Raw genomic sequence first — 69168 nt, 5'->3', positions numbered from 1 at the left:
ATTGGATTGGTATTTATAAGGTTCTCCTGAGCTTGAATTAGCTAGTCGTTATTTAAAGCTGTTAGAGACATTTAGAGCATGCAAAAACTAGCCATTAGAAGTTGTTAGTAAAGAAATAATCGATAGTTTACCAACCCGGTCAATAGTTTTTTTCAAGAAAATTGAAGCACATTATGACATTGGGCAAATGGTTGACTTTTTATAAAAAAGGTAAACTTCTTTGACAAATGATTGACAGTTTTAAACAAGTCAATAATTTTTTATAAATGTCGACTTTATATAGTCACTTTTTGACATTTTTTAAACTTACGTGAAAAGTATAGAGAGTGAAAAATTACCCGTTCGATAGTTCATAAAAACTATCGACAATTTATGCATAACCCATTTATCACAGGCATAAAACAATCGACTCTTTTTTAAAATGGTAGAATTTTTTTCATCCGATTCTCACCAAATGCTTAAAATGATTGACTCTTTTTCAACTGTTTTTCTAAAATATTTTTTCTTGGTGTTAAAAGAGTGTTTATGCTTTGAAAATATTTTGGCACTCTAAATCATTTAACTTCAAAATAAATTTTATTGAAAAGCATAATATTATCTTCCAATTTAAACTTCATGCCAAAAAATATTTTATTTTCATTTTAAAAACATTTTATCCTTTGCCATGATTTTGGAATTTACATTTTTTATTTTTAAAGATAAAAAATATTTCATTTTCAAATGCCAAATATACATAAAGTTTTTTTTTTTTCTTTAAAACATTATCAAAAGTAAAAGAACAAATAGGTACCTAGTTTGATAAGAAGTTTATACAAAAGGTCTTGAACATCACGTAAAGAAGTCGATGGAGCAAAAGGATGATTGAAGGCACCAATAACAACGCCAATGTTTAAAAATGTGTGCTTTAAGTTCAAATTGCAACATGCTTAGGGATTTTTATGTATAGAGCTCAATGACTTTAGTTGAGCGTGATGGAAGTGCGCTTAGATTGTGCTTTTACTTGAGTTTTGAAGTGTTATAAAGCGTGCTTCATAAATATTTTTGTCATTAAATAATATGGATTTTTTGGTTTGTTTAAATTTTTGCAATGGTGTGGGTACATCTTTACCCAAAAAATACTTTTATCAAATCTTTAAAAAATTGAATAAAATCAAATATACATTACAAAAAAGAAACCAATTGTATTTATTCAACAAAAATTATTTAAAGAAACATGTAGTTATAGTTAGGTGTAAATTAAGAATTGCTAATTTCTTCTTGAATGCTATAAACTAGGGATTGATGATTTATTGTTGTAAATTATGGATTCATAATTTATTTTTGATTATTATAAATTAGGGATTGATTAACTAGAAATTGTTATAAACTAGAGGTTAAAGGATGCGTTTTCTTTGCTTTTCAGTTTTCAATTTTAAGTTTTGAATTTATTTTCAATTTTCTGTTTTGTAATCTATTTTTAGAAAATTGAAAACGCGTTCTCTTTATCATTTTAAAAAATTATTTTTCAAAATAAAAAATTAGAAAACACGTTCTCTTTGAAGTTTTGAAAATAATTTTTTAATATTATTTTATCCAATAAATTTGATTATTCAGTAAATTATAAATATTTAATGTTAATATATTATTACAAAAATATATACATTTTAAAGTTAATGAATTTTGTAATATTTTTTTTTCAATTACAATAATAAAATATGAATAAATAAATGTGTTTTGAGTTTAGAGTTTATTTTGTATGAAAACACTCAAAATAACTTTTTGTTGTTTTGAGTTTTCTTTATAATTTTTTTTTCAAAAATGCATTTTTAAAAATAATAATGAGAATGCGTTTTCATTATTTTAGAAAATTGAAAACTAAAAGTGACTTGAAAACAGTAAAAATAACGCAACCTAATTGATTGGAGATTATTGTAAATTTGGGATCATCTTTTCTCCTTATTCTTCTATGTGATCCTTTGTATGTATAGTTGTTGATTGGGTCGAGTTGTTTAGGGTGCCCATGTATCAACCCGTAATCTTATCTCTTATTTTTTTAAATAATTTAATAAATTAAAAAATATTTATTTTGGAGAAGAAATAGAGAAAATAGCTTCAAGTTAGTAAATTCTTGAAATTGAGCTTATAAAGAGTAAAAGTGACCCGAGATGACATATGGATTGAGTGGTGATTTTTTTTGTTTTATTTAGCTCGCAAGGATTTAATTTAATTTGAGTTAATTAAAAGTGAGGTTAAATTAGGATTAAAAAATAGTGAAATTTTTTGTTAATGTAGAAATGAAAAAATATATACAAATATTGGTATGTGAAAAGGGACAAGGATTAAGGTGTATATATATATATATATGTATGTATGTATTAAAAAAAGTTGAAAGAGCCCATGGCCAAGCCTTGCCCGGCGCAAGGGCTAGGCATGCGCATGGCCATAACCATCATGCCTGGCAAGACTAGCCGCTGCTGGCCTTTGACTAACAAGTAGTTGGCGAGGCCAGCTCTTACTGGCCAAATGGTCAAGGGATCACTTGGGTCCCCTCCCTCCCAAGTGCACCTTTTTTTTTTGTGAATTTTTAAGGGGAAAAATACCAAAATAAAAGGTGCAATGTATGTAAATAAGAGATGATCCTTCTTTCATCCTCTCATTTTTTGTAAGTACAAGTGAAAGTGTAAGTGCAAGTGCAAGCTAAGGGAGAGTGAGTTTGGAGAGAATAAGCTTTAAGGGTGTATTCATGAGAGTTCTTTGGAATTGGATCATCCCTCACCAAGGTAATGAAACTAATTAACTCCATTATGATTTATTTGCTATCATGATTAGCTAAGAGACTAGTCTAAGTCTATTTTGGGCTCCTAATGTTATCTTAAGGGTGGGAAAGTCACTGATTTAAGGATTAATAAACTGCTAAGCTCACCTTCGAAAGTCCTCTACCACCGTTTCATAATACATGGAGCATTCATTGGCATGACAAATTATTGGTTTATTTGTTGGGTGCATTAGTGTCTCTTTATTTTGTATGAGTGTCATGGAAACATGTTGGACCTATGTGTGTGAGATCTTGAGACAAGAATGTTTGAGATTAGGGGCCACCATAGGATCTTAAGACAAGAATGCTGAAGATTAGGTGTCATTATCAATAAGAGATCGATGCATAAGATTTCAAGATGAGAATGCTCAAGGTTAGGGAAATCTTTGTGTTATATTATGAAACATAAAATGAGGCCCATGGCTTGGGGGTTTCTTGTGGCAACCTGGGCTGTCCCTTTGGGCGCCCACTGGAGGGCCACAAGAAGCAGCCACCTTGGGCCAGCCCAATGCTCATAACTTGTGGTCTTTTGTCGTTTTGTCTGCTGCTGTCTCTTTTGCACGACTTGATCCAGACCTTTGGCGCTGCTTTTCCTGAGGCAATCCGAGCCATTCATTTCATTTATATCACGCCTCGAGATTGCCGTTTTCTGAGAGCATGGAAGACGAAATTGATTGAAGGGGTTTGCAGGGAGTCGGTCACTTTTCTAGGGTTTTTCTTCTGGCTCTCTCTCTCGTTCTCTCTCTGTAAATGCTGTATAGATCGTCTTCTTTAAGCGTTCCTGATTTTGTTTTTGTTTAAGGTAAGCTCCTAATCTGTAAGTGATTTCGTGGCTTATAGTGTAGAAAATCAGGGTTGTTTGTTATCGTTTTTACGCTGTAATCAGATTGAATCTATTTAGTGGAGTGAGCTCTTCTCACCGGAGCTCAAGTGGACGTAGCCCTATTTTGGGATGAACTACTATAAAATCTCGTGTCTCCTGTTTCTTATTTATGTTTTAAATACTGTCAATATTGCTTTGTGTTTATCTTTCAGTTCGTGTGAGTTCATCTGTGGGATTTTGACGGTGTGTGTGTGTTTGGAGATTTTGCTATCTCTGTTTGTGTGTAACACTTTGGAAGTCTAGACATCCTTGATCATTGAGACCTTGGAAATTTGGTTAGGGGTTGCATTTCATGGTGTGTGTGCGCTTGGACTTATTGAGCTTGTGAAGCTCATAGTTGCTTCTCCATTATTTTTAGATGCTTGGAAGGGTAATTGGAGTATTAGAGCTCACTCGAAGACTATCATTTATAATTTAAGATATTTAGTATTGAATTGTGATGTGATTCTACTATTTGGGTCTTAATGGGGTAATAAAAAGTGAATTGTGTGCTGTATTATATTTTTATTAGAAAATATAATGTCTCATGGAACTTTTGGCCAAGAATCAAGGGAAAATGATTTTTTTATAATTAGTTATGAATTTTCTCATTAAACCTTGTCTAAATAATTTGAGATGAAACGTTACGGTATATCAATGTGTTTTAATGAGTTGCTGAAAACTGTAGATGGCAAGAAATTTCTAAAAAAATTTCACATGATGAAAAATGAAGTCTAAATTCTAGCAAATCTAGCCCCACTATTGTTTGAATTTTGTAGGAAAATATATGCCCATTTAATTTATGTAATGACTGTATGGTGCAGTTGCTCAATCAAAATTAGCTGATTTTGAATCCAACTCAGAAGGGTTAAATCCTATTGGGAAAAAAAATGAAATTTGGTTATGTCGTAGCCCATTTTCCAATGGGGTATGAATCATCCAAAGACACAAAGGTTTGGTCATTGAAATATTGAAAATATTGAAATATGTCACACTAGCAACGTAGTTGTGAATAGTTAACTTCACAAAGTTTTCCAATGGGTCAAATGATGCCCCTTGGAATTTGTACCTAAAAAATGTTAATTTATGAATCTTCTCGTCTTAGTGAAATTTTTAAGATTTTACATAAATGCTTGAATAATATAATAATTAAAACCTAAAAGGGTGTAAGTAGTACTTATCTCTCATGAGCCGCGCATCCATGCGACCAAATAGGGGAAACTATGAGATTTTCCATTAATGGCTTTGTTGTAACCTAGTCTCACATTTGAATATGGAAATAGGTATTAATTTGAAATAATTTTTTTTTATATTATCTTTAAATTGAAGATAAAATGGATGGGTATTACAACCCATGCAAGGTGATCCGACTCGAACTCATGGACCTAACTTGATATTTCAAGCACAAACCCATTCTGGATAATTAGAATATCTTAATTGGAACAAGTCAAATTAATTTGATTTTAGCTTGAGTTTGAATTAATATGGGTAGAGATCGAATTTGTTTTTGATAACAAATTTGAGATTACTAATTTCACAGGGGAGTTGGTTTTCTCCCCCAATAAAAGGGTAGACTAGAGTGATTCATATTCAATGAGGTGGTTTCCATAGAGATGGTTTTTTTCTTCTCAACAATGCTTAGGCAGTGGTGAGTGGTAGTAATAGTGTTCATTGATGGTGACTACACTTCAAATCAGTGAAATGGGAATTAGTTTTCAAATTCGGGTCATTTAGGTATTGTGCATATGGATTCGAGGTTCTTGATTTTATGTTTATGTTCCACAACAATAGTCTTAATGAAATAGAAATGGATTTTCTTTGCCAAATTTTTACAAAAATGAAGGAAAACTCAATGATATACAAGAATTAAAAAGAAACCTTAGCATATCCAAATCCTTTCAATTAAGAGTTTAGAGCAGTTTGGTTTTTAAGTTTCATCATGATTAGTAGTCGACCAAATTTTCTAGTTCAAGTGGTGAATCTCTTATCTCCCTATCTCTTCCTTCCATCTTTTCTCTATTTACTTGTTTTTTCTATATCTCTTCACCTTTTCTCTATTTAGCTCTCTTGTCCTTCTTTGTTTCTCTCAACACATTCAGATAATTTTGGCTAAGATTTCTGACCAGTTCCTTTTAAGACCAACATCTAACCATTCTGACAAGACTTTCTAGTTCAATAGGTAAGCATTTCTTTCTCTATCTCCTTACCTTTTTTTTTATATCTCTTTTCATTTTTCTTTTATTCTTTCTCTATCTCTAAATATATATATAACTATTTCCCCTAAATAGGGCTTTGCTTTGCCTTCAATAAATAGGACTTTGCCCAAGTAGTTTGATTTTTTAATGTGATTGGAATCTAATTCACAAGACACAAGGAAAGACCTTAGTTGGAAGTATCGATATTTAGCAAATCCAAATAATAATGACCAACTCACTTTGCAATTTTTGTAATAAAGTAACAATAGGGGGGATATATAGAAAAAAAAAGAAGAGAAAGATAGAAAAGGAGAAAATAGTGGTCTTCCATTCTTAGGCACTCAAGTAATAGTGTGAAAAGAATAAAGAAAAGAGAAAAGAATAAAGAAGAGAAGAGAGAAAGCTAGAGAATAAGAAGAAGAAAAAGGAAAGAGTTTAGGAGCAAGAAAATCTTTCATTTTCATTTTTTATTTCTCCCAAATTCACTAGATATTATTTTCTTAAGCAATGCTTAGGGAGGTTTACCTCTAACAATCTCATCTTGCCATCAAAATTCTTGTATTCAATTTAATTAATCAAGACAAGGTCTTTGTGAGATGTGAAGCACGAAAACAACATGGAGACTCCATTTTGGCTTTTCCAAACCATTTCTCATTTCAGAAATGAGAAAAATATCCTAAAATATTTTTTGGGCCACTTCTGTAATTTATGAAAAGTTTTGGGACGTTTTAGAATTTATATAACTTTGCTGGAAATGTGTTTTCCTCGATTGCCCCCAACTCAACCACGAATCTTGAAATGAAGCCCATTTTTCCCTCTTTGGTCTTTTCGGTCGTCATCATCATTTTCTTCTTTTAGCGAGCAACGATTACTTTTCGAATCGGGGAATCCCACGTCCTTTTTTACTGCTTTGGTGCTCTCTTGCTATCGTTCGCCGAAGATCAGGCTCCTAGTTTCAATTTCCACTTTTCTCGCCACCGGTCGCGGTTGTTTCTTCTCGCCCTTTTCATTTTCAATACTAGTTTGTTCTCATTCTCGCCCATCTTACTTTCGATTCTAGTTTTCTTGTCGCCGGTCACTCTAAGTAAACCCTTATTTCTAGCTCTCTCTCTCACTACCTTACATACAGTGTATCTCTGGAACTAGAAAAAGATATGCAAAAGAAAAAAATTATTTTATGTTGTATTTTGAGTAGATGAAGTCTGGAAAAGAATAAATTTAGCTGTCATTTAAAACTCTTTGTTAATCAAGATGCTAAATTTTTTGAATACACTGCATTATTGGAATGTGATTGTTCTCGTATAAAATCAATTTAGTTATGGGTGTATGGCTATCATTTGGATTTAGTTATTGGATTTAGTTATTGTTAATGGTTGTTTGAATACATTGTGGACTTCGTGTTTATATTTGTTTGAATGCATTATGGAATTTATGTTTATTGTTTATATTTGTTTGTATTATGTTTGAGCTATTTTTTATAATTTTCTATATATAAAATTATATTTGTAAAAAAGTCCTCATATTTTTAAATTTACAGTTTACCCTGTATTTTCATTTTTTATTTTTTTAGAAAAAAATTGTTTTTCGTTTCCCTTTCTGTACAACCTAGTTTGTGAGTGTAGTTATTTTAATGGATTGAATCTAGTTTAAATCACAATTCGTACTAAGAAGTTTAAGTTTCGAATCATTTCAAAATACTAAGTTTAAAGGAAAAAGAAAAACTTTTTAGATGTTTCGACAAAAATTTTTAAAAGTCCTCATAATAAATTTCTAAGCCATTACAACCAAGATATGAAAGTAAAAGTCATCTATTTTTGTCAAAATATAATAACTAACTTTAATTGAAAATAGAGTTCATGTAACAAGTTTAGTATGTTTAATACACTTGATATCACCAAAAAGTAAAATCTATACATGCTTCTAGTGGATCACATAAAAACACATACAACATCTATAAACATTGCATGCCACAAAAATAATGAAAATTTTCAAATCCTATGCTTCAAGAACTTAATTCCCCTTAGAATTGCTTATCTCATCTAGAACGTTTGAATATTCTAGGAAATGAATCCAAGTTAGAGTTTAAACCTTCTAAGTTAGGGAATCCCCCACCCCTTCCCCTCCCAAAAAAAAAAAAAAAAATATTTATATAAAATGTGTGTATAAAATAAAATATAAGTTTCTAGTGCCACTTGTGACTATGTCAGCCTCATTTTAAGAGGTTTTTCAACCGGTGCTAGAAGTGTTTCTTGGAAGGTTTCTAACCATGTCATACAGGCTGAAACGACAAGAATAATGCAAGTTACTATCTTGCAGTGTCACTTGTGAATGTGTCGACCTCCTTTCAATAACTTTTTTAGCTGGTGCCAAAAACGTATATTGGAAGATCCCCAATCAAGTCACTTTAGGCCTAAGTGACGTAGAGCAAAATCCTTTTAGTTTGTTTTGATCTAAGAGTTGTTAGTGTGTTTGTATCTTAACTCACATGTGAGATGGTTTTTATAACACCTCATAATATTTTTAGGACATTTGGAGACTTGAGGAAATAAAATTGAATTTAATTTAGAAAAAAAATTATTTGGCCAAATGAGTGGGTTAAATGGTTTAAATATATGTATTTATATACATGTAAAGTATAATATATATTTTTTAAAAAATATGTTCTATTATATAAGCAACACCAAATTTGGTGCTCTAAATTCTCAAACCCTAAACTACAACAATCAAGAAATTGTTTTGAGTTGAATTTATGGATTTTAAATTATAATAGAATAAAACTAACCTTATTATTGCATCAAAGCTCATGCCTATTAAAAATTTATCTAAAAATGAGAAAATGAGAAAATAAAAGAAGTGGGAATAGAGAAAGGCTCATTCCGTGAAACTGTGCAATTATCCTTATCTTCTGCAACTAGTGAGTAGAGGCAGGTGCAGGCCAATCCAACGACGATGCTGAGCCTCTCCGTTGCTTCGCCATCCACGGCCACTTTCTATCCCAAGCCGGCGCTCTCCAAAACGAGCTTCCATGGCGTTCGAATAGCGCAGTTATGCCCGGCGCGAATCACTCCGTGCGCCCTGCGGAAGCCCAGTTCCGCTTCTTCGGTGGTGATGATGGCTAAGAGAGAAGAGGAAATGAAGGAAATTCGGGCCAAAACTACCGAAGAAATCAACGACGAGATTGTGGAGCTGAAAGGAGAGCTCCTCATGCTCCGCCTCCAGAAAGCGACTCGCAACGAGTTCAAGTCCAGCGAGTTTCGGCGTATGCACAAAAGGGTACCCTAACTGCCATAAATTAGTCTCTCTTCTTTGTTGTTATTCCGCACATGTAATATGATAAATGTATATGTACAAATATAATAGTTCCTCTCGAAATTGAGTTGGTAATTGGAGCATAAACGCCAAAAAAATGGAAGAAGAACAAACTCCTTACTTACCTCTGGATAATTTTCTTGTACCCGGACTTTCTTTACTGTATAACTCTGATAATTTACTTCCAGCGGCAGAAATTTTTCATTCCGAATAATCTGAACTCTAATGGATTGAGCTTAAAGTGCTACATTGTTAGATGGGTGGTGACAAATAGTGAACCAGAAGATGGTATAAAGGTTCATGAGTGTAGAGGCATCCTTGCAGTTGTGGAGAATGACATTTTATCCAATGAAGTTTTGACCCCCTTTTGGAAATGTTGGTTTAATTGTCCATTTTAAAGCGCTCTGTTCCAGAAACATTATTTCACATGCAATTTCCTAATTGCTTAAGATTGTAAGGTTCAGTTTTGTTTCATGTTTCAAGGAAAAGGGTCCTCAACGAACTATTTGTATTGTCCTATCAATGTTAATAAAGTAGAGATATTTGTCCTTTCCCCATAAAAATGGGGAGAGATGGGTAATGGGTTCCAAAATTTTCTGCTTTGGATAGAGATGGATATCTGAGAGTGCTGGGATATGCATTTACTGTACTGGAAGAAATTGAAGTGAGCAATACTTGGTTAGAATGAGAAGAATATAAGCGTTGCTGCATGTGTAAGCACGTGATGAAATAGGATACAACAAGAGTGTAACTAACAAAGAGTGAAAATATATAATTACGAGAATACTAGTTGATGAATAAGTTGGCTTTCTTCTAGGTTTAACAGCTAAGGTGAGTTGAGGTGATGTGCATGCATCTGGCTTGGGTACAATGCAAGCTACTGTAAGCTATAGAAGTTCACATTTTTTTTTTCCAGGCATCTGAAAAGTATGCAATGAAGAAAGTTAGAAACAGCTTTGTTGGATCTCCTCTTCTAAGGGTGAGACATTGTAGCCTGTGGATAATTTATAACCTTCATTTGCAATAGACATTTTAAGGAACTCTATTTCCAACTGTGAAGTAGGATTCATGAACTATGCATCTCTCCTGAAAATGCAGTTCCAATGAGGGGGCCTTATATTTATTTTAATTCTATGATGGCCCCTATTTAGCTTGGCATGATCTGTTTCCTTGTCTAATTACTGCTATTTCTTTTAGATTTTGAGGTTGCAAGCATGGGATCGTTTGTGTGTGTGTGTGTGTGTTGAGAGGGAGGGAGGGAGAGTCTTTGCTTGGTTGAAAAGAAACTGATTTGGCAGGATAAAGGATCTTGCTCTTAGCAACTTTTATATTATGAAACTTGGCAACCTATTTGCTTCTAAAACATTCATAGTCTCTTTTAGAAGTATGGCATCTATTTGAGAGTTATCTTAGGCTTCTGCAGGCTGTAGTAAGTGTTCCAGGTTGATTGTGCTTGTAGACGCTATACCTGTAACTATTGTACAGACTGTAGTCACTGACCTTTGAAGCTTAGAACTGATGAAAAGGGAAGGCTAGTGAGGCAGAGGGCTTGAATTTGTTGTTGGTGACGTTGAACTAATGCTAGAGTTGTGCTTTGGCCTTTTGATATACTGACAGAGAGTTTGCATTTGGTACTTTTACTTTTTAGATTTCCGTTCTTGAATCAAATATCTAGACCTGTGAAAAAGGTTCCTACAGATTGTATGAGAATGCCTCGCTGCTTCTAAAGAAAGATGGTGCAAGGAAACAGAAAGGGAACAAAAACTGCTGCATGCATCTGGTGTTTTATGTTCCAAGAATTTTCCATGTGAAATTTAATCAGGAAGCACAATTTCCCCCCCTTTTTTTGATTAGTAAAATATAGCCTGGACTCAGGAAAGACACTTCTAACAAAACGGGAAGGTGGCAATTCCAAACTGTCAAGCCCTTAGGTTAAGGATTGACAATGGGACGGAATTCTGATAGGAATTCTGGTAGAACGGAAATGAGTGAGAGAATGAGATAGGCAAAGAGAGAGAACGAGAGAGAATGAGAGAAGAATCTGTTATTCAATCAAGACGTGTCTTTCTCCTTCTACAACAGCCTACTTATTAGGCATCTACTACCGCCTAACTGTTCTTCCCACCTGATACAACCCCCTGCCCATTTAGTCTATAGTTACAACAATCAATCCCCTATTACATTTATACCCACGGGTCTTTACAAATTACCCCCCCATGAAAGAATTCTTGTCCTCAAGAATTTAGAGGAGATTGATAGCCCGAGGAAACTGCTTCAGCACATCTGACAAATATTCCCAAGTAGGCTGAATCTGGAGGTAGATGGGACCATCTGATCAGAACTTGGGTAATAGGGCTGTACCCTGATATATAACCCGCCTATCCCCAATGGCCTAGGGTTCCATCACCACTTCCGCTTCCTCCTCCATAGGCACCAACACAGGGCCAGTAGCAGTATGAGGACCAACTGCTTTCTTCAATAACGAAACATGAAATACAGGATGTACCTTCACTCCTGTTGGTAACTGCAACCGATAGGCTACTTCTCCAACTCTAGCAAGTATAGTGTAAGGCTCGAAATACTTTGGGCTGAACTTAGACATTGGAGTGTTTGAGAAAGTAGGATGAAGAAAGCGCTTCACTTTCAAGAACACCCTCTCCCCCACAACAAAGGTTCTGTCACTCCTCTTCTTATTGGCAGCCTGCACCATCCCATTGCGGGCTGTAACTAACTCCTTTTTCAAATCTGCTAGAACCTCCTGCCTTTGCTGGAAATAATGCTCCACATCAGCCAGGGTAGCTGAGGAGCTCGCAATAGCGGTAACAAGGGTGGACGGTATCCAAATAAGGCCTCAAAAGGGGATCGCTTGATAGCCGTGTCGTAGCTTGAATTGTATCACCATTGGGCCAAGGACAACCACTTATGCTAACTCCTGGGCCTAGCAAAACACATGCACCGTAGTTACGCCTCCAAGCATTGATTTACCCTTTCGGTTTGGCCGTCGGTTTTCGGGTGATAAGCAGTTGACAAGTGCAGCCCCACCCCCAAGCTCCGAAACAATTCTTGCCAAAAGACACTCGTAAAAATCTTATCCCTATCTGACACAATAGTCCGAGGGATTCCATGAATCTTCCCAATTGCATCCATAAACACTCGGGCCACCTCTGAAGCTGAAAAAGGATGGGTGAGGCTGAGGAAGTGGATAAATTTAGTTAACCTGTCCACTACCACCAAGATTGCATCTTTGCCCTCTGACTTAGGGAATCTCTCTATGAAATCCATAGAGATGTCCTCCCATGCTTGCTTCGGTATGGGCAATGGTTGTAGCAACCCTAGAGAAGCAACTGGTTCATGCTTACAGTGTTGACATGTCTCACATTCCAGCACATACCTCACCACCTCTTTCTTCAACCCAGGCCAATAACCTCCCACCCCCCCCCTCGGGCACTTTGTGGTAGGTTGCCCTCACACCTGAATGCCCACCTACGGGTGACCCATGCGGTGCTTGCATGATCTGAGACTTCAATTGCTCATCCTTTCCCACCACAATGCTTCCTTTAAACTAGATCACTCAATTAGAGAGTGTATAACCCTACTGATCATTTGGGTGGACAACCAACTGAGCCAACAACCTTTGCAGCCACTCTGTATTAGCATAACTCCCTACAATATCCTTGACCCAATCAGGTGTTACTGCTGTAATAGCTTGACAAGCCCCCTTTTCTACCCTTCTAGATAGGGCATCCACCACCACATTGTCCTTTCCCTTCCTATATTGGATTGTGTAATCCAACTCCAAGAGCTTAGAAATTCCTTTTTGCTGTAAATGAGTATGCAGTCTCTGCTGAAGCAAGAATTGCAAACTTTCATGGTCAGTCCTAATTACAAAAGGATTGCTCTCCAAATAATGTCGCCACTTATCCATGACCACTAACACCGCAATGAGCTCCTTATCATATATACTCAACCCTAAATGCTTAGGAGCCAAACCTTGGCTGATGCAAGCCAACGGTCATCCCTCTAGGCTCTTGCAAAAGCACAACCCCCACTCCATTGTCACAAGCATTAGTCTCCACAACAAAGGGTTTAGAAAAATTGGGTAGCGCTAAAACTGGAGATTGGGTCATGGCCTTCTTAAGGGCTCCAAGAGCTTCCTCTGCTTTGGAGTTCCAATGGAAGTTATCCTTCCTAAGAAGCTCAGTCAAGGGCCTACAAATCACTCCATAGTGCCTAATAAATTTTCTGTAATACCTCGTCAATCCCAAAAATCCCCTTAACTCCTTAACTGTAGTAGGTCTAGGCTAACTCACCATCATAGTTCTGAAAGGCGATAGGCACATTGAGGCGCAAAGGGTCTTGGAGCTTGAGGCGCGCCTCGCTCATTTGAGAAGCGAGGCACACCTTTTAGAAAAAAAAACTCAAAATCTTGTAAAATCATAAACAACTGTCAAATTATCAATAATTGTAACATCCCGCTCGAGCGATAGGAAGAACCGGAACAACTTACCCTGATGGGCCTACGCGAACTTCCCAGGGGGGTCACCCATCCCTGGATTACCCCAGGTCAAGCACGCTTAACTTGGGAGTTCTTTACCAACATTCAGCCCAAAAGGTATCCAGCTGGTGTTGTTTCATTTCTTACACTATCCTCGATATATACTAACTTCTCTGGGCTCTCGGGGTATTACATTCTCCCCCCCTTGAGCACATGACGTCCCCGTCATGCGACCTTACAACCGGTCCCAGACCTTCTCCCCTTGGGGGCTGCCATCCTAGAAGCCTGCCAGAAGCCGCTCCTTGTACAGGCCCTCAAGCCCCGGCGCCACTCCCCGCCCTCATTGGACCGCCTTCACCAAGGGTCGGCTCTGATACCACCTGTAACATCCCGCTCGAGCGATAGGAAGAACCGGAACAACTTACCCTGATGGGCCTACGCGAACTTCCCAGGGGGGGTCACCCATCCCTGGATTACCCCAGGTCAAGCACGCTTAACTTGGGAGTTCTTTGCCAACATTCAGCCCAAAAGGTATCCAGCTGGTGTTGTTTCATTTCTTACACTATCCTCGATATATACTAACTTCTCTGGGCTCTCGGGGTATTACAATAATAACATATGCATATCATTCACGATTCATCATCTTCAAATTCTAAACTAACAACATCAAAGTTGATTCATTCATCATGCAAATTCTAAACTAGAAATATCATCAAAGTTCAAACTCAAAGTCTCAAATTCAAACAAGTACCAATCATCATGCAAAGTTCTAAACAAAAGCATAAACACTACAAGTCCACAATCAATAAACACTACAGGTCCACAATCAATAAAGAAGTTTTAATCAATCATCATCAAGAAGATCATCAACATCAAGGTTAATATCTTCATCATCCCCTTCAATCACCCCTTCATCTTCTTCTTCCTCTCCCAATTCTTCTCCCTCTTCCAAGTCTTCATCATCTTCGGTCTCTGTCTCAGATTCCTCCTTCTCTTCAATCTCCTGAGTTACTGGCTGCTTCGAAGTCGAAGCCAAAATTGAACCCGATTGTGATCGAGTTTGTTTAATTCTGAATTGATAACTAGGCTCTCCAACTCCTGCAGCCGCAGCGACACTACTCCATGTCAACCCATCCCCAACGTCATCTAGAAAAACACTTTCATCATCTTTATTATTCTCCCCATCAAGCTTTCCAGTTAACCATTCATTGCTTTCATCAATGTGGGTCAATATGATAGGGTCAATGGTATCACGCCTTTGATACTGATGCCTTAATGCTCTATTGTATTTCACAAACACCAAGTCGTTTAAATGAAGTTGATCAAGCCTGTTTTTCCGTTGGGAAATTCTATTCACAGCCCACATTATTACTCTTCACAGCCACTCCTACCAAAATTCACCAACATCTTTTAAAAGTCCTATTTTACCCTTCATAGCCCACACCCACAGCCATATTCCTTCCCTTTTACTCCCCACAGCCACAACCACCCCATCTACTTCATCTCTCACTCTCTCACACCCATCTCTCTCTCTGTGTGTCCCCCCGAATACACACACACACACACACACACACACAGAGATGAAGAGATGGGTGTGAGAGAGTGAGAATAGATGGGGTGGTTGTGGCTGTGGGGAGTAAAAGGGAAGGTAGATGGCTGTGTGTGTGGGTTGTGAAGGGTAAAATAAGACTTTTAAAAGAAGTTGGTGAATTTTAGCGGGAGTGGCTGTGAAGAGTAATAATGTGGGCTGTGAATAGAATTTCCCTTTTCCGTTTAGTATGAAGCTGCAACAATTTATGCAAAAACATACTAAGAATAAGTTACATGAAACAAACTAACTACTAATAAAAATTGTAAGTGTTATATGTACAATGCACTTACATTTTCAAACACACTCCAATTACGTTCACACCAAGATGAACTACAAGTCAAGCTAAGAATTTTAATTGCAAAATTTGAATAGCTTCATCATCTTTTCCCTAGTCTTTGAATAGCATGAACCATCAACAGACTCCAAAAACATACTTCCTTTACGAGAATTGACTAAAAAGTTAATCAATGTCCTTTCCCTCTTGTCCTTCCATCCATCTGACAAAATGGAACATCCATATTTGGCCCACACCTCTTCATGATCTTTCATCATTGTACGAGTGGCTTCCACCACTTGTTCGAGAAGGGGAACCCTAACTTCATGGTAACTAGGTGGCTTCACACCTGAACCATACTGACCAACTGTTTCTATAAAGACTTTAAAATTGTCATATGTCACTGCATTGAATGGAATGCTTGCATTATACATCAATCCTGCAAAACTTCTACAAACTCGAGCTCTTAACTCTTTTTTTGCAAAATCATTCTCACCCAACCTTGTTTGCATTCCTTTGCTCTTGCTTTTCAACACAATAACTTCTGGTTCTTTAAGAAAAACATCAAGTAGACCCTTTTGTGTTGGCCCTTTAACACTACCAACACTACCAGTACCGCTTCCACTTCCGGTAGATACATTGGGTCTTTCTTTACTTTGTGGCGACTCCCCATCATCATCATACCCTTCACCAAATTGAAAATCATCATCTAACGGTGCCATATTTCGCTCATCCCTGTCATTCTTCTTCTTTTGCATGTACTCTCCAATCTCTTGTTTTATTAATGGAGGACATTTTGGACAACCTTTAGTATTCCTAAAACCACCCACAAGATGTTGTTTCGCTTGAAATATGCCACCTTTCGTTACTTTACGACAAAATTTACATGTGGTGGTATTTCTGTCATTAGGATTAGCTTCAAAGTAATTCCATGCCGGGTCAGTTTTGGAAGTTGTCGACGACATTGACTGGGCTGCTACAACACAGTTCTAACTTCCACAAAATTCTCCAATCAACAAGAAAACAACAACCGTATAAAGAGAGGTGGGTGTGGCTTGACAACAACGAGGAGAGGAAGATCGGGCCGATCGGCGATTGGCGTTAGAGAAGATGGGAGTTTCTGGCGACTGGCTTGAAGGTCGGCAGGAGAGGGAAAAGATGGGAGTGACGTCGAGAGGAAGATGGGAGTGACGAGCCGACCTGCTGACTTGGGCTGCCCAGGTTTTAAATAAAACCTAGGTTTCATGAGAAGCGCCTCAAGCCCCGACGCCTCGCCGTGCAAGGTGCGGGCCTCTCGAAAAACACGTCGCCTCGACCCAATCAAGGCGCTAAACTAACACCTTGCGCCTAGGCGCGCCTTTAACATCTATGCTCAGAGCCTAAATCGTTACCACCTCAAAGACCTTTTGACCATTCGATACATCTTAAACCTAACATCGAACCTGTAAACATTTGGTCCTACAAATATGCACCTATACATAAAACTGAAATTGAAAAGCAAGTCAAGGAAATGTTAGCCAATTCCATGAACCAAATTTTCAGTTTCTATTTTGCGGAAATTCATACTCGTTTTCTTTGACGATATCCTTGTGTACAGCCTTAACCTTGAGCAACATTTATACCATGTTAGAACAACCTTTGAAGTCCTTAGATTTAATCAATTGTATGTCAAGTTGTCTAAGTGTACTTTTGCCGGGGGGAAGTTGAATACTTGGGTCACATTATCTCGGGGAAGGGAGCGAGTACAGATTCGAAAAAAATTGAAGCTATGGTGAGCATAGATGTTAAAGGCGTGCCTAGGTGTAAGGCACCAGTTTGGCGCCTTGACTGGGCCGAGGCGACGGGTTTTCCAAGAGGCCCTTGCCTTGCACGGCGAGGCGCCGGGCGCGTGAGGCGCGCCTCATGAAACCTAGGTTTTATTTAAAACCTGGGCAGCCCAAGTCGGCAGGTCGGCTCGTCACTCCCATCTTCCTCCTGATGTCACTCCCATCTTCTCCCTCTCCTTCTGACCTTCAAGCCGGCCGCCAGAAACACCTTTCTCAAGCTGTCCAACCGTCGGAAACTCCCATCTTCTCCAGCGCCAGTCACCGATTGGCCCGATCTTCCTCTCCTCGTTGTTGTCAAGCCGTGCCCGCCTTTCTTTATACGATTGTTGTTTTCTTGTTTATTGGAGAATTTTGTGGAAGTTGGAACTGTGTTGCAACAACCCAGTCAATGTCGTCGTTCCAAAACTGACCCGGCACGAAATTACTTTGAAGCTAATCCTAATGATAGAAATACCACCACATGTAAATTTTGTCGTAAAGTAATGATAGGTGGCATATTTCAGACGAAACAATATCTTGTGGGTGGTTTTAGGAATACTAAAAGTTGTCCAAAATGTCCTCCATTAGTAAAACAAGAGATTGAAGAGTATATGCAAAAGAAGAAGAATGACAGGGATGAGCGAAATATGGCACCGTTAGATGATGATTTTCAATTTGGTGAAGGGTATGATAATGATGATAAGGAGCCGCCACAAAGTAGAAAAAGACCTACTGTATCTACCGGAAGTGGAAGCGGTACTGGTAGTGTTGGTAGTGTTAAAGGGCCAACACAAAAGAGTTTACTTGATGTTTTTCTTAAAGACCTAGAAGTTACTGTGTTGAAAAGGAAAAGCAAAGGAAGACAAACAAGGTTGGGTGACAATGATTTTGCAAAAAAAGAGTTAAGAGCTCGAGTTTGTAGAAGTTTTGCACGATGGATGTATGATGCAGACATTCCATTCAATGCAGTGACATATGACAATTTTAAAGTCTTTATAGAAGAAGTTGGTCAGTATGGTTCAGGTGTGAAGCTACCTAGTTACCATGAAGTCAGGGTTCCCCTTCTCAAACAAGAGGTGGAAGCTACTCGTACAATGATGAAAGATCATGAAGAGGCATGGGCCAAATATGGATGTTCCATTTTGTCAGATGGCTAGAAAGATAAGGGGGAAATGACATTGATTAACTTTTTAGTCAATTCTCCTAAAGGAAGTATGTTTTTGGAGTCTGTTGATGGTTCCAACTATTCAAAGACTGGGAAAAGATGATGAAGCTATTCAAATTTTGCAATTAAAATTCTTAGGTTGACTTGTAGTTCATCTGGGTGTGAACGTAATTGGAGTGTGTTTGAAAATATTAGTGCATTGTACATATAACACTTACAATTTTTATTAGTAGTTAGTTTGTTTCATGTAGCTTATTCTTAGTATGTTTTTGCATAAATTGCTGCATCTTCATACTAAACGGAGAAACAGGCTTGATCAACTTCGTTTAAACAACTTGGTGTTTGTGAAATATAATAGAGCATTGAGGCGTCGGTATCAAATGCGTGATACCATTGACCCTATCATATTAACCCACATTGATGAAAACAATGAATGGTTGACTGGAAAGCTTGATGAGGAGAATGATAAAGATGATGAAACTATTTTTCTAGATGATGTTGGGGATGGGTTGGCATGGAGTAATGTCGCTGCGGCTGCAGGAGTTGGAGAGCCTAGTTATTGATTCAGAATTGAACAAACTCAATCACAATCGGGTTCAACTTCGGCTTCGACTTTGAAGCGGCGTGTAACTCAGGAGATTGAAGAGGAGGAGGAAAGTGAGACAGGGACCGAAGATGATGAAGACTTGGAAGAGGGAGAAGAATTGGGAGAGGAAGAAGAAGATGAAGGGGTGATTGAAGGGGATGATGAAGATATTGACCTTGATATTATGTTGATGATCTTCTTGATGATGATTGATTAAAACTTCTTTATTGATTGTGGACTTATAGTGTTTATTGATTGTGGACTTGTAGTGTTTATGTGTTTGTTTAGAACTTTGCATGATGATTGGTACTTGTTTGAGTTTGAGACTTTGAGTTTGAACTTTGATGATGTTTCTAATTTAGAATTTGCATGATGAATGAATCAACTTTGATGTTGTTAGTTTAGAATTTGAAGATGATGAATCGTGAATGATATGCATGTATTATTATTGATAATTTGATAGTTGTTTATGATTTTACAAGATTTTGAGTTTTTTTTTTTCTAAAAGGCTCGCTTCGCTTTGCAAAGGCGCTCCTTACCTTGTGCATTGTGCATTTCGCGCCTTAGGCTCCAGGACCCTTTGCGTTTTAATGCGCCTAGCGCCTTTCAAAACTATGGCTCTGAGAATAAGTCCTTAAATTCATTCAACAGTAAGGGCAAGTTATCGTAAATGCTTACCTCAATCGGGAGTTGGATGATGGCTGGTCCAACTTCTGCTTTTGGGTCCTTCTCCTCCATTCCTCCTTCCTCCCATTCCACTGCTTGTATGGAATATAACTGTGTGATATGCTCTCATTTCTTTTGCATTTGCTTCTGTAATTGTCTTCCTGAAATGAACTTGCACTCGCCCTGCTCCAAGCTTCCCACCAAGGTCTGTTTCCTCCCTTCAATCTCCACCATCACTTCTAACTTGTTGAAATCAAAGGTTAAGGGACTGACAATTTTCATCCAATCGACCCCCAAAATAATATCACACCTCCTAAGCTCCAACACTCTTAGGTCAGCCATGAATTTAACCCCTTGCATCACCCACTTGAAATTGAAGCACTTGTGATAGCTATACATTCTGTTCCCATTTGCCATTGTCACCGATAGGGGGTTTGTCTCCATTAATTCACACTTGAGGCTAACGGCAGTAGCTTTATTCAAAAAGCTATGGGTGCTGCCGTTATCAGTCAGTACTGCCAATCTTCTCTTTCCCACTTGACCTTTAACTTGTATGATTTTTGCAGTGGAGCCCCCTTTCAATGCGTGAAAAGACATCTCACCTCCTTCATCCCCTTGTGCCTCCTCTGTATTTTCTTCCTCACCCACTTCTTCTTCCAGCCTTTCCTCTTCTTCCTCACCTTCTTCATCAGACCCCTCCATTTTCAGCATCAACCGATGACATTGATGCCCTGACCCATATTTCTCTCCACACTTGAAACATAGGCCCAATTGTTTCCTCTGCTCCATGATTTGGTTTTTGTTTTCCCCTGAGCTCATAGCATTCTTGGCCCCTCCTTGACTTGCCACCCATGTTCCAGGCTTGAAACTACCCCCAGGAGATGCGTTTGTACCCCTACTATGCTGCGACTAGGGCTAGGTCCATGCCCTGTTCTTCTTGAATACAACCTCCCATGTCAATTCTTGCAAGTAGGCCTTCTCCGCCGTTTGTTTAACCAACAACGGCCCCAGCATCTTGACCACCAATCTCAGATCATCTCTGAACCCGCTAATAAAACTTGACGCGTAGTAAGGCGTAGGCAAACTCGGATGGGCCATTCCTATCACCGCCCTTAATTCTTCGAACTTCCTCAAGTATTCCTCCACTGACCCATCTTGCCGCAGTTTGTTGAATTCCTCCATTGTGTTGGCCATGCTCCTTTTGCCGAATCGGCCACACAACTCCTCTGCGAATGACCCCCATGACACTATTTCCCCCTCCAATTGCTTCTAGCCTTGGTACCAGGCGTCAATGGTATCATTGAGATATGCTGCTGCCATTGTCACATTCTGATCCTCTTCGATACGGTACAATTCAAAGAACCGCTCATAGCGGCAGACACACCATCTTGGCTTGACGCCTTCAAAGATTGGAATTTCCAATCGTGGTGTGGGGGTATGGAGACCGCTTGAATAAGTCGGTCCTTTGCTATGGGTTTCTTGTTCCCATGCAACTTGATCCTTCGCCCTCCTCAGCCCCTCCGGCTTGGGCAAGAGTCCATCCTTATTGAAAATCGCTTCCGGCCCCGATCTTGGAGGAAATTCTTCCGACAATCGAAATTGTGGCAAGGCGGACAACATGTTAAACATGCTATCGACCTTCTGACCGTAAAAGTCTGCCTGTTCTTGGCTCCAGCTCCCTTATGCTATCTCTTAGGGCTGCCATGTCCTCTCGATGGGCTGCCATGTCTTCTTGGCTTTGGTTTTTTATGGCCGTGATGTCCTCCTGCATGTGCACCACACCCGACTCCAAAGCCTCCTTCTGCGCCTCAAGATGCTTTAAACGCGTACCTTCCGCTATGACTCAAATTGTTCGTCACAACTACCGTTCGAGACGTCGCTTGTCCATTGATATTCATCCCTAGGAGCCGCTGAAGATCAGTGGCTCTGATACCAAATTGCCAAGCCCTTAGGTTAAGGGTTGACAATGGGACGGAATTCCGTGGTAAGAACAGAAATGAGGGAGAGAATGAGATAGGCAAAGAGAGAGAATGAGAAGAATCTGTTATTCAATCAAGACGTGTCTTCCTCCTTCTACAACAGCCTACTTATTAGGCGTCTACAACTGCCCAACTGTCCTTCCTGCCTGATACAACCCCCTGCCCATTTAGTCTACAGTTACAACAATCAATCCCCTATTACATTTATACCCCTGGGTCTTAACACAAACTAGATGCCTTAAGAGTTCACTTTCTAGGGAACTATTATGGGCCAGTAAGTAGGAGTATGGTTGGCTACATGCTCAAGGGGATGGACTAAAAGGATGTTAGTTAAGGTGGTGATAAGAAAGTTGTAGATCATATCTAAACAGGTGTGGGATTAGGAGAAGATGATGCTGGTAGGTTTCCCCTGAGACTAATTATTTATGGTTCATTGAATTCAGTTGATCTTTCTTTGGCTGATCACCATGTAATTTTAGTTTTTGAGCTCTCTCTCTCTCTCTCTCCCTCTGGGGTTGGGTTGGGAGTGTGTTGGGGCCCAAAGGCAAAAGTGTTGGGTGGGAGGATCATTGCATTCATTTAGAAATGGCTGTTCAATCAGGATGTAATATATTGCATACTTATGCTACTCTGTAATGGGACAGAGTTGTGCATGCTAAGCCCATAAGCTTAAGAGCTAAGGACACAAGATGCATTCATAGATAGAATACTGACTCATAATCCTGTACCTGAAATAGGCTTTTTGCTATTTAAGTAACCATGTTTGTGTGCATTGTATTTGCTTATTTTTCACTTAGGTTTTTGTTCTCTCATTTTTGTGTGCGCTAGGATGCTCACAGATGACATGGTGTGTGGTTGTGCATTTAAGCCGTATAGCCATGACCCCCCCCCCCAAAAAAAAAAGAAAAAAAAAAGGGTAAAGCATTGAACAAAGAGAGGCCAGCAGTAGCAGAATCTATTCTCTCTTGGCTCTTTGAAATGGTTTCATTTATTTTGTCTATTGTTCTGCAAATTGTGATCCCTCTGTCCTAAGAATAGATGATTTATTTGCCAACTGTTAATATAAGCTGTTTAAACTGTTGTCAAAGTATCAGTTACATTGTAGAATGGAAGGTTCATTGTTTTATGTCTTAGTACAATAAATTTCTGTAGAATATGACATTGTAACTTTCATCCAAAGCAGGTTGCCCGTATGTTTACTGTTAGGAGGGAAAGAGAACTCGAGGAGGGCATCAACAAGAGGTTATCAAGAAAGCTTGATCGGCAATGGAAGAAAAGCATTGTGTACAGACCACCTCCATCATTAAAGAAGCTGCGAGAGGAGGAGGCAGCTGCAGAAGCCAAGGAATCGGCATGAACTAAGTCAATCCTTTCCTGAATGAAAATGTGCCCACTTTTGTTCTTCCATTTTCCCCCTGGTAGTGAGGATTGAGTTTAAATCTGTGGTTTGATTTCTGTATGTGGCCCATTATTGTATTTGTCAATGTTAATCTGTTGTTTACTCTGCATTTTTTGCCCTCCCGCTAGGAAGGTTGATGGTATGTTGGCTGTATATGTGAAGTGACCAGTTCACAGTGATTCTAAACAGAAGATTCTGTTCAATCATATGAAGTTATGACTGTTTTAATATCTTGGATTGGGTTACTTTGGGGAATTTAATCGCGAGCGGATCAATTAATCCAGAAATCTATTACTATATATTTATGTACAAGATTAGGTTACTGTTTCGTGATAGGTTTTGTTATGTTATCTTTCAAGTGCATAACTATTCTGCTATTGCCAGTGAAGCGTTGGTTCAGTGCAAAGCAGAGACGATCCTGGGACCTTTTAGGTCCCTGTTTCAATTGCTTCTTTGTGCAAGGAATTTTCTCCAACTTATTGGGTGTATTTGCTTTGTATTGCTGTGCAAATTGACAACCCTGCAACGTATGGTTGTTTAGAGAGAGTTAATGTCTTCATCTTTTCCTGTTTAATATCATCAGTTTTGTTTTTGATTTAGGCAGATACATCACTTGACTTCTATTCCTTAGTTTCTTGCTGCAATAACTCCTGCTTCTTTTCTTTTTCACTTTCTCCTAAAAACCCAAAAAATTAAAGTAATTGTAGATTCAATATAATTCATACCTTCTAGGATTCCTCAGTTTCTATAATAAATTTTGGGCCAGTGCTTAAGTTTTTGCTTTCTAAGTTGACAACAGAGTAGCCTTCCAGAATTAAAATAAGTAGTTTTCACACCCATAAGCGAGTTGCATCTTGTAATTTAGTTGGATAATATGATTATGGTTGTGGTCCATCATAACTATAGTCATTTTGTAGGTTGTCATCCATTTATTTATTGCATTGCTTGAATAAACAGTTTTGAGCGAAAATAATGTAAGAAATTGGCAGAATGGTGAGATTTGTGTTAAGAAAGGGTATTTTGGAAATGATTGTTGAATGCTGTTAAATAGGATTTGGAGGTTATTCTCCTTGACATATCTTTACAGGGCACTGTCATGGATGTATACACAATTAGATTTGTAGTGCAATCGGTCAATACCCGTGGGCCTTTAAGATATGTATTTTATTCTGTCTTGGATTCCATCACTTGCAGTTGGAGTTCGTTCAGCTTTCTGTTTACCTTGAGTTAAGAGTATTTGATTTCAAAATCACCCTTTTTGTGCATTCCTTAAACTTGGTTCTGGCTCACCATTAGTGTCTATATGGTATGGCTGTAGATTTTCTGCTATAGTGAGAATTATTTTTGCGAGAATTACTTTTGATTGCGGGTAATTGTCTTAAAAAAATTATTTCCTGTTTCTACTTTTGCTCTACATCAAAGGCTATAAATTTTTGCTTTTCATCCATGGCCAAAAAAAAAAAAAAAAAAAAAAGAAGTTTTTGTTGTCATACAAATAACAAAAACACTGTTTACCATTAGCCAAATACCCTTAACAATGTACAGAAGCCACAAAAGTGCTTTTTGGCTCATCCACCGGATTCCAGGTTACTTTCAGTAGCTGTCAGCGACAAATTGGCCCCTATTGTTTCCTTGTGTGTGATATAGTAGGAACATAGCACGAGTTTGTAATTGTGCACTGTTTTGAATAATTTAGCATAGCAGAGGGTTGCTATGATAAGTGCTAGCATCTGAAGAAGGTCATGACAAGTGTTGGTGTGCACTGCCTCGAGGAATTGCATTTAATCCTATACGAATAATTTGCCTGTATTATGACATCCAAACTGAATCATAACCTCCAAATTAAATGTATTAAATGTATCTTGAGCAGAGGTAATGATGGTATGAGATTTTGAACTTTACCTCGTGAATTTGGTTAAATAGCAAGATCATTTCTTTGGTCTTGGAAAATGATAAATTTTCCTGATTGAAACCTTCATATGAGGATGGTATCAGATGATTGAACTGTATCATGTGTGTGACTGCATCTTTCAGATAGTGAAAGCATCAATGAATCATCTTTCAGATTTGTGCCTGTATTTGATGATCAAAAGTAGCATGTGGGCTTGAGGAATCCTCAGATCTCACATCTGATTTGTCCAGTGGATGAGTTGGAATTGCTTCTCCCTAACTAACATAACATATGGGAAACAAGCATCTTAGTGTGTCCTCAGCAGAAACAAATTCAAAACTACCACACACAAATACTATTTAAGCTAAATGAAGAGGTGTTCGTGTCTTAGTGTTCATTATAGATCATGAGTTCCTTTTCTGAGGCTTCCGATTTTATGGATCTTGCAGTGCAGTTGAAAGGTGTATTGCCAAGGAAAGGCAGATAGATCGTAGACTTTTGAATGGTTTTGCCTTTGGAATAATTGATTGGTAGCTTTGCATTAAAGGGTCTTATTACAATAGCTATAGTTCCTATATAAATGGCATCTACTTCCGTAATTTGGGACCAGATTTGATATTGTGGAAGGCAAAATCAAAGATTCCCTTCACAGTGTGTTGGGAAACATTTCCTTATTATATTGAGACCTATGCATCCCATGATGCATTATCATGTGGTTTCTTTTTGCAGCACTTGTTGATTTTTGTCAAAGTTGGGGGGCTGGCAGTGGGAATCAATCTGTACTACTGTCTCCACCTGCTGAAAATCATAATAGGAATATTCAATACTTTCCATCCTTGTAATACCTGGTCATCTCTTTGAATTTTGATTTCCAGTATGGCTTTTGGTTTTTTTCCCCCCCTGAGTTCAGACTTGAATGCACGGGCAAGCTAGTATCTGACTCTGTTTACCCAATAGACTATCTGGCAAATGACTTTTTGAATAGGACAACATATGTACCAACTACCGCTAGGTAATCTTCAGCTTTCTCACACAACTGCCCTGCATTTCAAAACCTTTGACTAGATCAAATTCTCTCATGCTATAAAATCTATAAATTCATGAAGAGGCCCTGGGGGAGGTGATCTCTCTCATTCTCTCTGTCTGGAAGTTCTATTTTGCAGCCATCCCTGTTATTTCGACATTCAGAGCGGCACGAAGACCGACTTCACGATATTCCTACAGGTACACTTATCTGTCAATTTTCATGATGTGAGATGTGGTTAGTAGAATGGTATGCAAGTTTGGGATGTTTCATAGTTTTGATTAAACTGTAACAGGGATTGTCTTAGCTTCTACCCATAATATTGCAGCAAAATCTATAAGTTCGTGGGCTTGCGGTTATAAACTTGATCATGCCATGAGCTATTGAGCCTTGTTGCACACGTAATCTTATTTGTTGAATCGCATCTTATAGGTAGGTAACACTATCCTACTTATCTCCCTATTGATATTCAAATGCCAATCACTTCTGTATTTGTAACTGTTATGGCGCCATAAATTAAAATTTGTACTGAATAAAAGTTCAACCATTAGTTTGCATGCTACTGAAGCACAATGAGATCAACCAATGTTGGGGGCAAGGGGGTGTAGGTGGTGTTTGGCTTAGATGCAGCTGGAAACTAGAGACTGTGTACTGAGGGCTAGGTAGAAAATAAGATAAGCCAACTTTATGTATGCTAGTAGAAAAGCGTTTGCCTTAGCTTTGAGAGGGCAAGACAAGGGTTCAGTTTCTGGTGATCTGATTTGATAGGCCTATGTTCCCTTAGAAACAATGTCACATGTTAGGCCCAAATGAAATTCCATTTGGCCCGACTCAATTGAGGCAATATGGCCCACAGACCACATCCTTCTGAATTGCAAATATGTATATTTGAGTTCAGTATGATAATCCTTGGCCTTATACCTAGGGGGGGTGCAAACTGATCAACTTAAAAAAATTAAATTGAATTGATTAAAAAAATTAAATAAACAGAAACTTGAAAAAATCGAACAAAGAACAAAAAAAAAAAAACTGAACCGGCAGAATAAACTGGACAAACACAAAAAAGGAAAAAAAATCAATAAACCGAAAGACCGGACAAACCAAAGAAAATGATTGAACCAAAAAATACCACAAAAAAAAAAAAAAAAAACTAAAAATCCTAACTGAAACTCACATTTGAGAGTCGCTAGTTAAAGCAAAGAGGAAGATAGGAATAATGGCTGTTGATGGGAGACGGAGACAACAATGTCAACGGGCTATTGACTTTTTACCAAATATATCTTATTTCTATTCAAATTCTTGGAAATTAACTTTAGTAAAGAAGAAGAAGAAGAAGAAAATAATAGAGAAAGTGTGTGTTTTACCCCTTCAGATTGTCGCTATTGTTGCCATTGCTAACTATTTGAAGAGAGAGAAGCAGATGAGAGATTTTAGAAGAGAGAAAAATGTAAACGAAAAATAAGCGAAAAAGTGTTTAAATAGAATGACATTTTTGTCAATTTTTAATATTTAACAAGAATTAATTAATGGTGAAAGGGAAGTTGTAACATTACATTAAATTTTAAGTGTATTCTCTATATTTTCTCAAACGTCAAAAGGTATATTTTACAATTACCCTAAATTTTGAGAGTACCATGTGAAGTTTTCCAAGTGAAAATGATAACAAAACTAAATGGGCATGACTTGTACAAAGAATATTAAGGGACTTTGTTGTTATCCAGTTAATCAACTAGAGTTTATTGTAGCTGTATACTCGAACCATATGAAAAGGAGATTGTCTCTCATTTGGAATAATAGGAAAGAAATTTCACAATCCTCTTCTCTCTCAATTCTTCATTTTTTGGGTGTTTAAAGTTTTATTTTCTATTTATTTTCCTTTGAAGTTTGATTTCCTTTTGCTCGAAGAGTCAATCATTGGTTGATTAGAGAACTAGATTAGAAATCCAATGATATATGACATTAACATGCTTTGACTTGGAATGAGACGTAAGATTCATGTCAAGATAAATAACGATTCAATTGTCACAACGTAACACTTATTTCTTTTATTTTAACTCGAGCTACTCTAAGAATTTATTCACCTGTAGAAACTCCTTACAAGCTTTTATAGTGGTAATAACCTCTACGTCTACAGTAGACTTTTGGAAATTAATAGCTTTGACTATATTTGTAATTTGAAACATTTTAACTCTGAACTTATCGCTCCTAAAACAAAAGACAAGAGTAGAAATACCTTTTATGATATTTGAAGGTTTACTTCTTTGCATTCTAATGTTACTTGAATTGGAAAGAAAGAAGATGATAACACAAATTACATAATTGTCTTAATCAGAGTTAAATTTGAATTTTGAGTTATAATTATCACAAATTCCACATTGACACGAAATTTAAATATAAAATTATTCATAATTCTTTTTTTTTAACAAAATCACAAAAAAATAATCTCATTGATGAATACCAACCAAATCTACACGACGTTCACTACAATTGATATCTTTAGCCACACTCAAAGTATAAACAACAAGATTTGCCTCAGCATACTTTTACTGACCTTTATAACTCTACATTCACCAATGTACTTTTATCTATTTAAATCAAGAGTACTTGCATTATCTAAATCCATCTAAACTAAAATTGCTTGCATCTTAACTTGTCATAGTGAGAATCTAACATTTTTGATTCAATAATGAAATATCATATTTTAAGGTTACCATTGCTAAGAACAAATAACCCCAAACAATGTCAAAAACCAATAAAAGAAAGGCTCAACAGAAAATAGACTAAGGTAACAGATCTTGACAGCAAATCTAAGCAAGACAAATGTAATACCTTGTATTGGCATAAGGTTGCCACGTAATTTCGAGGAGCTTGGGATACCAAAAAGTAGATTTGATAGTAAAATAAATCGTCGAATCAGCTACAGGGAGTACCCCGAGGCTTACATGCCTAAAGAAAATGGTACATCAGTATCGAGTATTCCGAGATAAGATTTAAGGCATAAAAAGAAATCGGATTTGAAACAGTTTTCGGTATAACTAGGATTCAGGCTAAGCAATCGAATGATGGTAAAGGATTCCCGAGAAGTCAACGGGACCTCGAGTAGAGGCATATTAAATACAAGGAACAACCCTTAAAAGGTTTCGAGAAGAAACATAAGGATTTTTGGTCAGCATATGATCCTACGTATAATCAGGCCTAAGTGTAATTTATTGAATTTGGCCGAGGAATGTTGAAACGATGGTTTTTCTGAGTCTTCGGAGGTGGAATAAAGGGTTTAGATCTTATGGGGCTTAGAAGAATATTTGGATAAGTCAAGGGCTTGAGGATAAGGGCCAAAGTGTAAAAGAAAGTTCAAGGGGGGCCAAATTGTAATTTTTGAAAATTTGCACAGGCATGGCAGATCTGGGCGCAAGTTTGGCAGAAAAATTTGGAGAAATGGAAACCTAATCTCGTCAGGGCATGGCCAAGGATGGTCCAGGAGGCATGTGGGAGAAGCTATGGCCGGTGATGGGCCACGTGGGGGTCGATTTTGGCCTATAAATAGCGAGGGGTTTTGGCCGATTTTAGAGCAACAAATTGCTCGAGCTTGAGGGCGAATCGAAGGAAGCCAATAAGAGGCTTTTGATCCTTCAGGAAAGAGGAGCGTTTTTGGAGATTTTCGTAAGTTTTCGAGGTGGTTCGAGGGTGGCCGAAAAGGTGAGACGGTTCGCCAAACTGCGCCTGCAACTGCCCGATAGAGGGCTTTTTCGGTGTCCTTTTGGCCGAAGGATGGTGCCCTCGTGGTCGACTTGGAGAGGGTTACCAGCTAGTGTAGTCGGAGAATAATTCTAGTCGTCGGTCGGCGAGGAGCTTGCCGGAAAAGAAGGCGCGAGTGGCCTTCACGCGCGGCTGCCACACTCAGCCTACTCGCCTGACGTGTGGGGGTGTGTGCCAAAGAAGTATTTTCAGATTTTTTCTCCAAAATTCTTGGAAAATTATTTTATGATTTATTATGTAAAAATATTTGAGAAAATAGTTGTGTAAATATTTATTTTGGATTATTAGTGAGAAAAATGGGAGAAAAAAAAAAAGGAAAATGTGAGAAAATTAAGGAGAAAATTATATTTTGATGATTATTGGATAAATATGATGATTAAGGTGCCTTGCAGCTTAAGGTGAAGTGACTCGTGCAAAGTCTGAGGTGGGCACACAAATTGAGGCATTTCACGCTTTTCAAGAAAATTTGAGTTACGTCTAAAGGTGAATGATTCTACAGGAAAAACTTGTTTGTGACATGTGAATGGTTTACTGGGAGTTGTTCAATCCAATTCTTATGCATATTCTTATTACTTTTGATCACTTTTTATCATGAGCGGTTGGTTTTGTGCGATGGTTCGTCCAAACGATTATTTACACATGCATTGAATTTCGTACGATAAATTGCATACATTGAAATATTGATTTTATATTATGCATGTTATGATTTTCGGCATTGGCATGTTATGTGTTATCCATGTGGAACGTGGGTTGTTAACTTGTGACGTGGCCCTTGAGTGACAACACTCGGGATGCGTGCCGAGGATTAATGCTATATGACCCATTTGGAACGGGGTTGAGACGAACTTCACCCTACGGTACTCAAGTGGCGGGGCTGAGAGTGGACACCATCCCAGTTGTTGGCTCAAGTGGCGGGGCTGAGAGTGGACACCACCCTAGGTTCCTTTGAGCAATAGCATTAATACCGAGGTATCGTTGATTTTGGGGATAGTGCTGATGTGATACTCTTGGGGCTAGGGTTCCGTTGGGTTTAGAATGCTTTTGAGTAGGAGCGTAATGCCTAACAATGATAATTGGCTGATTCTCGGGTTCATATGTCGAGGTTGTCCCTTTTAAGTAGGATTGTGTTTGCCAATAAGTCAATGTGGTCGTGTCGCCTTTAGAGAGATTGCATTTTCCCCGGTTAGGGCTAAGTGCTATGTGGAATTCTCTTAGGCTGGGGCATGTCAGGATTTGTTAAGTTTTATACATGATTTTGCATATATTCATGAAATGTTTTTGAACTCTCACTTAGATGATTCAGCATCTAATTTGGACTATGTCCCTAGAATATTCAAACGTTCCAGGTGAAAGCAGTGGCACCAAGGTAAATGATGTCGTTGAGATGTAGCTGCTATGTTTAGTTTTCATAGGTCTTTGTATGTGATTACGACGTTCAGAGGTTATGTAATATTTTGATATTTTCATGTGAAACATTGATTTGGTATTAAAAGGAATTTGTTAGTTATATATCATTGAGGTTTCGATCTTGCTTCCGCTGATGTGATTGATAATACCTGTCTTAGTCTATTAATTTTTAAATTTTGATATGCTGAGAAGGTACAATCGGGATTGTCGGGAAATGATTATGATGAAGATATGTATATCGAGAAGCTTATGTTGTGTGTATGATGTTGAAAAAAAATATTCTCGAAATCTCGAGGTAACGCGCGTTCTGGGAAAATGGGGTGTTACAATAAATATGGACTTGTCAGATCTAAGCTGGGTAGATTTGTTGAGTCAGATTTGGTTTTGAATGGATTAGATTTGACAAATTTGATCTAGATCTAGACCTTCGTAGATCCGAGTAGGTTTAGTCGGTGGTCAATGGTGGAAAATGAATGTCGACTATGGTAGAGGGTAGTTGATTGTAATGGTGATGATGGCTAAAGGAGTATGAGAGTTGTCGTTGGCAAGAAAGATAAAAAGGCATAAAGGTCAACAATCAGTCGATGAAGATGAAGGTGAATGAGGAAGATGAAAGGTGAATGATTGGATGGCATAGGAATGGTCGTTGGTGGTTGGTTGCGAGGGGTAAGGCGACGACCAGAGCAACCGGATGGTTGGTTAATGGTATAGATGGATCAGAGAATGTGAATGGGCGAAAGAGAAGACAATTTGACTGCTATGTTAGGGTAAGAGGCGATGACCAGAGCACAAGCAGTAGCGGTCAACAGTGATAATGAAGGGATTAATGGTGGTCAGCAGTTACGGAGCACATTCGACGACGATTGACAACAAGAGTGCGAGGAGGTGGCCAAAGATGGTGTTGGGAATCTAAGAGAAAACCTTAGGGTTTTTCTTTGTATTTCAAACACTGATGAAAGAAGAACAAAACTGGAAGCACGAAAAATAAACACAGCACAATAAAAACAGAAACCGAGACACGAGGGATTTACCGTGGTTCACCTCAAACCGAGGTTACGTCCACGTTGAGCTCGAGAGAGAAGAGCTCACTGCACTATGAGATGAAAACCCAAATTACACCCACATAAGCCCTCACAAAATCGTCGATACATACAATGGTTCGAGAAAACAAAAACGCCAAATAATCACTTAATACAGATTAGAGGCAACCCTATCGAACCATATAAAATGAAATCAAGCTATACAGGATTTACAGAGAATGAAGAACAGAGAAACCAAACCAGAACCCTAGCCCCGAAGACGAAGGCTCTTGCCTCTTCTTCTTCTTTCTCTTTCATGTTTTCTTTTTGTCAATCTCATCTCAAAATTACTGTATCGGCTCACATCCCGAGGGGCGGGATTAAAAGCAATGACGAATGGCCCGGATGAACGATCATAAAGTGAGGATGAAAGGCCGGGATTCAATCGTGCAAGCACGATTGATTATTCCCAACAGAAAATGGCAAACGAGCAGGAGATGATCGGGCAAAGGAAAGGGTGAGATCAGGCGCCAGCTGAAGGCAGCCGATGGTTGCCACGTGCAGCCATCCAGCAGCTGCCAAATGGCAGCGTGAGATTGCTGCACGTGGCCTTCCAACTAGCTAAGGGCAACGACACAGTTTGGAGCTTCACAGCCAACAATCTCCACCTTGAAGCACTAAACAGGAAATGTAATCCGAACTTCATGACAAAAGGGCAGCATGCTACAATCCTCTCCTTCATAGCTCTGATTGATAAGATCAACCAATACCCACATGCAACAAGTCCAAGCAATGCTTCAATTTTGTTGCATTTAGCAACTTTGTACCCATGTTTGCTGGGTTATTTTCTGTAGGCACTTTTAGTATAGAAATAGTGCCATTTAAAACCAAATCTCTAACATAATGATACCTGACATCCACATGCTTAGTGCGTTCATGGTAGACTGGATTTCTGGTCAAGTGAATCGCACTTTGACTGTCTGAATACACCTCAGCCTTACCTTGAAAGAGGTGAATTTCCCGAAGTATACCTTGAAGCCAAACAACCTCCTTTACTGCATCAGTCACAGCTACATACTCTGCCTCAGTGGAAGACAGAGCAACCAGAGGCTGCAGCTGTGACTTCTAGCTAATGCAATTTCCACCTAAGGTGAAATATAGAGCAGTGGTGGACTTTCGGGTGTCTTTATCCCCTGCAAAGTCGGAATCTACATACCCAACAAGATCAAGAGAATTAAATCTTTTCTTGTAAATTAATCCAACATCAACAAATCCATGTATATATCTTAATAAATATTTAAGAGCATCCCAATGAGGTTTACCAGGGTTGGACATGAATCTGCTAAGGGATGATATAGCATAGGCTAGATCAGGCCTTGTACTAATCATAGCATACATGATAGTTCCAATTGCGTTAGCATATGGAACCTTTTCCATTTTAATGATTTCAGAGTTGGACGAAGGGCATTGAGATTTAGTTAAGACAAAATGTCCAGCTAATGGAACACTTACTGGCTTACAATTGTGCATGCCAAACCTTTTTATAGCTTTCATTAAATAGTCATTTTGATGAATCTTTAAGCTGGAATTTTCTCTATCCCTTTCTATTGTCATTCCTAAAATTTTCTTAACTGACCCTAAGTCTTTCATGTCAAAACTTGTGTTAAGCATTTGTTTTAATTCATTTATCTTAGACTTAGACTTACTGATTAACAGAATGTCATCTACATATAACAATAGATAAATTGAGACATTTTAGAGAATAAAATAGAAACAGTTATCATATTGACTCCTTACAAAACCAATCCCTAAGACAAAACTATCAAATTTTTTATACCACTGCCTAGGGGATTGTTTTAAGCCATAAAGAGATTTTTTCAGTAAACACACATGCTCAGGTTTATTTGAGTCAATATATCCAGCTGGTTGTGTCATGTAAATTTTCTCCTCTAAATCTCCATTCAAAAAAGCTGTTTTAACATCTAATTGTTCTAATTCAAGGTCAAATTGAACAACTATAGATAACATCATGCGTATGGTTTTAAATTTAACTATAGGGGAGAAAATTTCAGTATAATCTATACTTTCCCTCTGAGTAAACCCCTTTGCCACTAATCTTGCTTTATACCTAATTGGGTCAGTGGGAGATATACCTTCTTTTAATTTATACAACCACTTACACTGAATTAATTTATGTTTCTGAGGTCTAGGCACCAACTCCTAGGTGCCATTAATTTTAAGTGAGGACATTTCCTCTTCCATGGCCTGCTGCCACTTTACATTTTCCTTGGAGCTGACAGCCTCCTCATATGTGGAAATCTCACTGCTCCTTAATTCCAGACCTGCCACAAGGGCACAAAACACTAAGTTTGAATAGGCATACCTTGCAGGGGGCCTGGAAACCCTCCTGCTCTTATCGCGGGCTAGATGGTAATAACTGATATCTTGGGTTGAGCTGTGATGCTCCACCTCAATCTCAGGTTCATCTTCTTGTTCCTCTTGATCATCATCATGATCAGAGATTTGATTTTCATTTGGGATGGGAACATCCTCTAGGTTGGATTCTATTGGGGCAGTTGGAAGGTAACCTTCAGTCTGCTCCACCTCAATTTTAGACCCTCCAAGAATGATAAAATCATTTGGACTTCTATTAATATTAGTTTCTTTTGAGTGAACTGTTTTGCAAGGGAAAATGGTTTCATTAAAAATGACATCTCTGCTAATAATGATTTTAATCACACCAGATTGTCTTTCCCATAATCTAAAACCTTTGGTTCCTTCTTGGTAACCAACAAACACACACCTAATGGACCTAGGATCTAATTTACCTTATGATTTGTGAGCATATGCTTCACAACCAAACACCCTAAGGTAATCAAGATTTAATTTCCTACTAGTCCATTTTTCTTCAGGGCATTTTAGATTTAGGGCAGTGGAAGGACTTCTATTCACAAAATAGGCTGCAGTAGACAAGGCCTCCCCCCAAAAAGATTTTGGCATGTTAGAGGTGAATAAGAGGCATCTAACCTTTTCAAGAAAAGTTCGGTTCATCTTTTCAGCTATCCCATTTTGTTGGGGTGTATACCTCACAGTCTTATGTCTAAGGATTCCTTGGGTATTGTAGAATTCATCAAACCCTTTGTTACAGAATTCCAGACCATTGTTTGTTCTTAAGGTTTTAATCTTTCTATCTATTTGATTTTCAATTATGTTCTTCCAAGTTTTAAACTTCTCTAGAGTTTGGTCTTTAGTTTTTAAAAGAAAAACCCAAACCTTCCTAGTGAAATCATCAATAATAGAAAGAAAATACATGTTACCACCGTAAGTAGGGACCTGAGAAGGCCCCCATAAGTTTGCATGTATATATTCTAGGCATACCTTCGCCAGATGAGTTCCCTTATGGAAACTCAGCCTGTGTTGCTTGCCTAGAACACATGGCTCACAAAAGTCAAGGGACCCCACTGGCACTGAACCAAGGTAACCTTGGTTAGTCAGTGCCTTAAGACCTTTTAGGCTCATGTGGCCAAGTCTTAGGTGCCATAATTCTATCTTATCAGATTTGACTAAGCATGCAGAATTAATATTATCAAAAGGGAAATAACAGCCATTCAAAACATACAATCCATTTTTCTTAGCACCAGTTAGAATTAGATCATCTCTTTTAAACACATACATTGATCCATTTTTCTGCTTTATAAGAGAAACCTAGTTCATCTAATGTGCCAAGAGATATCAAATTTCTTTTTAGTCTAGGAACATATCTTACATCAGTTAAGGTTCTGGTTTTGTTATCATGTAATTTGAGAGATATGCTTCCTATACCTTTAACCCTACATGATTGGTTATTACCCATAAACACTGTTCCTGATTCATTTTTATTAAAATTATGAAACCAATCAATGTTAGGACACATATGGAAAGAACATCCTAAATCCATGATCCATTCATTATCAATAGAAGCATTTGAAACAGTAAGAACCTTAGCTAAACAGTTTGAATTACTAGGATTAGCATTTAGATTTCCCCCTTGCTTTTGTTTCTTAATGTAGTCATAACAGTATTTCTTAATGTGTCCCTCTTTCCCATAGTGATAGCATTTCCACTTTTGCTTACCCTTTTTATCTTTCTTCTTACCCTTTTGCCCTGACCTACTAGCATGATCATTATTACCAGTAGAATGCTTTTTCTCATTCTTCCCCTTTATAAAAAGATTGTTTCCATATTTCTTTGATGTCTCTAGTTCCAATTCTCTAGCCTTAATGCCTGAAATAACAAGGTCTAGACTAGGTACTATGCTAGTATATCTTAATGCATGTTTAACTACATCATAATCATCAGGCAGTGAATTTAATAGAATCATAGCTTCACTAGAGTCTCCTAATGCTTGATCAGTACCTCTAAGTAATAATGCAAGCTTAGTAAATTCGTCTATGTTCTCATCCATTGTCTTTGATGCACTCATTTTAAAATTAAATAGCATGCCTTTCAGATATACTAAATTAGGTGCAGTAATGACAGAAAATAAAACATCTAGTTTATTCCAGAGTTCTAAGGGAGTGGACATACCATCTACCTTATGAATCACACTGTCACCCAGGTGGAGGAAGATTAGATTAAAGGCTTCTTCTCTGATTTCCTCTGTCCTCGCAAGCTGGTCTATTGACCATTTGCGATCATCCGTCTCAAGTGCTATAAGCACTTTATGGTGAGAGAGTAAAACTTTCATCTTCTTCTTCCAGCTTCCAAAATCTCCTTTTCCATCAAATATACCGATTTCAAATCGGGTAGAGTTCATCTTCGCCTTGCACGAAGGTAACTTATGGGCTCTAAACTCAGAAAAGAATCAACACAGCACACACCCGCTAAAAACAGACTCTCTTAGAGAAACCCTAAATCACTTACAAGAATAGATGACTAAAAAAAAAAACCAGGAAAAGAAAAATGAATAGATTGAAATTACAGAAACTCTAAAAACCGAATTTAACACAGCTTTGATACCACTGTTGGGAACCTAAGAGAAAACCTTAGGGTTTTTCTTTGTATTTCAAACACTGATGAAAGAAGAACAAAACTGGAAGCACGAAAAAATAAACACAACACAATAAACAGAAATGAAAACAGAAACTGAGACACGAGGAATTTACCGTGGTTCACCTCAAACCGAGGCTACGTCCACGTTGAGCTCGAGAGAGAAGAGCTCACTGCACTATGAGATGAAAACCCATATTACACCCACATAAGCCCTCACAAAACCCTCGATACATACAATGGTTCGAGAAAACAAAAACGCCAAATAATCACTTAATACAGATTAGAGGCAACCCTATCGAACCATATAAAATGAAATCAAGCTATACATGATTTATAGAGAATGAAGAACAGAGAAACCAAACCAGAACCCTAGCCCCGAAGACGAAGGCTCTTACCTCTTCTCGTTCTTTCTCTTTCACGTTTTCTTTTTGTCAATCTCGTCTCAAAATTACTGTATCGGCTCACATCCCGAGGGGCGAGATTAAAAGCAATGACGAATGGCTCGGATGAACGATCATAAAGTGAGGATGAAAGGCTGGGATTCAATCGTGCAAGCACGATTGATTTCCCCAACAGAAAATGGCAGACGAGCAGGAGATGATCGGGCAAAGGAAAGGGCGAGATCAGGCGCCAGCTGAAGGCAGTTGATGGTTGCCACGTGCAGCCATCCAGCAGCTCCCAAATGGCAGCGTGCGGTTGCTGCACGTGGCCTTCCAACCAGTTAAGGGCAACGACACCATTTGGAGCTTCACAACCAACAGATGGTGGTGACGATAGAGGCTACGATGACAGTATGACACCCTAAGTGACAAAAAAAATGGAGGGTTTTATATTTGACAGTTGAGATTTGCCAAGATGATGATAATTTGATCCAACGGTTCTGATACCAATTTATAAGAGTTTAGGATAAAAAATAAACTATGATCAAATCATCAAATACATAAACAGACACAAAAGATTTACCTTAAAAATTCAAATTGAGAAAAATCATGGACTAAAAGAACAAAATATCACTATGATGATATTGCTAATATAATAGTGATATTATTGCAATAATTTTAAGATATTAGATATATATTTATAGATTTATCACTCGTTTATAAATATATACAAAAAAAATGATTAAACTTTATAAATCTATATTCTAATATGAAGATCATGAAGATAAATCTTGATGAATTAAAAAAAATAAATCTTTAATTATAAATGCATCCCAATCACAATCAAATTTAAACGTTAGAATTATCACACCATCATATAAATTTCACATTCATCTGCCCAATTTCTACGTCATTGCTAGCTCTAGGACTAAACACTACTCTAATGAATGAATGCAGAGGCCGTCTTTCTCAACGTTCCTAAAATAACCCTCCTTTTTGGTTTTAATTTCTTTTTCCACTCTACATGGGCTTGGATCCAAATAGTGGGTCGATGGGGGGGTAAAAACTGCATTCGACCCTTGCACTCTCCCAATTTGACCCAGCTGCTATTCGATCTATTTTTTGACCTTAATAAGGATTATTCTATTGGCTTTTCTTTAATCCAATCCTTGATGGGCCTCCAATTACATCTTAGGGAAAAAGATTGAGCGCCAGTTGGGTCAGGCCTTAGGCTCACTTACTGGGTGGAAACTTACCCATCCTCGGGCCCAATCTGTATGGAACCCCGTTACCCAGTTAAGGGGGAAAAGTGTACAGAAAATGATTTAGCGAAAGAAAGGGATTTAATACTTTTATAGACATAGATGAAATTCCCAATCGATATTTTCATTCTAACTCATTAAAATTGACTTTTTTTTAATAGTCACTGATCTTCTAAGTGTGCATTAGACAAGACAAACACTGAAATACACATTACGATATTCATTGGACCAACACACTAATGTATATATAGTTTGATGCTTTAACAATTGATGCATCATATATAAGACTGGTCCACTACTGCTAGGTCTTGAATGACTAGCATTGGTGAAGACTGCACCTAAAATAAATATTCAATTGTGTGTGACCTAGCCAAAAAAAAAAAAAAAAAATGGATATCTTGTGTACCTTCAGTTATAGTAATCAAACCCCCCATTACTATATATGTCATGAATCCAAGATAATTTTCTATCTATATTATCTTATCTAAACTTGGATATCTTGTGTACCTTCAGTTCTTATATTACATTATATGACATGAAGCCAATCAATTAGGTCACAAAATTGAGTTCAAGGATGTCATAGAAAGACAAGTGCACGGGGGATCGTACATACGTGTATTAATGTAAGCTCGGGTATTTATATATGTAAGGCTATTAATACTAGCTTTTAGAGTGATTGGCTACGAGAAAATAGCATTAATTTATAGACCTAAACTAAATGAAAATTGTGGCCCTAAACCCATTTAAGTAATGAAGGTGGTGAGTTGAATTACGAAAGAAACTTCAATAATTGAATGCAATAATTTTGGTTGATGTTGATACACATCTTAGAAAACACCAGCTTAGCCAGTAGGCACTGTTGTAGGTTAGATAGTTGTTTGAATCTTTTTATTTTTTTTATTTATTTGTTTACCAAATCACTATCCCAATATTTAAAACTGTTAAATAATTGGCTAATCTCTATTAGTTTTGTTTTCTAGGATACGTGGTTTTGATCTGTAATGCTGAATTCTAATTAGGCTGTAAGCAATCACTAGATAGTGATAGTTATAAAAGAAAGTGATTAATCATGGGGGCTCTGTGTTCTCACTATAGTTATAACAGTTTGAAAAGAGTAATTAATTTAACTTGACAATGAATGTTCTTTCATGGGTGGCAACAACATGAGATCTATGTTATTTTATTTTCTAGTTAACGGCGTGAGATTTTATTCATTAAGATATAAATGCCCCTCTTCTATGCTTGCCAATCATCTTTAGAGATGGGAGCGGTTAAGTTAATTCAAAAAAATTCATAATTATGTCTGGTAAACTTGATTAAAAATTGAGTAAAACGGACACAAATACGATTATGATGATTAAAAAAAAATCCATAGGGTCTTCTCCTCCTCATCTCCTTTGTCTCTTTCTTGCAAGTTTGCATGGGTAAGGTCTTCACCTAATTTACTCCTGTTTGATTTCTCCCCCATCCACCCAATCAACATGGCTCTGAATATTATGATTTCAGGTGGGCTTGCCACACGATGACCTCTTGGATACCATTTAATAAATCATTTGAACGATCAAATGGTAGCCTAGTAGTACGTATAGTTGCGCTGGTGAACCTATGTTCTCATGATTGAGCCTTAGATGCACCACCACCCCCTAGGTCATTTGTAGTCTTTCGCAGAGGTGAAGACGTTAATAACGTTGTCATTAAAACCTACAAGGGGGTATTGTTGGTGCTACATGGATGGCCCTTTGCTGTACGTAGTTAGACCAAGTAGTGATTTCCATTGGTGGCTAGAGGCCCGCCGAGCCTAGCCTTATGGGTGGGGCAAGAGCTACGTATGATCTCACCTGCACACTAATTAGTATTTGACCTAGTGCCAGTTAAAGCTTTGAGGTTTGAAAGGTATAATGTTATTCTTTAATTTATACATGAAGTTTACATCTCTTCCATTGTATTACCATGAACATATGGATAATCTCAAAACTCTTATGTCAAAAATTGGATTGAAAAATGAGCTACTTTGGGTAAGGTAAGGATCCCATTGCTAGATGGTTAATTATTTCTCAAGTCATAGGCCAGTATTTGTAAACTAAAATCAAAAGAAGGTCTTGTTTTTTCACAATTAAAAGATATGAATTAACTGCTCCTCTTAAGCTAGGATGGAAGCTCATCCCATTAGCTAACGGTTCTTTGAAGCCATTATATAGGGGCAATATTGCCTACAATGCTTATTAATTACTGCTCATTCTTAGGAAGACTTATGACTTCACTACTCATGAATCTAGAAAGCGACAGTTAGTGGGATCTAATTAATTAATTTCCCATCATGCATGCAAGATAATAGGTTCAATAGTTCAATCCATATCGGTTAGACCCATGGGTTTCAAGAATCTCTTCTTTAAGCCTTAATAATGTTTGTTGGCTTTTTTGTAAACCACCTCATATGTCCCTAATCCAAGACATTGATCATAGGGAAAATTTAATGATCTATTTCATCCCTCCTTAGAATTATTTATTTATTTTTTTTCTAAAGCTGCCTATTCCCATTTTTCCAAAACTTGAATTCCTAGTGTTAGCTTTGAGTAGAGGATTCTCACTTCTCCTCCACATTTGCGTCCACATTCGCATACCTAGCTAGTCTTATCCTTGAACTCTTCCTTCTCTAGTCACTCTCTATGAGCTTCAATTGGCTTTCTATTTGGAAGGCTCAAATCCATACCCTGCTAGGATAATCTTATGGAAGATAGCCCAAAATCTTAATTCCCACAAAAATGGAATTAGCTAGGAGATTCTCGATCAATCAAGGACCTCAATTCCTACCTCTAGGGCCGTCCTAATGAATTAATGTTGCATCTATTTCTAAATGCCCTTCACTCTTGCATTATGATTTGATACTTGGACATATCCAAATGGACAATTGGATGCTCACAAATGTTTAGCTTAGTATCATCCTGACCTTGGTTGCCTTCACTCAACCTCTTTGGATGTTATTGAGGTACTCTCCCACAATGTCTTTGTTGGATGTTAAGCTTGCATGGATGACCCATTTGGATGTTGTTAAGGTAGTCTCTCACAATCCCTTGAGACCCTATAACCTAGGCTCAAGTTCCATGTTGTGGTAGAAACTAATATTAGGTTCGCTCAAGATCAACACAAATGTTATTTTCCAATACTTCATGTTAGGAGGCATTATATGTGTGTGCACTCCCACACTAGTAATCTAATAATCTTACACACCCACCTAGGTCTTTCCCTATCTTGAGAAGTTTATAAAGCATTATTTTGCTTTAGCAAGTAGCTCTCCTAATTGTTAGATATTAATGTACCTGTTACAAATAAACAGAGATAGCAAATCTCCACACACACAGTCAAAATCAAACACTGATGATATTGATAAATCTGACTGAGAGTCTAAAGACAACACATAACATATTAAAAGCATAAACGATCAAGAGGCACGCGATTTATAGTGGTTCACCCCAAATAGGGACTACGTCCACTTGAGCTCCGGTGAAAAGAGCTCACTCCACTATATATATTCAATCCAATTACAAAGAAATCGAAACCAAAAACAACCCTGGTTCTTTATACAAAATGCTCAGAATCACTAATAGATTAAGAGCTTACCTTAGATAAAAAAAATAGAGAACACATATGGACAAGAGAAAGACGAACTGTACAGAAATTTACAGAGAGAGAGAGAGAAAGAGAGAGAGAGAGAAAGTAAAAACCCTAAATGACAACTTTCTCGGCCAACCCCTCTATTCTTTTGTCTTCCACCGATTAGATCATCAATCTCGAGGCATGAGATAAATAATGAAACTGGATGGATGAGATCGCACAAGATAAAGAAGCTGCAACGACTTGGATGAGATCGTGCAAGGGAACTGGCTGCAGGCTACACGATAAAAGCCAAAGGGCTTGGGCTGGGCCAATGGTGGCTGCCAACATGGCCCTCCAGTAGGCGCCCAAATGGGCAGCCCATGGTTTCCAAAATGGCCCCCCAACCTTTGGGCCCTTTTGATGTTTCACAAAAATATAACAAACTCCACCTTGACTCATAAAAAAAAGACTAAGTAATTAGATATGGCATATAAGTTTAGCATGCTACAATTCTCACCTTCACTGCTCTAAATGACTAAAGTAATTAGCCATCATCGATATGTAACAAATTCAAGCAATGCTTGAATTTAGTTGCAGTCAATACCTTGGTGCCCATGTCAGCAGGATTGTTGGCTGTAGAAACTTTCTGGATGCACACAGGTCCATTAGCTATCATTTCCCTTACATAATGATACTTCACATCCACATATTTGGTTCGATCATGATACACAGGATTTTTGGACAGGTGGATGACACTTTGGCTATTCGAGAAAACCATCACTTTACCTTGAAGCAAGTGGATTTCCTTGAAAATACCTTGAAGCCATATGGCTTCCTTGAAGGCATCAGTTATAGCCATGTACTCTGCCTCAGTAGAGGACAGAGTTACAAGTGGCTGTAGCTAAGACTTCCAGCTGATACAGTTTCCACCCAAGGTGAAATAGAAGGCAGTGGTGGATTTTCTAGAGTCTCTATCCCCTATAAAATCAGAGTCAACATACCCAACAAGATCAAGTGTATCAAACATTTTCTTAAAATTTAAACCAATGCATACAGAACCATTTATGTACCTAAGCAAATGTTTTAAAGCATCCCAATGAATTTTTCCAGGGTTTGACATATATCGACTAAGTAATGAAATTGAATATGCAAGGTCTGGCCTGGTACTTATCATTGAATACATAATTGTTCCAATTACATTTGCATAAGGGACATTTTCCATTTCTACAATTTCAGAATTAGATGTGGGACACTGTAATTTAGATAAAATAAAATGTCCATCCAAGGGAACTACAAGAGTTTTACAATTTTGCATTCCAAATTTATGAATAGCTTTTACCAAATAATCATGCTGGTGTATTTTGAGGCTATTGTTGCTTCTATTTCTCTCAATTTTCATTCCTAATATTTTCTTAGCTGAGCCTAAGTCTTTCATATCAAAGGTTGCATTTAACATTGATTTTAACTCCTTAATCTTTGACTTAGACTTGCTAATAAATAGGATATCATCTACATACAATAGTAGATAAACAGGAATATCGATGAGCATGGAATAGAAGCAATTTTTATATTGACTTCTAACAAAACCAGCCCCTAGAACAAAATTATCAAATTTTTTGTACCATTGTCTTGGGGTCTGTTTTAAGCCATATAAGGATTTTTTCAATAAACAGACATGATCAGATTTTTCAAAAATGACATAACCAGTGGGCTGAACCATGTAAATGTGTTCATCAAGGTCTCCATGCAAAAATGCAGTTTTAACATCTAACTGTTCAAGTTCTAAATTAAATTGAACTACAACTGCAAGCATCATGCGAATTGTCTTAAATTTAACCACAGGAGAGAAAATTTCAGAATAATCTATCCCTTCCCTTTGTGTGATCCCCTTAGCTACTAGTCTTGCTTTATATCTAATGGGGTCATTAGAAGATATACCTTCTTTTAATTTGAACAACCACTTACATTGGATCAGCTTCTGATTTTCTAGACGAGGGACAAGAACCCAAGTTCTATTGGCCATCAGAGAGGCCATTTCTTCGTCCATGGCTTGCTGCCATTTTTTACTTTCCTTTGAGCTGACAACCTTCTCATAAGAGGAAGGCTCACTGCTCTTCATTTCAACACCTGCCACTAGGGCACAAAATACTAAATCTAAGAAAGAATACCTAGCAGGTGGTCTTATAGACCTCTTGCTTCTATCTCGGGCAAGTTGGTAGTCACTATGATCATGTTGAGGGGAGTCATGATGCTCCACCTCAATCTCAGTTTCACCATTTTGTTCCTTATGATCAGAGGTTTGGTCTAAGTTTGATATGGGTGAGGGATCACTTTCTAGTTGAGGTTTTGGTATAACTGGAGCATCAGGAGGGTTATCATCTATAACTTGGTGCTCTACCTCTATTTGGGTTCCTCTTAAGCTGATAAAATTATCTGTGTTACTATGTTGGTTTGATTCTTCAGTGTTAGATAATTTGCAAGGGAAGATAGCTTCATTAAATATAACATCACGGCTAATGATAATTTTTACACCCTTAGACTATCTTTCCCATAGCCTATATCCCTTAGTTCCTTCCTGATACCCAATAAAAACACACTTTGTGGATCTAGGTTCCAGTTTACTTTCTGACTGGTAAGCATAGGCTTCACAGCCAAAGGTTCTTAAGTAATTTAAGTTTAGTTTCCTTCCAGTCCACTTTTCTTCAAGGCATTTAAAATTAAGGGCAGTTGAAGGACTTCTATTTATTAAGTGTGAAGCTGTTGCTAAGGCCTCTCCCCAAAAGGATTTAGGCAAACCAGATGTGAACAAAAGGCACCTCACTTTTTCAAAGAGGGTTCGGTTCATTCTTTCAGCCACCTCATTTTGTTGGGGTGTGTTCCTAACATTCTTATGCCTAATTATACCTTGGGAGTTGCAATATTCGTCAAACTCTTTTTTACAGAACTCTAACCCATTATCTGTTCTAAGAGTTTTGACTTTCCTGTTAGCTTAGTTTTCTATTAAGATCTTCCATGTTTTGAACTTTTCTAATGTTTGATCTTTAGTTTTTAATAGAAAAACCCACACCTTCCTAATAAAATCATCTATGATAGAGAGAAAATACCTGTTTCTGCCATGGGTGGGGACCTGGGAAGGCCTCCAGAGATCTGCATGTAAGTACTCAAGGCATGCCTTCGCCAGGTGAGTTCCCTTATGGAAACTCATCCTGTGTTGCTTGCTTAGCACACATGGTTCACAAAAAATGAGGGTCTTAGTAGACACTGAACTAAGATATCCTTGGTTTGACAGTGCCTGTAAACCTTTCAGGCTTATGTGACTAAGTCTCAAATGCCATAGTTCTGTCTTATCAGTGTTAACATAGCAAGCAGAGTTTGATATAACAGAGGAGTAAAAACAACCATTTAGAACATATAAGCCATTTTTCTTTGAACTAGTTAGGATTAACTCTTCTCCTTTAAAAACATTCATAGAACCATTTTCAGCTTTGTAAGAAAATCCTAACTCTTCAAAAGTACCGAGAGAAATCAAATTTCTTTTAAGACCAGGTACATATCTTACATCAGTGAGTGTTCTTACTTTGTTGTCATGCAACTTAAGAGTTATGTCACCTTTACCTTGAACACTACATGAATGGTTGTTTCCCATATACACTATTCCACTTTCTCTGTTATTAAAGTTATGAAACCAGTCAATATTAGGGCACATATGAAAAGAACAGCTAGAGTTCATAATCTATTCATTTTTAACAGAATTAACAGATACATTAAGCACCTCAGCTAAACAGTTAGAACTACTAGCTGCTACTGTTACATTGCTCCCTTGCTTTAGCTTTTTCAAATAATCATAACAGTATTTCTTTATATGTCCCTCTTTCCCATAGTGGTAACACTTCCATTTTTGTTTTTTGTTTTCCCTTCTTATCTTTCTTTTTTCCCTTTTGCCTCGACCCATTAAGTTGTTCATTATTCACAGTATAATTTCTATTATCAGCATTTCCTTTTACAAACAAATTATTGCCCATTTTCTTAGATGTACTAAGTTCTAGTTCTCTAGCCTTAATACCAAAAATAACAAGTTCCATACTAGGGACTATACCAGTATAACGTAAAGCATGCTTCACTACATCATAATCATCAGGTAGAGAGTTTAACAAAATTATGGCTTCACTAGTATCACCTAAAGCCTGATCAGTACCTTTTAATAACAAGGTAAGTCTAGTAAATTCATCTATGTTTTCATCCATAGACTTAGAGGTATTCATCTTAAAGTTAAACAACATGCCTTTTAAATAAACCAAATTTGGAGCAGACATTACAGAATATAAAGATTCTAATATGTTCCAAAGATCAAGACGTAGAGATATACCGTCAACCTTACGGATTACAGAATCACCAAGATGGAGGAATATCAGATTAAAAACCTCTTCTCTGATTTCATCAGTTCGAGCTAACTGCTCAAGTGACCATTTGCGGTCATCTAGCTCGAGTGCTATAAGCACTTTGTGATGAGAGAGAAAAACCCTCATTTTTTTTCCAACTTTCGAAATCCCCATTTCCATCGAATGTACCGATTTCAAATTGGATTGTTGTCATTTTCGTGTTGCACGAAAAATGCCCAAAAATAAACCCTAGATTACTAACTGAGACCTGTACAGCAAACTCCTGCTGACAGAGTCTCTTCAAAAAACCCTAGGATTTTTTAAAAAACAACACCGACACAGAAAAAAAGGAAACCCTAGATTTCGAGAAAAAGAATTGAACACGATTTTGACCAAAAACTTTGGATACGTAAACCAGAGGCTCTGATACCACTATTACAAATAAACAGAAATAGCAAATCTCCACACACACAGTTAAAATCAAACATTGATGATATCGACAAATCTGACTGAGAGTCTAAAGACAACACAGAACATATTAAAAGCATAAACGATCAAGAGGCACACGATTTATAGTGGTTCACCCCAAATGGGGGCTACATCCACTTGAGCTCTAGTGAGAAGAGCTCACTCCACTATATATATTCAATCCAATTACAAAGAAATCGAAACAAAAAATAACCCTGATTTTCTATACAAAATGCTCAAAATCACTAACAGATTAAGAGCTTACTTTAGATAAAAAAACTAGAGAACACATATGGACAAGAGGAAGACGAACTGTACAGAAATTTATAGAGAGAGAGAGAGAGAGAGAGAGAGAGAGAGAGAGAGTAAAAACCCTAAATGACAACTCTCTCAGCCAACCCCTTTATTCTTTTGTCTTCCACTGATTAGATCATCAATCTTGAGGCATGAGATAAATAATGCAACTGGATGGCTGAGATTGCACAAGATAAAGAAGCTGTAACGGCTTGGATGAGATCGTGCAAAGGAACCGGCTGCAGGCTACACGACAAAAGCCAAAAGCCAAAGGGCTTAGGCTGGGCCAATGGTGGCTGCCAACATGGCCCTCTAGTGGGCGCCCAAATGGGCAGCCCACGGTTGCCAAAATGGCCCCCCAACCTTTGGGCCCTTTTGATGTTTCACAAAAATATAACAGTACCATTGGGATAACTCATCAAATTCTAATTTGATTAAGATTGTTATCTTATTTGATAAGATTAATATGAGCAAGGAAAGTTTTCTTTGATAATCTTTATTAGATAATGATTTTAATTAGGGGGTTAGAATAGATTTGGGAAATATAATCCCATTGTGATTGTGATTTGGCATCTATAAATAAATAACTTTTGGTTCAATGATTAATGAATCACTCCTAATAATTAGTAGAAAGATATAACTAGATTATTATGGTTGTGCGTCACATATTTCACAGTGCGATTAGTTATTTGAAGCCATGAGGTTATTTTGCTTTAGTTAGTGAATTATCCTTTTTTGGTGGGGTTATGGATTAAACTCTTGAGCCGAACCATGATAATTTTAACGTGCTGTCATTTTTCTCATTTGATTTTTGTTTATTATTTTTGGTTTTTGCAATTCGATCCTAACATGGACAAATGTCATATTAGAAATGGATGCCTTATCCATGCCATCGTCAAGGCAGTTAACCTTAGTTCCCTTGATACGCATTGGTCAACTGCTCTCTAGTCCCCTCCCTTTTAGAATAAACCGTCGAGACATGACAACTTAGCCATTGGCTTTATAGACACTAGCCATTGGGGCTACAAATAGGTTCAAGGATCCAACAAAATATGAAAAGAAAACAACAAAACTAGTAACAACCTTTGAATTAAAGTGATAGTAACAAAAAAAAATGAAAATTCTATGGTCCATCTAACACTGGAACTAGATTGATAATAGCTAACCATCTTGTTGTGAAAGAATGCCTCGACAGCTGATAAGCTACTGAAACAGGTTCAAATAGATAGCGTTAAAAGCTATCTCTTAACTGGTTTGTTAGAAAAAATTTAACAGATAAGGATTAATTTAAAATTCCTAAAGTTTAGGCTATGTTTTTGAATTATTTGATTAGTCTTAGCTGTAATTTTTTGATAAGTTATCTCCTATAGTTTAGGAAGAATTTGAATAGATTGTTAGATAAGGATGACTCGTGTATTTAAACAATTCTTTGAACTCAATAAGTGTGGTGTTTTTCTTCTGTTCTATGCTTTCAAGTTTTAGCTAAAATTCCTTTACCTTTATCTGTTTTTCTTTTTGTTCCTAAGCTCGATCCTTCACGAAACCAACAAATTGGTATCAGAGCCAATATTCTTGAGGAGCTTGTGAGATTGAAAAAGAGTTTGATTGTCTTCCAAAATGACTATCAAGCTGTTTTTCATTAGTTTTTTTCTTGATTAGCCTAATCATCATGCAATTCGAAGCACCATTCATTGCTATAGCACCGCTGGTGTTTCAAAGAATAAACTATCAGATTTTGGCTGTTAGGATAGAGGATTTTCTAGATGCAAACGATCTCTGGGAGGTGGTTGAGGAAGATTACGAAGTTCCTCCATTACCAGACAATCCTACAGTTGGACAACTTAGGAATCACAAGGAGAAAAAGCAGAGGAAATCAAAGGCAAAGTCTTTGTTGTTTCCCCAGCCATTTTAACAAGAATCATGACTCTGAAGACAACAAAAGAAATATGGGATTTTCTCAAGAAAGAGTATGAAGGAGATGAGAAGATCAAGGGGATGCAGATGCTGAATTTAATCAGAGACTTTGAGCTGCAACGAATGAAGGAATCAGAGACCATTCAAGAGTACTCCGATAGAATTCTAGAGATTGTAAACAAAGTGAGATTATTGAGAGGAGAGTTTGCAGACACAAGGCTTGTCCAAAAATTGCTGGTTTCAGTCCTTGAAAGGTTTAAGACAACAATTTCAGCCTTAGAAAATACAAAGGATCTGTCAAAGTTAACCTTAGCAGAACTCTTGAGTGCTCTTCAAGCACAAGAGCAAAAAAGATCTATGAGGCAGGAAGGAACTATAGAGGGAGCAATGTATGTCAAGTCTCAACAAAAACAAAGTGACAAAGGAAAGAAGTAGGGGGAGAAAAAAGTTGATGCAACTAATGGGAAAACAAGTAGCAATGGGAAGAAGGAGTATCCTCCATGCCAATACTATGGAAAGAAGGGTCATTCACCATATAGATGTTGGAAACAACCGAATGTGTAGTGCCACAAGTGTAAATAATTGAGGCATATTGCAAAGTTTTGTAGGAATAAGTCTCAACAAGCTATAGAAGCAAAGGTCGTAGACCAATAATAGGAGCAACTATTTGTTGCAATAGGTTTGCAACAAGAAGTCCAGATGAAATTTGGTTGATAGATAGTGCTTGTTCAAATCATATGACAAGCAACCGTGAGTTGTTTAAAGTGCTTGACAAATCTGAATCTACTAAAGTCAAAATTGGGAATGGTGATTATATGGCAGTTAAGGGAGAAGGCACTATAGCCATAGACATTAGTGCAGGTACAAAAATTATCTCAAATGTTCTTTATGTACCTGATGTGAGCCATAATCTATTAAGTGTTGGTCAGCTACTTGAAAAAGGCTTTGAGGTTTTATTTGAAGACAAAATGTGCATGATACTTGATGCTAAGGGGTATAAATTGTTCAGAGTAAAGATGAGAGGTAAATGCTTTCCTTTAAATCTAGTGAATGATGAGCAAGTGGCTCAAATAGCCACTGTCAGCCTGAATTATGGCAAAAAAGGTTGGGGCACTACCATTATGAAGCTGTGTTTCAAATGAGTAAAAAGAAATTGGTGCAAGGTTTGCCACTTCTAGATAAAGAGTTGGCTGTTTGTAAGGCTTGCCACTATGGGAAACAAACAAGACTTCTATTCAAGGTAGTCTTGTGGAGAGAAAAATAGAGATTGCAACTCATCCACACTGATCTCAATGGACCAAAATCGAAGGTATCTCTAAATGGAAGCAGGTATTACATTATTTTCATAGATGATCTAACTAGATTTAGTTGGATTTATTTTATGAAATTCAAGTCTGAGGTAGCTGGTATTTTTTGGAGATTTAAGACTTGGATAGAAAATCAAGGTGGGTGTAAAATTTAGATGCTAAGTCTGATCATGGGATTGAGTATACCTTAGACCAGTTCAATAAATTTTGTGAAGCAGCTGGCATTGAACATCAGCTCACTACACCTTATTCTCCATAACAAAATGGTGTAAATGAGAGGAAGAACAGAACAATCATGAACATGGTTTGGTGTTTGATGCATGAGAAAGGATTACCAAAGAAATTTTGGGTTGAAGCAGCCAGCACTTTAGTGTTTTTGCTGAATAAGCTTCCTACTAAGGCTGTGTAAGGGAGAGCACCTTTTGAGGCCTGGTATGGTTATAAACCTTTTTTGCAAAACCTAAAAGTGTTTGGATGTGTTTGTTTCTCTTATGTTCAATAGGTTAAGAGGGATAAGTTTGATAGGAGGGTTGAACTAGGCATTCTCATTGGGCACAACAATGTTTCCAAAGCATATAGGGTGTATCATCCTCAAACAAACAAAATTGAGTTGACAAGAGATGTGCAATTTAAAAAGAATCAACAGTGGAACTAGAATGAAGAAGAAGGAAAGAATTTCACAGCACATCTCTATCAAGTAAACAACCATCAATGGAAGATGAAAACATTCATGATTTTCCTATTAAAGGTACAAAAATGCTGTCAAATATTTATCAATGTTGCAACTTAACCTTGTTAGAGCCTGAAAGCTTTCATGAAGCCAAGAGAGATTCTCACTGGATGACTGGAACGGAGGAGGAGCTTAGTATGATTGAGAAAAACAACACTTGGGAGTTAGTTGACAGTCCTAATGATAAGAAGATTATTGGAGCTAGATGGGTGTTCAGAATAAAGTTGAATCCCAATGGTTTAATCAACAAACACAAGGCTAGATTGGTGGTGAAAGGCTATGCACAAGTGGCTGTAATGGACTACTTTGGAACTTATGCACCAGTGGCTCGTTTAGATACAATTAGCTTGGTGTTTTCCATTGCAGCTAAAAAAAAAAATAGAAGATATTTCAGCTTGATGTCAAATCAATCTTCTTAAATGGATATCTAAAGGGGGAGATTTTTATTGAGCAACCGAAAGGATTTGTTGTTGAGGAACATGAGAATAAGGTGTACTTGCTTAAGAAAGCTTTATATGGATTGAAGTAGGCTCCATTTGCCTGGAATGCAAGGATTAATGAGCATCTCCTAAGTTTGGGATTTAACAGAAGCTTGAGTAAACCTACTCTCTATACTAAGCACTTTGCTACAAATTCCTTTATTGTCTCACTCTATGTAGATGATCTCCTAGTAATTGGATGCAAACTTGAGGAGATAAATCAGTTCAAGTTGGAGATGATGAGGGTATTTGAGATGATGGATTTAGGAGAGATGTCTTATTTCCTTGGCATGAAAATCTAGCAATTCCAACATGGTATCTTCATTCAGTAGCTGAAATATGCCAAGGAGATCCTCAAAATATTTCAGATGGAGAAATGCAAACCTATGAGTACACCTATGGAGCAAAATGCCAGATTATGCAAAGAAGATGGGACTGAAAGAGCTGATGAAGTAGTTTATAGGAGTCTTGTGGGTTGTCTTATGCACCTTACAGCTACAAGACCTGACATTCTTAAAGCTGTAAGTATGCTTTCAAGATTTCTATATTGTGTTTCTTTAGAACACTATAAGGTTGCAAAAAGAGTGTTGAGGTATATTAAAGGAACACTCGATTATGATGTTTTGTTCTATAAGACATAGGAATGTAGGCTTTATGGTTTTTCTGACAATGATTGGGGTGGATCATTGGATGATATGAAGAGTACTTTAGGCTATTGTTTTACAATTGGCTTGGGAGTATTCTCTTGGAGCTCTAAAAAACAAGAAATTGTGGCTCAATCCACGGCAGAAGTAGAGTTCATTACTGCTACAACAGCAGTGATCAAGCATTGTGGCTAAAGAAATTGCTAACCGATTTAAACTTGGAGCAAGAAGGGAGTATAAAGGTATTTGTGGACAATCAAGTAGCCATAGCTATCTTGAATAACCCAGTATTTCACAACAAAACTAAGCACTTCAATATGAAATTATTCTTTCTTAAAGAAGTGCAGTAGAAAGGTAAAGTCAAGCTATTATATTGCAAAATAGAGGATCAGTTGGCTGATTTATTCACCAAGGCTTTACCTAAGGTTAAGTTTGAACAGCTAAGATCGAGATTGAGAGTGTATTTAGCAGCCGATGCAAGGATGAGTGTTGTGAAAGAATGCCTCAGCAACTGATAAGCTGCTGAAACAGGTTCAAATAGATAGCGTTCAAAGCTATCTCTTAGCTGGTTTGTTAGAGAAAATTTAGCATATAAAGATTAATTTAAAATTCCTAAAGTTTAGGCTATGTTTTTGAATTATTTGATTAGTCTTAACTATAGTTTTTTGATAAGTTATTTGCTATAGTTAAGGAAGTATTTGAATAGATTGTTAGATAAGGATGACTTGTGTATTTAAACAATTCTTTGAACTCAATAAGTGTGATGTTCTTCTTCCTTTCTATGCTTTCAAGTTTTAGCTGAAATTCCTTTGCCTCTCTATATGTTCTGCTATCTGTTCCTTTACCTATCTGTTAATGCTTGGCAAGACAACACCTTAACATACTCAAACATGGGGGGCATACTAAACCCACAATGAAAAACCATCTACTCCTCCTAGTAAACCAATTGCGGTTTAAGGATGATGGATAACAATCCATGAAAAGGGATGAAAACTACAATTAAAGGTTACTTCATTCTTTATGAGAGGCCATATAATTGTAAAAACTAGCTATGAAAAACTGTAGGACCCCAAAGAAAGGAATGTAAAGACTGAGAAGGCTCATACTTGCTAGATCAATAAAGCTAATGATAACATCAAAATCCATCAACAAATTAAGTAGTTGGATGTGGGCTCACTTGTGTGAGCCTATTTATGTTCGAATTTTGGTTAGAGGAACGTATCGGACAAATCTATGCTAGGATCCCATGGACAAATCACCAGACCACACCTAAGTAAACCCAAGAAATTATTCAACATAAAGGAGTAAGATTTGATTGAGTTCATTTCGAACTAGGTTGATAACATGAATAGGGGGAAGAGAAAAGTGTTGGAGAACAATAGAAGCTTTGAATACAAAGATGGTGGAGATAAGCTTATTGAAGCAACAAAGTGGCAAGAGGAAGCGACGATAGGCAATGAGAGGAAGTAATGAAGAGAGGAATTGGAGAACATAAGGTTTTGAGAGAGAAATCAAAGGTGACTTAGGAAGGTTAAAAAGTGAAATCTAAAGTTGGGATAGAGAAAATGGAGACCAACAAGGGGAAATTAATTAGTGGCGATCGACAATCTACGGTAAATCACAATGATTATTGAAGTAATGAGGTTTTAGTTATGTTTTTGGATATGATCATTTAACTTTTATCATTTAGAATTTAAAATTTAAAATTTAAAATTCATTGTTTGATTTCATAATTCTATGAAGCATTTGGGTTTAGCCTCTAAGAGATGGAAGAACATAAAATGCTACATATACTATGTTGCACAGAAACGAAAACGGGAAATGTTTCCGATAGGAAACAGAAACGTGGAAATGGACGTTTTTTTAAAAAAATAGGTATAAATAGGGTTCGAAATAAGAATAAGAAGCGTTTTCGAAACGTTTCGGAAATGGGAAAACAACACTTATAAGGTGTTTCCGTGCAACATAGTACATACATATATAATTAGTGTCATTTAAATTTACGATCGAGTCAAGTACTTCAAATTATAAATTTTAAATAACATAATTTAAAAGAAACTGTTTTCCCCAATTGGCAGGAGGGGTCCTGTGTCAAGTAGGTAATGTTTCTGGTGGTCTGCAACCTGGTTATCAATCTTTAAACAACTTGTTAAAATCTGAAACATTAAGTTAATTATGTTACACGGATATACATATATAATTGGATAATAATAATATACAATGAATAACTATCAAACTCACTGCCTTTCACTGTCGCTAGCTGTTATATTGCCTGATGTCATCGCCGACGGAAGTTAAGCCAACAAATGAAAACGTAGTTCGTAGTGGTTGATCATGTATGCCTAAAACAATCATTTCTTCTGATATTATATACACAAAATGGATCAAAATGTTTGATAAAAACTTTGTTTATGTTCCTGCCTGCGTATTCATCAAGACACAATTGCTATTGCATTTTATATGGATGGTGATGGTTGCTTCTTTAATTGTTAATTAAAGATCCCTAATCCACAATGCTGGGCATAACGGTTGAGAAAACTGGACATCAGGATCAGGGTTGTTATAAAAAAGGAGTCGTCTTTGAGAAGTTTTCATCTTTCTTTCTCTCTTTCATTGGAAATTTCAGCCATTCATGACTTACCTGTCAAAGCCCAGTTTCAGACCCAAAAAAATGAAAAAAAAAAAAGGGGAAAAATCTGCTACTAAACTAGCCTTCGTTATTTACTAAAACAGATCATGATTCATGCATGTATGTCTGCTGTCTAGCCTATCTCCCCACAGGGCTTAATTTAATTAACAGCAATAAACTGTTGGGTTTCAGCCCTGTAATTAGTGATAACCAAACTATTTATTTTAACATGTAACTGATGTTGAAATGCTAAAGATATGATGAAATTAGCATAGATTTGCCTGTCCCCCCAAAAAATTTTTTTTGTTGTCCAATAGGGTTTAAATTTTATTATTTTCATTATTGTTCCTAAACAAATCTTTGCTCATATAAGAATTCATACCTGACCACTTATTATTGTTCTGGATAAGTACTAAAAATTCTTGCTATAGACTCTTTAATAGTATTACAAGTTTCATTTCGTAAATTTAGTAATCTATATACGATCTAAATACTGAAATATCACAAAAAATAATGAAAACGTTCTAAAATTCAAACACTCGACCTCCAAAACTTACCCACTCACCCACCCACCATTCATAGCTTAAGACCACGACCTTGGTGGTTCAAATTTTATCATTTAATGAGGGCAAAGTTGCTATTTACTATAGTATCATCACAAATCCGATTCACGTGTTGACTTAATAGTAGGTAAATATCTATTTTATATTACATACAATATATATATTTTTAAATTTATGGTGGGTTCTACATTGATGCTTGTCGTTGTTTAATAATCATTTTAATTTTGAATTGTTTAATGAAGTGCTTAACGGTGCTTAGAGCAACTGCCACTGTCAAATACTTTGATTGAATACAAGTAACCTCACTTGTGTAAGCTAATTAATTAAGACCCGATTATTTTAGTGAAGATTTCAAACATAGAGATGAATATTAATAACCCATAACCCATATTGTTGTTCTTTATTGTCTCCATTATCTACGACTCAAGTAAGCCCATTAAAATTGACTTATATATGATTGGATCCTCTGACCAGTTAGTTGAGAAATTTCTGATAATTAAATCTCTATTTCAATTCACGTAAGACGTTTTTCTTCGGTAAAGCAATAAGAATCATATTGTTGTAATAATATTTAATTATTAAAAGCATAGACCACTTTGACAAAATACTTAACCCAAAATGATGAAATACAACTAAGATTATCATTAAATTTTTAGGTTTGTTTTAATTTTAGAACGAACGTTTAGTTTAATCAATTTAGTAATTAACTGAATTTATTAGTTTGTTATAATTATTATAGAACGTTGCTAGAAATATTTTTTAACCTTTTATCATTAAATGATCATGACTTAGAGAATGAGCTGGATAGAAAGAAAGATTAATGCGCACAATGAGAAAGATGGAGATTTTAATTGTCATCTAATTCCTCAATTTGTGTTCATCCTTCACGAATAGTCCACAATATTTGAGATTAATTGTCATATAATTAATTATTAATTAATCTTCCTAATCAATAGCGAAAGTCTCTATCTCGAAAGAACCCTAGAAAGAGGAACTTCTTTTTTTTTTTCTGAATCTTTATATAAAATTAATCTTAAAAAACAAGAAGGAAAAACATATTATTGATGAATGACGCGTTAGATAATTTCGTGTGTGGTTCAAACTAAGTGCTTGGCAATAAAAAAAGACAGCCGATGCTTTTAGCAAGAGAAGTTGTTAGTAGTTCTTGACATTAGCTTTCATCAATCATCATAACGTTAATTAAGATTACATGTACGTACGTAGCTTCAAACGGTGTATGCATACCTATAACTAGACGTAGGTTTCTGCATGAAAATTGAGATACATACATACATACATACATACATACATACATACATACATACATACATACATATGTGTCTATATATATATATATTGAATTCACATGGACGTCGCATTGGAGGAGACATACAATACAAAGTCCGAGTTCAGATGTATTGGGTAGAAACCCAACAGAGCAAGCAAAGATCAGTGGTTTACCTAGCAAAAAGAAAAATAGTATATGATTATTAGTTAATCTTCCCAATCATAAACGTTAAAAAAATGAGCTGGGTGACATCACATAACCCTTTTAAACTAAACCCTTTTGGTGGCCCATGCCGACAAGGAATCTTAGTTGAAGAAGCAATCTTTTCTTTCTCCCCAGTAAGAAAATCTTTCTTTCACTGGCTTTCGTGAACACGGTGTTCATAAACGTTTTCTTCTGCTTTTGACCTAAAAATTAGAAATACACACACACACACACACACACACACATATATATATTTATATTTATATAGCAAGAATATCGAGTGAAACTAATTAACTTGTGCCGGCAGCTAAATGAGGTAAGTGAGGGGGAAAAAGCATTTTTCTCCATTGATTTGTGTTGCCTTTGACTCTCTGCATGGCCATTGCGTTGATTGTGATACTCTCCCTTTAATTTTTTGATTAGCGAATCATTTAAGGAGAGAGAAATTACAATTACTCTATTACCCTTGTGGGTTCACTAATCACCATGTATCACATGTAACAAAGGAAGCCAATGTATCTGAGATTGTCAATTATTTTCACTTAATTAGAAGCGCGCCAAGTGTCCCCTAAATATCTAAGATTCGTGTCCACTCTTAGATCTAACCCAACCTAAATCTGGATCAATTGCTGGAATGGAAGACTCGAGCAGATCTAGTCTATTCTTATGGACTTCGTCATTTAAGAATTTCTTTAACAGACGCAATGAATCAAGAATATCTCTAGTGTATGTATATATCGAAAATTTCTCTTATCACTAAAGAATCTCAGTCTAATTGCTAAACTATACTCTAAATATCACTCTATGCCATCTATAAATAGGAATGAATTCATAAATATATGAACACGCTAAAATCTCATTTTATAATTATTCTAACTTCTCTTTACTAATTTGAACATCAAAGTTCTCCTGAAAGACAAAAATCTTATCTTTATAGGTACTTGGTTTAAGATAAATCTCAGTGATCAATCCAACATCTTCAATTTTTAAATAAGTCATTTATATCTATTATAAAAAAAGAAGAAGAAGATAAAATTAAGTAGTCTTTGCTTCTGCATTTATACATTTATATATATCTATAAAGGTAATTGATGGAAGAATGCATGCATATATATATATAATTATCATGTAACATTAATAAGTTGTTCATTCACTTTTAAAATTAACATTAACATGTTTTCGTTTAATTTTGGAGTAACTCACGCTTGTCCAAATATCATTTCCATTATATAATATAGGGTAAATTATACGAAACTCCCTTACACTTAGGATTATGTGTAATTTATCTCCCTGTACTTTTAATCAAAAGTATAGATAGATAAGTTACACATGACTTTTAAAAGTACAAAGAGATAAATTACACATGATTATAAGTGCAAGTGAATTTTATATATATAATTTATTCTATAATATAATATGTATAGTGAGATTCACATATACATGAATTCTTGTATAATTAGAATAATGTACTTTTTTATATATTTCTCCCCAGTGAGAGAAAATGAGTTCGTTATAATTGAAGAATATTATTCAATATTATATTGATTTATTTTGGGTGTAAGAATATGGTTTTCGTAAGTGACAATCCCAAGTTAGAGCTCCACATGCTTACAGCACATGCTCTATTATAAGACGAAATGCCATTCTGAAATCGGTTTAAATAATAACACAACATGGAAAACAGGAGAAATAAAGTATCCAATAAGCTTCTTTAATTGGTCTTTCTGATGCAACTGAATACAAAGCAAATGCTACTAATATGTAGCTAAAAACTGGACTGTCACCACCATTGTTACTGTTATACATGCGTGAATGTCTAACTCATGATCTGCTACTTCCTTTATTCTTTTGGGAATGTCTTATATATTGATCATCAAATATCTTTTCTTTCTCCTAAAAAAAAAAGGTTTTTTACTGTAATGCCACGTAAATAGAATTTTTATTAATTTTTGAAAAAATAATATTAAGAGTCTTAACGTTAATTGATTATGACTGTTAACGTTATTTTTTTTAAATTATAAATGATTTGTCTCGTTAGTACCCACACGTTGAATTTTTAAACTCAATTATAAAATAATATTTAAAATAAATCTGTCTGTCTTGTCTGTCTGTCTGTCTTTTGAAACAGGACAAGAAGTAAGAGGACATATGCAGGAACAAATGGGATTGATGCATTCTTGGGGGGGTGAAGAAATTAAGATGTCTTATGGGTTTAAAAGAAGGTGGAAATATTGGCGTTTGCAGCTGCACCAACTTCGCCTCTAACCAGCAGCAGTTCCATCCGTAGCTTAAGGGTCAAATGGGTCACATCGCAGGACGTCTCTTCCTTAAGGTAATTAACTTTTCTGTGATGAAACCAAAGTTCTTCGATAACAACGGCTTAGGCTAGAGCAGAAAAAGGGGGAGAGAGAGAGAGAATCAGATGGAAATACTTAGAAACTAATTAATTCTCAGAAAATATAGTGTTTTAAGAAAATAATTAATTCTCAAAAAATATAGTGTTTTAAGAATTGAGAAGGATTCAAAAATTTATGCAGAGAGAGAGAGATTGATTTTTTTTTTAAAGCGTAGAACTATAAATCACAGATTTTGAAGTAGATTATAATTTTTTTTATTAGGTTATTATTAAAAATTATTTTTTAATATTAAAAATTAATTTTAATTATGAACTATCCTAGACCTCATACATTAATCCACCACTATAAGAATCAATCATCATCAGATGATACAATTCTCGATTTAAAATAATTAATTAATAATCTAAGAATCCATTCTCTAAGCATTGAGAACAGAAAAACAGAGCAAATGATAGAGGGCAATATTGTGTTGACAGAGTTTTAGAGCCGACTCGACCATGAAGCCATTTAGGCTGTCTAAAATTTTGTAATTTATATATATTTTTATTTTTTTAATAATAAATATTCTATTAAAAAAATAAACTTAAAACAAAATCCAACTTTCAGTTTATATTTTCAGGGGCATCTAGCCCAACAATTAATTTATCCAACAATCAATTTACAACATTTGTCTTCTCATTTTTTTTTTCTCAATTTTTACGTTTACTCTTTCTATTAGTTGGGCCGGCTCTACAGAGCTACATATACTCTCTTCATAACTGACTATTATCATTTATTCCAACAATATCGATTAATTCTTCGTTGCTGGTCTTATACTTGGATAATTTTGATATTCTTTTAAATAAATAAACCATTTAAGATCGATATCACATGAGATCCTCGGATTAAGTTTATCATTTAAGACTAGGGTATCTGAGAATATCATTCAAAGTTTATTTTTTTCTTTTTGAGATTCTTCATTGAATTAGCTCGACAACTAATTTTAACTGAAGTTGACATAAAATATATATACGCATTTATATATATATATATATAAACCAAGCTCCTGTAAGGATTAATAGATTTTTAATATATACTAATCCATGTTGTTTAAAGGATTGTGGGGATGTTTAATTAATGGGAATGATTTCTCCCATAAACGACGGTGACCAGAAACTTCACAAAATTTGAGTGAGCTGTGAGAGGACCCATGCAGATTGAGATACGTAAAACATTATATATATATATGAAATGTTTATATATATATATATATATATGCATGCAAATGCAAAGCTAATAAGCAATCGATGACGAAAGAATTTCCTACTTGCGTGCATGGAATGGGTTCCCATGACCACCGGAAAGCTGCCACGGGTCACGCGACAATGATTATTAATTTTGAAGAGCTTCCATTATTACACACACATATATATACAATTAACTACGAATCCAATTTATTAATATTTGTATTCAACGTGGACTATATCGCATCTGATTTAACTTTATAGGCCCCAAAACCATTAATTCTTGTCCTATTCATCCCGTCTCATCTCCATGCATTAATCTTATTCACAATCCCTGTTACTTCATCTTGCTTCTGATGGGCAAGTACCATGCATAGTCCATGGGTTAGGTTACCCTCGCCAAACTTCACTGCAAATGTCTCCATCTCTGTTGTGAAAATCGACATTCTTCCTTCTAGTCACTGATTGCTTAGAAGTGATTTGTCTCATAAATCTTGTTTTTCCTGCACATGTGGGTCTGTGTGTTGTAAACAGATAAGTGGTCACAAGTCTAAGTCACGGATTATCACAATGAACATTTTTTAGTTTTTAACAAATAACAATATGAATATTTTTTGATAAAATTAAAATGATACTTCATTAATTTAAAGAGGTAACAACCCCCCCAAAAGTTTGGCACCAAGAAGTGTCCCAGTTAAAGACGCCAAACAAGCAAGAGTACACTTGGAAAAAAATTACAACCACGTAGGCAGCATAAAACACAGCAACCCAACCCCTGTCGACAACAAGAAAAGTCTCCAAAACTCAACCATATCTGCTACAAGTGGAACATTTATTCTGGGTTTATAAATTTGATAAATAATAATTATTTATTAAATCTTAAATAAATATTAAAATTTATCTAAAATTTGTTAAATACTAAATGAATTTGGTAGCCCAAGCTGAACAAGACATTACCCAATCCCAGTCAAAGGGTCATCCTGAATTGGAGACAATTTTGAAACGTGTTTTATTATAAAATATTAAATATAAGAAAAATTATTTCACTATAGTTTTTTATTATATTGTAAGACAGAAACATATAAATACTCTGTATTTTCTTTTTGCCTATATTACTTGTGGTGTACTGAGTGATCAGAAGGACAAATCAGTCATTTCAGGGATGAGCCACCTTTTTAGTAAGGACAAGAGTGTGTGTATATGTATATAAAGATAGATATATAGAGAGAGTAAACCTTGAGATTTTGGTAGGGTTGGGGGAGACAAGCCAAACAGACCATTGGAAATTTAAGGAAAATTAAACATAGAAGAAGAATCATTCATCATCAGAAGATGGGAAGGTCTCCTTGCTGTGATGAGACTGGCCTCAAGAAAGGTCCCTGGACTCCTGAAGAAGATCAGAAACTCATCAACTACATCCAGAAAAATGGTCATGGAAGCTGGAGAGCTCTCCCTAAATTAGCAGGCTAGTATACATTTACATTTGTGTATATAGCATCATCATCATCATCATCACCATCAACATCGACTCATCTCTCTCTCTCTCTCTCTGATCATCTGTTCTTTGCTTTCTTCAGGGCTCAACAGATGTGGGAAGAGTTGCAGATTGAGGTGGACCAACTACTTGAGGCCTGACATAAAGAGAGGAAAGTTTTCTCAGGAAGAAGAACAAACAATCCTCAATCTCCATTCCATTCTTGGCAACAAGTAATTTAGACTACCCTCTTCTTCTTTTTCTTTTGGTAAATAAGTAATTAATTACACCATTAAACTCAACTTCAAGATCTGGATATCTCAAACTCTTTTTAGTATTATCACCTATCACTCTTCTACATCTTCCTTGTCTTGTTCTTTTCATCGTAATCATACTTGTATTTTTCTTGTTTCGGGAAGATGGTCCGCCATTGCCACCCACCTCCCTGGACGAACCGACAACGAAATCAAGAATTTCTGGAACACCCACCTGAAGAAGAAGCTTATACAGATGGGTTTCGACCCAATGACTCACCGTCCTCGAACCGACATCTTCTCGAGCCTCCCTCATCTCATAGCCCTGGCCAATCTCAAAGAGCTCATGGAACACCAATCCTGGGAAGAACAAGCCGCCAGATTACAGACCGAAGCCGCTCAGTTGGCCGGGCTCCAGTACCTCCAGTGTCTCCTCCAAGCTCCGGTGAGCTCCATGGCGAATTTCTCAAACAACATGAACCCTACAGCCACAGACATGGAAACCTACAATCTCCTCAGCTCACTCTCTTCCATCAAAGACATCCCACCCATGAAGACAACCCAATTCGGAAGCCAAAACCCGGCTTCTCTAGAAGCTTCCGCTCTCCAGAGGATAGATGATTCCCTCCCGTTCTCTCACATGCCGGATTTACAGCCGCCTTGCAGCTTTCAAACTCCCCTAAACAAGAGCATGGTCCAAGCTTCTGATTTCCCTGTTCTGGGCCAGGGACAAAACTCGCCGCAGGCAGCGCTGCCGATGACGGAGGCTTCGATCAACAACACGGCCGACGCCTGCAGTTCTTCCAGCTATGAAGGAGGTCCCACGCCGTTTTGGCCGGAAGATCTTCTGGACGTCTCCTTGTTTCATGAGATCGCTTAGTTTATTAGACTGTGTGTGAAAGGTTTGGATTTGCACTACCTTAATTTTCTCATCTCTTTCTAATTTTTCTTCGTATACAGACTGTTACTCTATAACTACCCAGTCTCTCTCTCTCTCTCTCTCTCTCTCTCTCTATATATATATATATATATACAGAATATATATAGTTTCGGAATGCATTCACCATATTGTACAAATTAAGCTATATATATATATACTTCTAGATGTTTCTGATATGTATTTCATACTCGGGAAAGACCAATTCTTGCATGCTATATATATATTTGTCATGACCTTTTCTTCTTTCCAATTTGCCATTTTAATTACTTCTTTATTTTTTTGTATTAATTTAAACACTCGAAATTTCCTTAATTTATATGTATTATTATTGGTATGTGACAATCGGCAGAGTGCCAGAAGTGGAATTGTCAATTACAACAGGTGGCACAAACGAGGACACGTGTCATGCATATTACTGCTAGGCTAATTAATTACAGCGACCTCCATGAAGTTGTGTATAATGACAAATAATTCCATTCAAGTTTCTAAAATTACTCTAGCTTCCGTATCAGAATTGTGTGCTAAACAGATACTTGAATCTTATTAGTTTTCCCTTGTTGGAGTAGGAACCACTAAGTAAGCTTCTCTCATTCCTTCTCCCCTCCCTTTTTCTATGCTCCTATGAATCATTATCTCATCCATTCTTGATCAATTCTACATTCTCGTCTATCAAGTTTTCTTTTATTTTTAATTTTCTAATTTTATCTATGGTAGTTTGTGAAACACAGCATTCACACATTTTCCTCTTCACATTTTGGCATTCATCTGGTCTGTATTAACACTTAATCCCATATCAATAACGCATTAGTTTGGCCTTAATAGTTACGTGTAACACAATAAGTTTATCTAACACTTTCGGACAAAGAAGGTCAATAATATTACAAGTTTACTAGGAAGATAATTTCAACTGCAACTTTACATGAATAAGCTTGCAGATCCTGAGTCTTAAATATGTATCTTGCAGATCCTGTTTGATGACACACCCATGTCATCAAACATTATATGCCTAATTATAAATAATATAGAAGGGTCTCAATCGTATCTTGTTGATCGCTGAATTGTGAAGAGGTTGATGATAGAACCATCAAACTTTAATGCAGTATGGTTGGGACCTTTTTACAATACCTTAGTTATACATATATAAGTTAGGGTTTCTAATGAGATGATCCTGCTCCCATTCACCACTTATTAGTTATCGGTTGTGTTTCTCCTTTCCTTTTTAGGGTTCTTTAGTGAAGGATCCCTTCACTTATTTATCGGTTATCGTTTCTCTTCAGGATTTCTTTCTCCTTTCTGCTTTCTCTATTTTCTTTCATTTTTCTTGTTCAAATTTACTATCGAGTTCTCCTTAGTTGGTCTTTACCATGGGTTGCCTTTGCAATCTCATTTGTAACATCCCAAACCACCAACTGCCATTATTGTCAAGCCTCCAACATATTTGATCAACGTTACCACAAAAATGCTAGGCCTGGCCATCGTTCATTCACCTTATCCAAATCTGGATATCATCACATCAATGTCGCCAATATAGGATGCTATAGTCACATTTTTGTGAGATTTGGGAGCTAATAACACAACAACCTCCAGATTTGGTAGGCATTAACATATTTGGGCTATATTTGGTCCTTGTTAATTCGTCTGAGTCAAATCTCGCCACCATTACCATGTTTCCATAACCAATTGTACAAATAACCAAAAGTTAGGCACCGACGCGGCTATGCCAAAACTCATATTTGGGGTAGTCAATGGATTATGTAAACTTTGTTTGAGTCCGAGGTTTGATCTATTCGACAAATTTGCTATTAGTAGCAGGAATCCATGCCCAACAGTTTATTTAAAGGAGATTAGTGCTTTTTGTGGGCTATTTGATCTAATAAGTTTTGACTCCCCTTTATGTTTAATGAGTAACCGAAATGTCCCTAGTAGCTATTTTTCTTTAATTGGTAACATGATTCTTTTCTATTTTTTCCATTTTACATTGACCAAAAGAACTTTTATCATTACATATGCAACATTGGCCTTCCATGAAGGGTGTAATTAACGACCTTGTATGGTTAATTTAACCCATTATATGAACATGTAAATCTACCTTGAAAAGCTCTCTTCCATGGATTTGGACCCATGTTTGTTGGACTAGTTTATTCGGGCTAGTGAATGGAAGAGTTGTTTTGTTTGGCTAGCTTGTAACACTTTCACCCATCTTCTAGACGATTAGGGACACTTTTGACAAGGATTATATTTTAGATGATCTTGTTTTTGCTATTGTTTATTGTAGCATTCTAGCTTAAGGTTCATTTGTAATTGTCTTTGTTATGTAGTCTACGTAATTTGATCTTTTGGTATACAACCCCTCAAATCTCTTTTATATAACGCTTTTGACTATAGATTGCTCATTCTTAATATATTTTATTTAACCACAAAAAAACATAATCAATCTTATACTAATTGGACTTAATTAGAACATGAATCACAAATCTAGAGTGATATTTTTAGGGTATAAGACAAAAATATGCACACAGCAAGTCTAAGCTTTGCAAAACAGAATTTATTTATATACATGGGGAGGCAAATGAATAGTGAAATATATATATGTCGGTTCAAGTCGGACTGAGTTGACCAAATTGATCCTGGATCCACATTACTCATTAGTTTACAAGGGTAAAATTGGAACGCAGAATAAAGAAGGAATTTGGCAGTAACAACTGCAAGCAGGGTGTCCGATGTAATTTATAAAGCTTGAGGGGAACTTTCTGCTTTTTGCTTAATCTTTGGGGCTGCCCTTGCTAGAATATTTAAAGTTTTAAAGAAATCTATATATGTTTGCAGGTTGCTAGAATATTTAAAGGTTTAAAGAAATCTATACTTGCAGGAGGTTATTTAGTGCTACCAAATCCAGGAAAATTTGGGGTCTCCTCCGATCTGCAATCGACACTGAACTTAAAGGCGCTATATATATATATATATATATAAGAGGCAAACAATGAATTTTATATGAAAAAACATTGAAACCTTTCTTCCGTTCACATTCATCTCCACATATATATCTTTTGTTCATCATTTTCTTACCTACTTGCATGTTATTATACAGATATGTATACTTATTAATTTGTTGTAAATTTCATCTTGCATATATAAATATATATATTTTGTGGGTAAGGTGTGACGAAGGCATTGACCGAACTTTGTGGGGGCTGAGTAGCTCCAAACTTGGTTTCACCATCATCTTCATCACCAGTATGTCTTTTGGCCTCATAGAGAGAGAGAGAGAGAGAGAGAGAGAGAGAGTTGACAAGAGCACTAATGTCAAAAAAAGTGACGTAAAAGGAATCACAATCATAAGAGGGACCCAAGTAGGTAGGAAAACCCTAGTTTCAGAAACTACATATATGGTTTGGAAAGTGAAGGCACCTACTGTATGTCAATAATCAGATAAACGGTTTCAGTCGACATAAAGCGCTTGATATCATGCATTTGTTTCAAACAAATTAAATGTACTGCGATTCATCCAAAATAAATAAATGTGGTGTGATTAGAAATTAATATGAAATATCATTTTGATGGATAATTTTGAATCCACCAGCCAGCTTGATAAAAGAATTTGAATATATGTTGCTATCCCATATTGTAATACCATATATCAAACACTGGTAATTGTGACATAAAATTCAAATTCATTTGGGATTGTAACTCCTAATGACCGTAGTTAAGACTTTAAATTTGAGTGTGATTGGGACATCAAATTTAATTGTGATTGAGATTTATCTCCAATTGAAAACTTAGACCCTGTTCTTTTTATTGTTTTCAGACCTCAATTTTTTAAAATAGTGAAAACGTGTTTAGTTTTATATTTTCAAAAACACATTTTCGAAAATAAGAAAAAAAAAATTCAAAACAACAAAAAGTTGTTTCGGCTATTTTTATCATAAACACGTTTACAATTTTCAAAATGCGAAAAACGCTACAAACAAAAAGAATGATTTTTCAGCAATTTCAAAATAAACACTTGAAACACAAAACTGAAAATGAATTCAAAATTCAAAACTGAAACACCAAGAGAACAACCCCTTATCTTCTTGACTCATCTTCTAACCATGATATAATTTATTGTGTATATTTTACAGATAAGTGTTAAGTAAATAAATAGGTGTTCAATACTTTGAAATTATTGTACCAATATTATCTTAGTGATATTTTATTATTTCTGTCCGTGTTTTTTCACGATTTGAGTTTTCCATGCTAAATTTCTGTGTTTGATGATTTGATTATGATTAGTTTTTAATCCAAAATCCTAATAAATTGGTATCAGAGCCTTTGGATCAAACCATCAACTTTTGGTAGATCTTAGCTATTGGATTTGTAGTCCTTCATCATCTTTTTCATCTATGGTTTCTAGTTGCCATAGTTGCTGCTGCTGTCGTCGACCACCGCCATCTTAGCTCAATCGCCCAAAACTATCGTCGTCTCATTCTACAGACTCTATTGACAGCATTGTGACAGCCATCAGACACTTTCAACCATCGCGCCTTCAACAATCACATATGATAGTTCGTCTTCTCTTGAGCCCTTTGCCATAACTGTCAGTTTCTTGCGCCCTTAATTTGTTGTTGACGACTCCGTCCATCATCGACTCCCTTAGCCTTGCCATTGTTGTGGATTGTCGGCCTCTTCAACTTCGCTATCGATCACTAGTATTTGTCTTCTCTGGTCACCATCGCCATCGACCTCATCCACTATAACCGTCGGCCTATGACTAGCTTCTACCATTGACCGTCAACTATCGGCTTCTCCCTATGCCATCCGCCATGGATGAGCCCTCTGCCCTTGCTAGTTGACGACGCTTTCTTTTCCTTTATCACCGACCACTAGTTTTGTCTTTGCTTAGATTTTCCCAAATTCGATTAAATCTGCTCAGATCCAAACCCAAACCCGCTAAGATCCGATTTGCTTTAGATTTGTTCAGCTCAAATTTGACCCATTAGACCAGATTCAATCCGCCAGATCTATCCAACTCAAATTCGCCCAGATTTGCTACTTAGATCCGCCATCCTGGTTTGTTTTCTACTAGGCTTTTATTTATCAATCGTTTGACATTATTTGAAATTATTTGATCTTCATAATGCAACTATCTTGAAGTATGATATTCCATTGTTAGATTGCAATATTAGATTCTCAATATGATAGGTTATGATATGTGCAATTTTAGCACATATGAATTTAGATGGTACACTTTTGGGGTTTGATAAAATGCCACAATCATGGGGTATTGAAGAAAAATAGCGTAAGAATCTTAAAGCTTTATCTTAGATACATCTATATTTATCGAATCAAATTTTGCAAGATTTTTTGAAATAAAAACTACTACTACTCTATGGTTGAAACTGGAATAGCTGTGTATGATTAAAACCTTAACCAATAAGTCGCATCTAAAATAGAAGTTATATTCTCATCAAATGGAAAAAAAGGTACGCCTATTGAAAGCCATTTAATAGCTTTTAAGGAAATTCTTTTTGATTTGGAAAGCATGAATGCTAAATATG

The 69168-nt window shown here is 36.6% G+C and overlaps 2 protein-coding genes across 3 annotated transcripts; both read left to right on the top strand.

Moving 5' to 3' along the window:
* Nucleotides 1-8716: 8716 nt before the first annotated feature.
* On the top strand, nt 8717-23350 carry LOC127804993 (50S ribosomal protein L29, chloroplastic). Its single transcript, XM_052342137.1, has 2 exons — nt 8717-9124; nt 22905-23350. The coding sequence occupies exons 1-2, from the start codon at nt 8801-8803 to the stop codon at nt 23076-23078; spliced, it is 498 nt and encodes a 165-aa protein (XP_052198097.1). The 5' UTR covers nt 8717-8800; the 3' UTR covers nt 23079-23350.
* Nucleotides 23351-26100: 2750 nt separating this feature from the next.
* Nucleotides 26101-63880, top strand: LOC127803015 (transcription factor MYB93-like). Of its 2 annotated transcripts, none has more exons than XM_052338999.1 (6): nt 26101-26235; nt 26331-26467; nt 59512-59715; nt 62215-62428; nt 62541-62670; nt 62857-63880. In XM_052338999.1, exons 3-6 carry the CDS (start codon nt 59683-59685, stop codon nt 63569-63571), a joined length of 1092 nt encoding a protein of 363 aa, XP_052194959.1. In that variant the 5' UTR covers nt 26101-26235; nt 26331-26467; nt 59512-59682; the 3' UTR covers nt 63572-63880. The 2 variants fall into 2 exon arrangements, with proteins under 2 accessions (XP_052194959.1, XP_052194960.1); XM_052339000.1 differs by having other exon boundaries at nt 26115-26235; nt 26364-26467.
* The last annotated feature ends 5288 nt before the right edge of the window (nt 63881-69168 follow it).

Source organism: Diospyros lotus, chromosome 6 (genome assembly GCF_014633365.1).
Source record: "Diospyros lotus cultivar Yz01 chromosome 6, ASM1463336v1, whole genome shotgun sequence".
Classification (NCBI taxonomy): Eukaryota; Viridiplantae; Streptophyta; class Magnoliopsida; order Ericales; family Ebenaceae; genus Diospyros; species Diospyros lotus.
The sequence above is the reverse complement of the archived record's forward strand: the minus strand, read 5'-3'. Positions and strand labels throughout refer to the sequence as shown.

Bases quoted from the DNA above. Each gene is read 5' to 3' on its own strand.
- LOC127804993 (XM_052342137.1), top strand. From the start codon at position 8,801: ATGCTGAGCCTCTCCGTTGCTTCGCCATCCACGGCCACTTTCTATCCC. The intron at 9,125-22,904 runs GTACCCTAACTG...CATCCAAAGCAG, and splicing joins TTCGGCGTATGCACAAAAGG to GTTGCCCGTATGTTTACTGT.
- LOC127803015 (XM_052338999.1), top strand. From the start codon at position 59,683: ATGGGTCACATCGCAGGACGTCTCTTCCTTAAG. The intron at 59,716-62,214 runs GTAATTAACTTT...AGATTTTGGTAG, and splicing joins CAGGACGTCTCTTCCTTAAG to GGTTGGGGGAGACAAGCCAA. The intron at 62,429-62,540 runs GCTAGTATACAT...TGCTTTCTTCAG, and splicing joins AGCTCTCCCTAAATTAGCAG to GGCTCAACAGATGTGGGAAG.